The sequence below is a fragment of the Pipra filicauda genome, unplaced genomic scaffold, assembly GCF_003945595.2.
Source record: "Pipra filicauda isolate LSUMZ 115617 unplaced genomic scaffold, ASM394559v2 scaffold589_size259243_pilon, whole genome shotgun sequence".
NCBI lineage: Eukaryota > Metazoa > Chordata > Aves > Passeriformes > Pipridae > Pipra > Pipra filicauda.
Window position 1 is genome coordinate 1 of NW_024104741.1, and position 70,562 is coordinate 70,562.

At 46.2% G+C, this 70,562-nt stretch overlaps 4 protein-coding genes, 1 long non-coding RNA gene and 1 pseudogene across 5 annotated transcripts in view; 2 read left to right on the top strand and 4 right to left on the bottom strand.

Moving 5' to 3' along the window:
- Nucleotides 1–2,681: 2,681 nt before the first annotated feature.
- LOC113999668 (olfactory receptor 14I1-like) lies at nt 2,682–3,628 on the bottom strand. The gene is given in 2 exon segments (XM_039387767.1): nt 2,682–3,368; nt 3,371–3,628. Coding segments are annotated over 2 exon segments (945 nt in total).
- Nucleotides 3,629–7,284: 3,656 nt separating this feature from the next.
- Nucleotides 7,285–10,098, bottom strand: LOC113999669 (annotated as a pseudogene).
- Nucleotides 10,099–17,957: 7,859 nt separating this feature from the next.
- LOC113999670 (mast cell protease 1A-like) lies at nt 17,958–20,345 on the top strand. Its single transcript, XM_027743267.2, has 5 exons — nt 17,958–18,051; nt 18,454–18,607; nt 19,098–19,239; nt 19,358–19,615; nt 20,163–20,345. The coding sequence occupies exons 1-5, from the start codon at nt 17,997–17,999 to the stop codon at nt 20,331–20,333; spliced, it is 780 nt and encodes a 259-aa protein (XP_027599068.1). The 5' UTR covers nt 17,958–17,996; the 3' UTR covers nt 20,334–20,345.
- An 11,143-nt stretch (nt 20,346–31,488) lies between these two features.
- On the bottom strand, nt 31,489–36,736 carry LOC120324554. The gene is made up of 3 exons (XR_005565946.1): nt 36,666–36,736; nt 32,277–32,427; nt 31,489–31,577 (listed from the first exon to the last, which is right to left on the bottom strand). It is a non-coding gene; the product is annotated as an uncharacterized LOC120324554 (long non-coding RNA).
- A 5,002-nt stretch (nt 36,737–41,738) lies between these two features.
- On the top strand, nt 41,739–43,738 carry DAD1 (defender against cell death 1). The gene is made up of 3 exons (XM_027743269.1): nt 41,739–41,973; nt 42,859–43,009; nt 43,548–43,738. The coding sequence occupies exons 1-2, from the start codon at nt 41,763–41,765 to the stop codon at nt 42,987–42,989; spliced, it is 342 nt and encodes a 113-aa protein (XP_027599070.1). The 5' UTR covers nt 41,739–41,762; the 3' UTR covers nt 42,990–43,009; nt 43,548–43,738.
- Nucleotides 43,739–47,808: 4,070 nt separating this feature from the next.
- The window catches only part of LOC113999672 (M1-specific T cell receptor alpha chain-like), a 24,232-nt gene continuing 1,478 nt past the window's right edge, over nt 47,809–70,562 (bottom strand). Inside the window, exons 2-5 of the mRNA XM_039387760.1 lie at nt 50,861–51,124; nt 50,351–50,398; nt 49,184–49,290; nt 47,809–48,746 (exon numbers count right to left, since the gene is read on the bottom strand). Of these exons, the coding sequence (XP_039243694.1) occupies nt 48,741–48,746; nt 49,184–49,290; nt 50,351–50,398; nt 50,861–51,124 (425 nt within the window). The 3' untranslated portion in view covers nt 47,809–48,740. The remainder of the gene's footprint in view (nt 48,747–49,183; nt 49,291–50,350; nt 50,399–50,860; nt 51,125–70,562) is intronic.

Here is a 70,562-nt window from a genome sequence, read left to right on the forward strand (position 1 = left end):
TTTCCAACAAACAACAATAATTCAACTGCTCAAAATCAGGACACAGTGATTCCAATATGTAAAGGTTTGGGGGTGAGGCTGGGAGGAAATGGAAAGCAATGATAATTTACTTTGGAAAAGAACAACGTGCAATTATATGGGTAATTTACAGTACAAAGCAGATAATGTGAACGAACATTTATTTAGCTTTAAAGTGATGATAATAAAGATGCACATCATGCACTCTAATTGCCATAGCATGTAATGGACCTGATGTAATAAAGCAAAAACTCCAGTGGAGACATATCTAAATGGACACCACCAAAACCCTTCTCTGCGTTTCTCCTAGTATTTTCAAATAAACATCATGACCTATTGGGCAGTTTCTGGAAGTTCAATACTGGGCCCAGTATTGTTTAATTTATTTATCACTGGTTTGGATGAAGGGGCAGATGCATCCTCAGCAAGTTTACTGATGATACAAAACTAGGAGGAGTGGCCATTAACCCAGAGGGCTGCGCAGCCCTTCAGAGGAACCTCAACAGGTTGGAGAGATGGGCAGAGAGGAGCCTTCTGAGATTCATCAAGGGCAAATGCAGGGTCCTGAAGCTGAGAAGGAACAATCCCAGGCACCGCTACAGGCTGGGCGTGACCTGTTGGAAAGCAGCATTTTGGGGAAGGACCTCGGGGTTCTCACAAGCTGCTTGTGAACCAGTCGTGTGCCCTGGGGGCCAAGAAGACCAATGAGATGCTGGGTGCATTAGGAAGAGCATTGCCAGCAGGTCAAGGAGGTGATCCTGACCCTCTACTCAGCCCTGGTGAGGCACATCTGGAGCATTGTGTCCAGTTCTGGGCTCCTCAGCACAAGAGAGACATGGTGCTCCTGGAGCAGGTCCAGTGGAGGCTGTGGAGATGGTTAAGGGACTGGAGCATCTTTGTTATGAGGGCAGGCTGAGGGAGCTGGGCCTGTTCAGCCTCGAGAGATGACTGAGAGGGAACCTCAACAATATCTGTCAGGGTCTGAAGGGAGGAGGGACAAGGCTCTGCTTAGGGGTGCTGAGCAATAGGACAAAAGGCCATGGGTAGAAACTGATGCACAGGAAGTTCCACCTGAATATGAGGAAGAACTTCTTTACTGTTGTGGTGGGTTGAGCTTGGCTGGACACCAGGTGCCCACCCAGCCGCTCTATCACTCCCCTTCCCAACAGGGCAGAGGAGAGAGTAAGGTGGGAAAAGAAACAACTCGTGGGTTGGGATAAGGCAGTTTATTTAAAGCAAAAAAGTAATGCGAAGCTTGCGCGCGCAGAAGCAAAAGATAGCAGGGTTTGTTCTCTGCTTCCCATGAGCAGCCATGGTCGGCCACTCCTGAGGAGCAGGGCTTGGGGATGTGTGATGGTTCCTCAGCAGGCAGCCATTGGAGACAATGAATGCCCCTCTCCTGCTCCGTGCCTCAGCTTTTATAGCTGAGCTGATGTCACATGGTCTGGAATGTCCCTTTGGTCAGTTTGGGTCAGCTGGCCTACTTGGGTCCCCTCCCAGGATCTTGCCCTCAACTAAGGAAGGAATGTCCCAGTGCTGGTGCTGTGCTCAGCAGTGGCCAAAACACTGGTGTGTTATCAACACTCTTCCAGCTGCCAATGCAACGCACAGCATTGTGAGGGCTGCTGTGGGGAAATGAGCTCCAGCTCAGCCAGACCCAATACAACTGTGCAGGTGACTGAACACTGGAACAGATTTCCCAGAGAGGTTGTGGAGTCTTCCTCACTAGAGATATTTCAGAACCATCTGGACACAATCCTGTGCCAGGTTCTCTGGGTTGACCCTGCTTGAGCAGCGAGATGGGACCAGATGACCCACTGTGGTCCCTTCCAGCCTGACCCATTCTGGGATCCTGTCATTCCGTGATTCTCACACATACACACACATTGAGGTGTGTCCCTTTTATAAAAGAGCCCAATTATAAATTATATTCTATAAGCATATATAAAGCAAAGGGAAGGTGAGATAGAGACATAGGCAGGCAGGCATGCACAAAGGGTTTGTGAGCATTACCCTGGATTTGTTCTGTTCCATTCCATATATTGTTCTGTGAAAGTTGCTGCCATCAGCGGGTCAAAGTTGCATGTATAATGAAATCTTTACAAAATCTTCTTCAAAAATAGGTCAATATTTTCCTCTTATTCCAGTGATATAAACTGTTTGCTACTGGAAAATTAACCACAGAATCACGGAATCATTTTGTTTGGAAATGATTCTGAGATCATCGAGTCCAACCTTTGACAAATCCAGTTGCCTTATCAGCTAGACCATGGCACTCAACTGGACCATGGCACTAAGTGCCACGTCCCTTCATTTCTTGAACACTTCTAGGGATGGTGACTCTACCTCCTCCCTGGGAAGCCTCTTCCAATGCCTGACCACCCTTTCCATGAAGAAATTCCTCCTAATGTCCAACCTGAACCTCCCCCGGTGCAACTTAAGGTTATTTCTTCACATTCTATCACTTGTTGCCTGGGAGAATAGACACCTTGTTACAACCTCCTTTCATGTATTTGTATATAGGGATAAGATCTCCTTTGAGCCTACTTTTCTCCAGGCTAGAAAACCCCAGCTCTCTCAGGTGCTCCTCATAGGACTTACCCTTGAACCTTTGCTCATGAAGTGCTCATTTCCTGGAACACAGAGGAAGCCTGATAAAAACCCTATTTATTTCTGTATAATAATCTGCAGCCTGTTAATTTTTGCATGGCAGCTTTGATGTCATTGTTCCTCATGGTGTAAATGACTGGATTTATCACTGGTGGCAACACAGAATAGAAAAGAGAAACTGTGAGATCTGGAGCTGATTGGGAGTTAGAGACAGGCTTAAGGTAGGCAAAAGAACCAGTGCTAACAAACATAGAGACCACAATGAGATGGGGGATGCAGGTTGAAAACGCTTTATGCTGGATTTCCTTGACAGGAATTCGCAAAACCACAGTGAAAATCTGAATATAAGACATACTTATAAAAACAAAACAGAGGGCAACTAAAAAAAACCTAAATGTAAGAACCCCAACTTCACTAAAATATGAATGAGAACAGGAAAGCTTGAGAAGCTATGGAGCTTCACAAAAGAACTGTGCAATAATGTTGGACTTGCAGAAGGTTAAAGAAAAGATGTTCCCAGTGTGGAGAGCAGAGTAAGGGACACAGCTGAGCCATGCACTGGCTGCCATGAGGCTGCAAGTGCTCCCCTTCGTGATGATATTGTAGTAAAGAGGTCTGCAGATGGCAATATAATGATCATATGCCATGACAGTCAGTAAATCAAGTTCAGCAGCACCAAAAACATGGAAGAAAAAGACTTGGGCAACACAGCCGGAATAGGAGATGGAATAGGAGATGGTATTCCATAGATTCTATTCCATAGAAAACTGGCCATGGACTTTGGGAGGGTGACAGAGATGGTTGAAAGGTCTAAGATGGACAAATTCAGCAAGAAGAAGTACATGGGGGTGTGAAGGTGATTACTGGCAGCTATAACCACAATAATGAGAAAGTTTCCCACCATGGCAGTCAGAAATAACATAAAGTGGAATATCTGCAGTTCTCGAGTGTCAGAGAATCCCATGAGAAGGAACTCAGCCACAGTGCTTTGGTTAAACATTTTCTTTCCAGTGTGTTGGTGAAAACTCTGAAGAGAAAGTCAGGGATTTTGGTTGAGACTTGAAGGTCTGCTCTGTAGTCTCTCCACCATCTGAATTTCACAGCTACCCTAAACATGTTTTGCTCACTGAAGACAAAGTTCACAAATCCCACATCATGTACCAAACTGTCAGAAACAAATCCTTCAGTAATCACAGTTCCATATATGAAATACACGTGTATGCACATACATACTATATGTATCACATATATATGTCTAGTCCACATATGATTTATATATGTGTATTACATAGAAGTTTTATATGCATATCTCTCTCTATATATGTGTATATAAACACTGCTCATATTTCCTATAATTATTTTAATATATGTTCATGTTCATATTTATACATACATACCTATATATATGTATGATGAGATCCCATAATCTCCATGATGAAGATCCAGTGTAGCAGATTTTTACCCCAGAAATATGTAGAGATAGAAACAGGAGTCCAAACGTGTCTGCAGTGATCCAACATGGACCTTTCAATGTATTTCTCCCAACAGCAGTCAGAGCTGCTAATATCACCTGTTATGGGGTGTGACTTCAGCCTTTGCTAATGGGATCCTGGTGCCTAAATGGAGTTAGAAAGTGCCAATTGAGATGTACTTCCCCTCTTGGACTTTCAGAAAGTGGCAGGTAATCAGCAGCTTCATGTAAATATATTAGCAACCTTAGGGCATCTCAAAACATGATAAACACACATTTAAGAATCAGCCTCCCACTGTAGGATGTTTTTCATAGGAGACAATCTCCCTTGATTACTGGAGAGAAAACATCAGAGTGGATTCCTGTGACCTCCTGTAAATGTCCTGCCTGAGGATGGACTGCAAAACCCTCTTTCATTGCTAATAAAATAAACACTTCTGCTAATAAAAGGAGTGCAACATGATTAGTCTGGATCTAAATGGACAATTCTAGATCTCAAAACTGAGTTGGCTAGATGAATACTTAAGTCTTCTAGGTCCCTACTTTTCTTCTCAGTCAGGGATTCACCCATCTGCACAAGAGAATTCATCCTATTGCTGTAGGGCATATCCAGTCTGAAAGAGAAAAACCATTTATGGTCTCTAATTAGCTTTTCCAAAATGTTATAAGTGCCTGCAAAATTAACTTTTTTTCTTGAACATGTTGCAGGGGGAGTAAATGTGGAGCAAAATGCTCAAAGTGACCTTGGAAGGGGCACAGGGCTCTGTGTGCTGAATCCATGGGGCAGGGGAATGAGGGGGGGAGACGCTCAAGAAAGACGAAACAGCATAAAACTGGGCTCTCTGCACATGGCTACACACAAACAGAAGCTTGCCAGAGCTCTGCAAGCACAACCCTGATGTCCCTGGAGTACCTGAGCTCTTCATTTGACCGATTTTGTGCCACATGAGGGATGTACAGGAAAGACAGGCAGGGACAGAGGGAAGGGGTTTCCTTCTATGTGAAGGAGCAGCAATTCTATGGGTGGGCAGTGGGCCAACTGGGAACTTGTGGGAAAGATTCCTATTGTAGGCTTTGTCCTCAAGCCCCAACCTCCTTCCTGGCATGTCAGTCCAGTATATCCCCATTTTCCTTCTCTTATGGAGCCCAAGATAGGATGCAGCATTGTAGGTGTGGTCAGGTGAGTACTGAGTAAAGCACACTAATCACATCCCTAGATTTCCTGGCTGGTCTCCTGCTTGACAGATCCCAGGATGATGTCAGCCTCCCATCCTGGCAAGGAAACAGTAGAGGAGATCCCACAGGTATATTCTGTAAAGGGCAAAGGAGCACAAGAGAGCTCAACATGTCTTCAAGGCAAATCTCCTTCAAGCATGAAAATGGTCCTTTTAGATACACAGGAAAACAAGCAGATCTATCAGGGGAGCAGCTTGGCCAAACAGTTGAGCTCCAAGGAGAAGGAAAACATGTATGAAGATGCATAAACATCTATTGCCACAGTAAGCGGAAAAGAACAAAGCTGGAAAGCACGGGCTCACAGCTGTGTGGGGCTTGTGATCCAGAGAGAGCAAATGAAGAAGAGATTGCCCAGAGAGGCTGTGGATTCTCCCTCGCAGGAGATATTCCAGAACTGTCTGGATTCAATCCTGTGCAATGTGCTCAAGGAAGAGCCTACTTGAGCTGGACCAGATGACCCACTGTGACCCCTTCCAACCTGAACCATTTTGTGATTCTGAGATTCTCCACGGTGGTCAAGGGACTCTTTGCCTGCCCCCTAGGGTGCCTTCTCCCCCACCTTCTTTTCTGACCTCGGTGTCTGTAGGGATGTTTCACAATTTCTCACTCCTCTCTCACAGCTGCTGTGCAGTGTCAGTCTGTTATCACAGAGCCACCACCACCATTGCTCTTTGGCTCTGTTTTTGGCAGTGGTGGGTCCGTCTTGGAGTCTTGGCTCTGTCTGACATGGGGGCACCTCTTGCTCTCTTCTCACTGAGGACACCTCTGCAGCTCCCCTTCCACCCCCAACCCTTGCCGTGCCACCCCAATATAAATACAGCGTGTGGTTTCACAGCCCTATCCCAACAGAAACCTGTGCTCATAGCAGGTCACTAAACTCCATCCACAGAGAGAATGCTGTGTATTCCTTTGTCCCTTTGGAAAGTTCCGTTTCCAGTAAACAGATACTTAGAGACTTTTCATTTGCAAACCCATGCCATGGTGACAGAATTTATTCCCATGGGAGTCACAGACGTGTCGTGTCTGTGGATTCTGCTATTCTTTTCGCTCCCATGCTTCCTGACTGTTTCTCCTTTCTGGAAACCACATTTTCCCACACCGTTGATCTGAGGGGAATGCAAAAGTCCCTGTATGGAACCAGGAATAAGTCGTCTTGGATGCTTTTATAACTAATGGCATAAGGATATAATCATAGAGGGAGACATAGAACTGGGCCAGCTTTCCTTCTGGAGTTCTTCATTACATTCCTTTGACTTTCAAGAAGACTCAGCAATAATCTAAAACTACTCAGATACCTCAAAATTCAAAATTAGACAACCTCATCTCATCTAGAGCACTTCCACACAGGGTATCACTGCAAAGAAGCATAAGTTTCATGTATGCCATGGGTTACATCCACAGGCCCCATCGTTGTATCCAAAACAGCAACTACAGAGAATGTGGAAATTTATCCCTAGTGGGGTACAGTTGCATTAAATCTGTATTTAGGTTTCTTAAGGTGTATGCTGATTTCTGACAGCAGAAGACTTACCTTAGTGGAGATGAATCCCAAGGTGCTTTCTTAGACTCAGAGAATCACATAACCTCCTGAATTGGCAGAGAACCACAAAAGTCATTGAGTCCAACTTGTGTCCCTGCACAGGACACCCCAAGAATCCCACCATGGGCCTGAGAGTATTGTTCAAATGTTTCTTGAACTTTGGAAGGTTGGGGCTGTGACCACCACCCTGGGGAGCCTGTTCCAGTGTCTGACCACCTTCTGGATGAAGAACCTTTTCCTAGTATCTATCCTAATCCTTCCCAACACAGCTTCATGCCATTTCCTCTGGCCCTGCACTATGTGAAATTTCTCTTTGATTCTGCTGTGTCCACTGAGCTGGTGAACCTTACACACGCACCAAAAATGGAAATAAGATTTTTAATACACACATTCATGGGCCAGAACAGACTTATTTCTTCACCAACACAGCCATAGTTACGATTAGTACTTCTCTCACTTCTTTATTCCTCAGGCTGTAAATCAGGGGGTTTAACATGGGAATTATGGTTGTGTATATGACAGCAACAACTTTCTTAGTGTCTTGTGAATTACGGGAATTTGGTCGTAAGTAATTCAAGGTTCCACTTGCACAGTACAATATTACAACAATAAGGTGTGAGGAGCAGGTGGAGAAGGTCTTGTGTCTGCTCTCTGCAGAGGAAATCTTCAGGATGCTGGAGATGATGCAGGCATAGGACACCAGGATGAGGCAGAATGGAGTGAAGATGACCAGCACTGTGGCTGCAACCATCTGCTTTTCATACAGCGAGGTGTCAGTGCAGGAGAGCAGGATGAGCGGGGGAATGTCACAGGAGAAGTGGTTAATCTTCCTGGGCCCACAAAAGGGCATCGTGAACACCCAAGCTGTCTGCACCACAGACACAACATTGCCACTGCAGCAGGACAGCAGGACCAAGGAAAGGCAAACTCTGGCATTCATGATGACAGTGTATCTCAGGGGGTTGCATATGGCCACGTAACGGTCACAGGCCATGGCTGCCAAAAGGTACCATTCAGTGGCTCCGAAGAAAATCACACAGTAGAGCTGCGTGGCACAGCTCATGTAGAGGATGCTCCTGTCCTCTGACAGGAAACTTACCAGCATCTTGGGGACAACAGTCGATGCTGTGGAAACATCCAGGAAGGCCAGGACCCGGAGGAAGAAGTACATGGACGTGCAGAGGGTGGGGTGCACCGTGACCACGCAGATGAGAAGGTTCCCAACGACAGTCAGGGTGTAAACTAAGCAGAATGTGAAGAACAGCAAGTGCTGAGTTCTGGGCGGCTGGACAATCCAGAGAGGACAAATTCAGTCAGCAGAGTGTGGTTTCCTGATTCTGTTTCCTCTGTTGACTCCATCTGGGAGGAATCAAGCAGACAGACTGTCAGAGCTGTAGTCACATGACGGTGCTTCAGCCAGTTACTCAAAGAGTCTCTTGGGAACTGCTGGAGAGCTGCTGGATCAAAGGGTGTAACTGTAGAACAGGCTGAGCTGAGCAAAGTAAGAAGGCAACGACTGCAGTGGGAGTGTGCAGTGTCAGCGCTCTCCAAGTGGCATTGTTTGGGACAGTGACCAAACCTTCGACTATGAGGAGTTAGCATTTAAGGGCTGGCTCCATTCTGGGCATAGGGTTAATTGCCAAGAATATGTGCTCCCCTCAAATGTCAGGTCTGTGCTCCCAGCTGGTCCCATAGGCACTTTCTGCACTGAGAGGAACACCCAGCCGACAACTGAAACGCCCACAGACCTAAGAAAGAATAACCATTTTGCTACGTAGGGAGCAGTGGGCATTGCTCCTTGCACTCTGCTGGGACCTGGCTTTTTCTACAGAGTGGAACTGACAGGGCAGGCAGCTTCCTCCGAGATATCCAAAGTTACCTTTAGAGCAACTCAACTTTAGGTGAAAGCCAGGGAAGCTCAGGCTGTGGGAGGCTTTAGCTCATATTCACGTCACTCCCCAGCTGTCAGTGGGACAGAAAGACTTCAAAGAGCCCAGCTCTGGGGAAAGCACCCCCAAATGGAGGAACCAGAAGCTGTGAAGGGAAGACCTAAGCCAACTCCTGTCACTGGAGGAAAGCCCAGCTGACAACTGAAACACCCACAGACCAAAGAAGGCAGCACCAAAGCAAACCAAACCCAAATTCTGTCTGTAGGCAGGCAAAGGAAGAAGGAAAAATTACAGGGAGAGGTGCCCACAGAGAACGGTAAGAAAGTGCAGAGGGTGAAGCTCAGCACCATTCACTTCATTAGTGACATTTCCCCGTTCTCCCGAGAAGTTCTGCTGTGGGTGCAAGGCCAGGGGCAAATTCAGGCAGTGCTGGGCCAGCCGTGGCAGCTCTGTGTGCTCGTAATGTCTGAGACGGGAAACCGACGCACTGAAAGAAAGAAGAAATTAGCCTGACACACAGGAGGAAGGGGGCGTTAGTTGTGTGCCCTTCAGACACGTCATCTCAACAGACCTGGCACCCAGACAAGGACACGCTGTCAAAGCAAGAGCAGAGCACACAACCCTGCCATGACTCAGTCACTCCTCGGACTGACTTGGTCTAATTTCTCTTTTGGCTATAACTTGCCCTCTTTTGTCTGTGGGTTTTTTGACATGAACATGAAGGTGCAAGCTGTAGATCCTGGAGCCACAGGCAACTTTAACTTGTAATCACAGTAACTAAACTCCTAAAATTCTCAGACAGTTAATGGTCTGGTGTATTCAAAAAGAATCTTTCTGGGTTTGACTGATTCCATTAACGTAGAAATGAAAGAAGACTCTTTTGAGTGATATCCCAATATAGCCTGTGCATGACAGATAGAGAATGACATAAAAAACTCCCTGCATTCTCCACTGGCACACATTCACACTGGTTTTCTCAATTGTTAGATCCATGTGGCTGAAGCGGAAGCTTCTTGAGTCTGCTCTTCGAACCCATATGAAAGTTTTAGACTATTGCTTTGAGCATTAGTTCTTTATTTAAGTCAACGTCCCTCACAGCAGTCATTGTTTCACTGACAGGTTAGTTTTTACTTCCTAATGCAGAACACCTCTCAGACACAACTCTCAATTTGTGTAATTCGTGCGTAGTGGCTCTGAGGCCCTTTAAGTTTTGGCCTTAGTTCTTCCTTGTATTTGCTTTATACATTCACAATAAACAGTTTGAAGTGTCCTACCTGCAACAGTTCTGCCATCCAATTCCTCCAATGTGGGTCACGCAAATTTGGATACAAGTATTTCCCTTGTTTTCCTACATCAGGGATAGCGTTGGGTTGATGATTCCTACGGTCAGCTTACGTTGCAGGTTAAAAGTTATATTTAAGTGCAAATGATCTCCTGCCACAGCTTGAGCAATCTGTTGATATTAGTACCTGGCATACTCCATAGAAAGTCAGCCAAAGCCTTGCCTCACGGAGAGGAAGAAAAGGAATTTTTAGATTTGGTTCAACTCCGTTGAGCTGGCTGCAGCTGAAAAGGCAGCAACCTCAATGCATCTCTTTTTTTTTTTTCCCAAGAAGTGAACAGCTGAGCTGCCTCTGACACATGACTCACTCCAGGTTTAAGAAGAGTCTCTTGAAAGCCCTAATTGCCCTGTAGGTGGGATTGATTTCAGCTGATTTTAGGCAGGTCAGGGATGGTGGTTCAGAACTATGCTCCCTCTGAGGGCAAGGGGATGTCCCCAACCAATTACACACTTACAGTAGCAGCTGAAATGCTATTCCGACTGGCAGTTTTCCCTCCCTTGCCTGTAAAGTGGGACAGGAGAGACTCCTTCAGGCATAGGCATGTCATGTCTTACATGTCTAACTCTATGAACTGTGCATCCCGAGCCAGCTGGTGATCAATTTTTAACCTAAAAGCTCTAAGAAATATCTGGGAACATCAAGGGATATGTGACTCCAAGGACAGAATTAGCCTGATAAAGCCTCCTGCCTTTGTTTAATTTGACTGGGTACCTTTAGGGGCCATGCTGTCTCTTGTAGAAATTTCATTCAACTCCAGCTGCTCACATTTCAATCTTCAGTCTTAAGTGACTACTTGTCAACTTTGAATCATTTACTCCTGTGAGAGGCTCAAATGACTCAAAACAACCAGCCATGCGAGGGGTGTTTTGCTGGGGCCGGGTTTGCAAAGGGAAAGAGGAGAGTGTTTTGTGCATGGTGGCGAAACCTCTGCTCTGTGTAAGACACAGGGGGTGAGCAGCCAGTACTGGAGGCTAGGTTTTGAGCCAGATAAGGGAGAAGGCTCACAAGAAGCAGACCCTGCAGAGGCAGGATAGCACATTTTACCATGCCAATTGTCATCCCTTTCACAACTGGCTCAGTTGAAAAACTGCCCCCACCCTGGGGAATGTATTGGGACATTCACATTATTCATCACTTCTGATGGGGCATAATTGGCTCAACTATGCTGATGTGAGACAGCTGTCATGTCTTCGAAGAACCATCGAAGACCCCTGAAGCGCCCCCAACTCATTTCTGGGGCTTTCACCAGAGGACTTAACATGATCCACAGCGTTACATCAGAGAGTGTAAAATTCCCCCCTGCCCTGCCAGGGGAGGTACCCGGGTGTTCCACCGAAATCTGAGTGTGTATTAACCCACAGAATTTTGTGATTCATGGGCTTCCCCCATCCCCAATGGGTCAAGACTGTGACCATCACCTTCATCACTGTGACATCAAAATTGCAACAATGAAGCCTTGTCGCAGCATCCTTGGGTGGTGAGATCTTTCTACTCTTATCCTTTCTTTCTCTTTCTTTTCCATTACACATTTTCTTAAGTGTTATTTTTATGCTTTTATCTTGCTGTATTACTATAGATAACTATAACCAAAAACTGCTTTCCTTTGCAGCCAATTTTTTCTAAAACAAATATATATATATATATAAAATAGATAGATATATATATATATATTTAGAAACACCAATCATTCAGTGTTACTTCACTCTAATCCACCCCAAGGGATCTATTAACAAGAACCTGAGTTGCCCTCTGGGGCGGGTTGTAACAGCCCCTTTCCCTTGCCTTTTTCCCCCTCCTCTTCCACTTCCATCCTTCCTTGCTTCCTACTTTCTTTCTTTCATGAGCCTACAAAAATCAACACAATTAATGGTTGTGCTGGTTTAAAAACCCGAGGGGGAAATTAACCCCACTCAAGCTGCCCCCTTTCCATAGCAGAGGAAAAATACTCGGAGAGATTATAAATTGGAATCACAATTTACTGAGGAAACCACAAGAATCATAACAACAATAATAAAAGATTGTACAAAAGAGGGAATGGTTTACCCAAAAAAAGGTTATCCACCACCAACCAAACAAAAACACTCCCTGAAGAGAGTGCCCAGTGTGTTTTTTTCCAGCCCGTTTATGTTTTCCAGCCCAGAAACAAAGGAGAGACAGAAAGAAAAAACAAAACCTGGAGAGATAGTTCATCCAGAATAAAGAGTTCTGCTGCTGAAATGCCGACTCCGATGGCAGCAGCAGCAGCAGCAGTTGTGTCTTCCCATCTCCAGCAACAGTTATGGCTTCCCCTGGCTGTGCTCCACTGGGGCTGCCAGTTCAGCAGCACAGAGAAGGTCTGTAGTCATGTGGAAAACAGGGGGGAGGACCAGCAGAGGGACCGAATCTGCCAGAGTCGATGGGCAGCGGTCCCTCCGCTGGGGCAAGCCAGCCAAAATGGCAAACTCCTGGGTTCTGGCTCTTGGCTTTTCCTGCTGAAAACCACATCTCTGCTGTGACGTGGGTGGTGTGGAATAAACACAGCTAAAACTCTGCCTCCTATCTCTACACCTAGGAGACTGTTCATTTCTTGCAGTAGGAAAAGAGAACCAAACAGATAAAAATCAGATTTGATTGGAATTACTGGAATTAAATTTGTATCCATCACCAACCTGAAAAGAGTTCTGAGTAGCTATTCTATAGTTGTGTTTCACTTAAGTTTAGTAAACCTCTCTTGTATGGATGAGAAGCCAGTTCTGAGAAATTAAAAGATTTGGTCACTGAGTGCAGAAACTTTGTTTCCACCCCATTTGCACTGCTTTCATTTCACTCTTTCACTTTTTTTTTCTCCTTTTCTCCTTTATTTTCACAGCTAAAAGATCTGGATTTCAATATTTGTCTTCATTATTTCCCATGATCTTTCCCATCTATTGCTATGAAGAAGGTATCAGCTTCAACCAGCCATTGATGGATCCTTTGGACTCGACTGAAAATCAGAACACCTCAAGTTTTGTGGCCTTAAGGCAGTTTTTGCTCAGAAATAGAATTGTAATGCATATTCTTCCTTAGTAATTCTGTTGCCAAGGAAAACCAACCAAAACCTGTTATTCTCTAAGAACCCTAAATGTTGTATCTTCACTAAATGAGTATATGCTTCAGTTGTGCTCTTATGCACTTTAGAAACACACAATCAACCTCAATACATCATCGATACTGACATCCAGCACCTGGAAGACACAATATTTAGCTTAAACCATCTCACAGTTTTTGTGTGCCACACTGACAGTTCAAAACACTGACAGAAAAAATCATGATGACCAAAGATGTCCAAGCGATCAACATTTTACTGCAGTCCAAAAGGAAAAGGAAGAGCAGTGAAAAACCGCGAAAGCACCTTGAACAAGGCAGCAGCAAAAACTTCTGCCTGACTCTGTGTAACACACGAAATAACCCCGACCAGGGGCACAGTCTTCATCTCAGTGTTCAGAGGATGAGTCATCAGAAAGATGAATCACTTCACAGGCTGTAGTGACTAGAGTCAACTTGGACATGTATGGGAAGGCATCTGGTGTTGCTTGGATGCTCTAGGATGTGTGAGTTATCAGTGTAGGACAGCTTGAAGTGTCTCAGACCTAAGGGAAACCAGCACCTCGCTAGAGCTGCAGCTGGAGGCTGAGGAGGACACCCTGGAGGATCCAAAATGAAATTCAGTGGTTATGTTGAGGAAACTGGATGCTGCCTGTGAAGATGGGCAGTAAGTATCTCAATCCAAACAAATCTCTGTGATGTTAATGTCAGTGTTTGGACCAGGCAACACGCCTCCTTCTACAGGCAGTGAAGGCTCTTCAAGGTCCTCGTTTCTCTCTAGATAACAAGGTGGAGTAGATCATCTTCTAGGCACACGACAGATGCTGAATTTCACCACTTAGTGGTGATTCTGCTCTCTTACGACATACTAGGGTATGATAACTGTTCCCCTAGCAAGCAGTGTTCTATGAAAACAGTGCTGCAGTTAAGAGCTCAGTGCTCAGCAGCCCTGCCACAAATCTGCTTCTGCTCCACACCAGCTCACCTCCTTATCTCTCAGTATGGAAGTCTCAGGCCAATGCTGTTGATCAGCCAGATTTGCCTCGGTGTCTATTTGCCGTATTACACACCTCAGCCTCCCTCCAACACATCATAACTGTGCATTCTGTTCCCACTGCCTCTTTGCTCCTTCCTTATTTTCAGAACCCCAGACAAGCTTTCATTCATTTTGTGCCTCCTGTAACCACGTCTTTAGGCTTCCCCAAAAGATCACCCACCATCTATGCTGCTTCCACTATTGCTGGTCTTTTAAGGTATCTTCCAACTCAAACCAGCCTCTGGTTCTATGGGTACTTTGCCAACCACTACTTGTCCTATTTACAGACAACTCCTGGGATGGTAGCAGTGTAAAACAACACCCTCCTAACTCCCCCTTCTAGCCTTAAAGTTGATCTTAGGACAAGGGTTAAGTGCTCTGCCCTTGTACTATCTAAAAGCACGAGACATCTCTGCAGGTGTCTCCTGGTTTATGCCATCTCAGAAAACACTTCTGCAGACTGAATCCTGAGTGTCCAGTACAATAAGTAACTATAATAAGTGGATAATTCAGATAAAAGGAGTTTTCCTTTGGGACCTCTTAAATAAAAGCATGTTTGTTTTCCATCTTTGACTATGTAAGGAACATATATACTTCTGTGATTTTATGTGGATAACATAATTTTCTTGGGGTCAGGCACTTAGTGAAAAAATAACCAAAACTGGTATATCAGAAGGACAATTAGATGACAGATTCAATGGATCTGTGATATTTGTGTCTTATTTCTGTGTACTGAAAATTCTCCCAAACATGGTCTAGTAATTTACTGCAGCTGAGATCATATCCACCATGTCCTTTATGCTATGTTGTCCAAGCTTGTCTTCCATGGATACACTGGTCTCTCTACTCACTGGGACAACCTCTCCTGGTTCTGCCTCTTTGCTTACTCCCACTTCCCACAACAACTTCCTTTCTCTAGGGAATCCACGATGCTGAAGGAAAGGGATGGCTGGATCTAAAGACTACAGCTCCCTTTACACCAGGGCTGAGATCACCTCAGTGCAACTCTGAAGGTGTTAATTACAGACAGTGACTGGGAGAGCCAGAGTCACCTCTCACCGTGAGCCAGTCACACTCTGGCTCTGGGGAAATGTTCCTCATGGTCTCCTTAGAGGCACAGCCCAACTCCGCAATGTTCTTGGAGAAATTCCATGGTGTTCTGAGCTCCAGGGGCCAGATCTAGAGCCCTGAATCACCTCAGGTCAGCATCCCTCCAGAGCTGCTCAGTTGAACCATGAAGGACTCAAAGCCCAACAGTGGGTAGTGGCCTTTCCCACCACACTTGAAAGGTGACACTCTTAGCAGTGGATGGGAAGAATAATCCAAACAGAAACCAATAGGGTTGTCAAAGAGGCCTGAAAAACAATGAATTTAGTGGGCACCTCCTTTTTTTTTCCTATTGGATCAGTTGAGCTCACCTTTGGTCCAGAGCTGCCCATCTTCCCATTCAGTGGTTGAAACACTGTCTTTTACAGGAAAGGTCAAAGGGTGCTGATGAAGAAGCAAACGCTCAAGGAAACCGAACCTGTTATTTCCTCACTTCCCCCATCTAGATTTGACTTCAGTGGCCAGCAGTAATGCAGATAATATCTCACAGACCTCACCATGAACTTTCAACGACACCTGCACTACAAAACACTGCTCTCCTTAATCATCCTCATTGATCTTGAGCTTAACCACAAAAGAAGCAGAAGTTTAATTGGAAGAAACTGTAAAGCCGCCTCTTCTGCCACACTGTTCCTCTCTGCTTTTGGACACTTACATTGGGATGAAGGCTTCAAATCCATGGATGGAACACACATCTGAAGGTCCAGCTCCCATGCATGGCTGGACGTGCTTCAAATATCTCTCAGGTTGTTCATGGCTTTGATCACACAGACAATCTAAGACAAGACTGAAGTCTAGCAATCCTCTCCAACATTTTTTTCCTCATATCTATTGAGAATGACAGATGAACAAATTATTATTTCCAGTGGTATTCCTGTGATCCAGATCATCTCTGGCTGACATGTCCATTCCTCTCTCTTGCCGTGTGAAGGTATCTGAAATAAAATTCGGAGCTTAGGCTTGAGTGCAGAGCTTTGTTTTCAAGGCCAATGTCTATTAAACACACACAGCTGAAGTGCAGGCAGCGGGGAGAGTTGGTGGCAGAAATCTGAAGCAGGAAAAAAGCACACCAAGCAGTAATCCATGACAAGTCCATGAGGACAGCTCAGGTGAGATCAGAGTAGGAATAAAAGGGAGACATCATGCAATGCCCAATTTACTACTACTTCTGAATGGATGCCCAAAGTTTGTTTCCTTTTGTGCCAAAGTAGAAGGACCTGTTGGACATAGTGATGTCCAAGCTACCAAGAAGGGTTCCTTGCTGTAAGGCCTGGGTAGGATCTGTGGGAAGCAGATCCAGCAGCTCCCGCCATGTCTCCCCAGTGCGGTTGAGCCTTCCAGGCACACAGAAATGGGCACCCCAGGCACTCCAGCACATACACACCAGGGACACGTGTCAAGGCAGATCAAGCACCGCCAGCACCCACACCTTCCTGGCAATGATTCCAACAGCATGAATACAAGGAGGGAAGCCAACTTTTTCCAAGGAGTCTGGAAAACTCACAGAGCAATTCCTCTCATAATGCACGTTAGGACACATGGAGCAGAGGAAGGGGATGGCAACAGTCGGCAAGCACTTACCAAGTGTAAGCAGGCTTGACCAAGGTGATTTGCTTCTCTCATTATGGCATTATGCAGGAAGGAGAACAGTGAGTGTCCTTTACCTTGACTTTAGCAAGGCTTTGGACACTGTCAGGACCCAGCATATTCTTCTCTGTGGGTTAGAATGTTATGATCTAAATGAACAACTTGATGAACAACAGGTTGGATGTTCGTGCTCAGAGAGTGGTGGTGGTGGTTCATAGGCCATACTCTATGTGGAGGTCTGTAACAAGTTCAGACAGAAGAGAAGCTTTCCAATGCCTGCAAGCTACCACTAGGAAGATGAACCAGGCTCTTCACCGCAGCCAGCGGTGGTAGCATGAGAGAGAAAGATAATGGGTAGACAGTAGAAAATAAACTAAAAAGTCAATGTGTAAGAAAAAACTAAAAGTGTTTTCATGATGAGAAGACTGAAGCATTGGAATGAGATGCCCAGACAGGATGTCCAGTCTTCCTCTTCTGTGTCAGTGCCTTAAGTGCATTCCCCTTCCTGGAGGTTTGACTGGCTGGACTCACGGCAAAAGGAGAGTCAGCAAAACTGGGGGCTGAGTCCCTTCCAGCTTGAAACCCTGGAGCCAGTGCAGCCAGGGGGGACCTCAGAGAGGCCTCAGGCAGGGCTGCTGCCCTTCTCCTGGGGGCTGCTTTGAAGAGGACACTCTGGTCCCCACCTGAGCTCCAGCTCCAGTAGTGTCTCAGCCAGGCCTGAACCTGGCCATGGCCTCTGCTGATGTGGACCTGGGCCCATGGACTGACTTCCCAGCTGGACCTCAGACTTTTCTCAGCAAATGGACTTCTCAAATCATCTAGAACACAAGTGCTCAGGGATGTGAGGTTCTGAACAAGCCCAGATCTCTCCAGCTTCTGGAGGAGATGGTGACAAAAACCAGAGCATGTGCAATGAACTCCCTCACCAAGCCACAATCTGGGGGTTGCAAATAAAAAAGTAGAAAATGACACAACCTAAGAGCAGGCTGAGGTTTCCTGTTTCAACTCCACACTACATATATAGAGATTGCCATTCTGTACCTATCTCCTGCCTGGCCTTAATAACTGCTTTGGCTCCTCAGGACAGTGGTAGAAGATGCTGCTTCTCCTACTCCCAAGCGCTTTTCTCCTTCTACCATGGGCTGGGGCTGGTGAGTACACCAGGACAAGGACACACAAGGGCTCAAATGGACACTAGCAGGAAATCTCAGGAAATGTTCTTGCCTGGTCTTCTCTCCTATCACTGCACTCCTACTCTCCTCTTTTTCAGCTCAGACTGTGCCTGAAACCAGTGATGCATTACAGGGACTAGAGTTGTGCCCTCTAATAACATTTCAGTCATCCAGAGCCAGGTGTGGTCAGTCCTCCCCAGGCAGTGCTGCTTGTCTTTCTCTCCATTGTGCACCAGCAATGCTTTGGACAGCCCAAGGAAGGAGAGTTGTGGATATCATTTGCATATGATGTTAGAAGAGGTCCCTCTCTCCTCATGCAGTTCCAAACTTGGTAGGAAATATTGGTATATGTGATATTAACACTTCTCATCTCTCTTCCAGGAAGGATCATTGGAGGAAGGGAAGTTAAGCCCCACTCCAGGCCCTACATGGCTTACTTACAAATTGAAAGTGGCTCAGATACTTACAGATGTGGAGGGTTCCTGATTCAGCCAGATGCAGTGCTCTCAGCAGCTCACTGTGTGCATGGAAAAGGGTAAGACCCTCTGTTTCTTGGAATATTTTCAAGTCTCACACAGTCCTGAAGGGCCCCAGCCCTGGTCTGGGCTGAAAGAGTTCTCTGTGTCTCTTCAGGCAGAGCAGGGATCTCTGTGAGCTGAGCTCCCTCTGTGAGTTGCAGGAATTGTCTGCCAGGTTGCTGTGTGCTCCTGGGACAGGAATGCTCAGCAGTGATCTCCTGGTTCATGGTTCCTACCATGGCTCAGAGGTACTGCTGCAAAAGAGGGACCAGTGTGTCCCATTCCCTGCTTCCCCTTTGTCTTCAGAATGGGACAAGTCAGACCTATGTGAGTGTGTGGGGAGGGACCCTCAGTTGAACGGTGGAAGGAAGCCAGGTTACAAAAGGGAATTTGCTGAGAACAAATCTCTGGGGAGGTACATCCCAGTGCCACCTCCCTCCAACCACCTGCCACGGGGCTGTGCTGCTCTGACCAGTGTAGCTGCAACATTTTGGTGTTTCCTGGCAGAAAGGTGAATATCACTGTGACTCTGGGAGCCCACAACATAAAAAAGAAAGAACTGAGCCAGCAGAAGTTCCATGTTGGATGTTGGGTCATCCATCCCAGATACTTAAATTACAGATCTGGAAATGACATCATGCTGCTGAAGGTATGTTCTCACACATCTTTTCTGCCCAAGGGATCTCTTCCCTGCTCACCTCACCAAACCCATGAACTTTTTCCCATTCCTTTGCTGGCTCTAACCCCATGTTCTCTCTGCTTAATAGCTGAAGAAAAAGGCCAAGATGACTAAGTATGTGAAACCCATCTCCTTGCCCAGTCATAACGAAACTGTCACACCAGGAACTAAATGTAGTGTGTCTGGCTGGGGCCAGACATCAGTGACAGGGCATAGGACTGATGTGATGCTAGAGGTGGACCTGGAGCTGCAGCGTGAGGAAGTGTGTGAGGAGTCTTTCAAAGGCTACTGGTGCCAGTCTATGATCTGTGCCGGTGATATGCGTGGCAGAAAATCAACTTACAATGTAAGTGTTTGGATGGTGCTGGGACCACAGTCAGTCAGAGTCTCAGGTGAGGGTCAAAAGGGCAGTACAATGAACCAGATTCTTCAGGAGGATGTGCTGAGGCTCCTCACAGCAGCTCTGAAGCTGACGTGCTCCCTGAGCTGGGGTGCACTTGCCCAACTCTCAGTATCAATTTGCCTCTTTACTCACTTGGAGATGTTCTACTCATCCCAGCCAGTGCCCCAGCAGGCTGCAGAGCTTGTATAAATCCTTCATCCTATCCTCACTGGAAGTGTTCAGATAGTCCCCCATGTCTAAACTAGGATTAGATCCTTCCTTTCAGAAAGGTTTTGAATCTAATAGCCTCCAGTCCTGAGTTGCTTCCCAGAAGGGCTTAGAGGAGTAGTGAGGCAGCTACAAACCCTGCAGAGCTGGGTCTGGAGGGACGGAGGGGGTCAGAAGAGGAGATTCTTTACATGGGGAGAGGGAAGTGGAATAGTTTGTTCCTTAGGGCAGGGAGAGCTGTGCTGTGACAGGGCTGACCCCTTTCACTCCTTTCACTCCACAGGGTGATTCTGGAGGCCCATTAGTCTGCAATCGGAAGGCTCATGGCATTGTTTCTTATGGATATCAAAATAAACCCTTCCCTAAGGTATTTACCAGAGTCTCCTATTTTGAGCCCTGGATCAATGAACAGCTGAGGAAGTTTGCAATCCAAGAGGCTTCTAAATGCACCTAAAACAGAGTCAGAGATGCCTTGCCAGGCACATTTTCTGCACTAAGGAAAGTCTCCCTGGCAAGGTAAGAAAGCAGGTCCCAAGCACACCCAGTTTCCCATTGTTCCCTTCCTCCCACTACTGCCCAACAGTGCCACCTCCTGCTCTGCTTTCTGTCCATCAATAAAAGCTCCTTCAAACTTGCTTGTGTGTGCTGCCTTCTTGAGGATGGGATGCAAAGCCTGAGCATGAGAAGGAGGAGATGACACTCCTTGGGAGAACCTGAGTGGGACTTTAGGTGGGGCACACAATACAGATCTTTGTCCCTGAACTGCTGCAAATGCTCTCCCTTGTCTCCCTCAATCTCTTGCACTCAAACCAGCAGGTAGAGACAGCAGCCTTACCAAACCATTTATTCAGCCTTTCAGAAACAGAAGCTTCTCTGCCTTCAAGGGGGGATCATGTGGGTTTCTAACTTGAAACCATCTCAGGATCCTCAGACAGACTCAACACCAGCCAACCTTACATCCCATCTTCCCTTTCAACCCTCTTGAACCTCAGATGAAGCATTTTCTCTGCACCTGTAAAATGCCTGAGGGCTGAAATGTGGAGATTTTCTCCTATGAGATCAGCTGATCAGACCTGGCTGGGCAAAGAAGTGCCCTCGTGGTGTGGTGACAGGATAGAGAATGTCAAATATGGCTCAGGCAAAAGCAGTATTGCAGAGAGACAAGCCTGGTCAGTCGTGCCAGGGAGAGATGCATTTCTTTTATGCAAATTTTCCTTTATGATCATTTATTCATGATGTGGACAAAGGGATAGAATGTACCCTCAGCATGATTCCCAATGATATAAAACTGGGGACACAGAAACCTAAAGAGGTGCAACATCCCTCCCACCTGGGGAGGGATAACCCCAACTACCAGAACAGCAGCTCTGTGGAGAAGGACCTGCAAGTCTTGATAGATGACAAGTTGATCATGAGTCAGACACATGCCCTGGAGGCCAGGAGGGCCAATGGGATCCTGGGGTGCATCAGGAACAGTGTGGCTGCAGGTCAGGGAGGTGATCCTTCCCCTCTACTCGGCCCTGGTGAGGCCACGTCTGGAGTGCTGCATCCAGTCCTGGGCTCCTCGGTACAAGAAAGACAAGGAACTACTGGAGAGAGTCCAGTGGAGGCCACAAAGATAATTAAGGGACTGGAGTATCTCTCTGAGGAGGAGAGACTGTGGGAGCCAAGCCTGTTCAGTCTAGAGAAGAGAAGACTGAGAGGGGATCTCATAAATACATATAAATATCTCAAAGGCAGTTGTCAAGAGGTTGGTACCAGACCCTTTTCAGTGGTGCCCAGTGACAGGATGAGGAGCAATGAGCACTCCCAACATGAGGAAGAACTTCTTTCCACTGAGAGTGGCAGAGCACTGGATCACCTTGCCAGGAAGGAATCACCTTGCCCTCTCTGGAGACATTCAAAATTCCCCTGGTTGCATTCCTGTGTCACCTGCTCAAGGTCACTCTGCCTTGGCAGAGGGATCAATCTAGATGATCTTCAGAGGTCCCTTCCAACCCTAACTGTTCTGGGATTGTGTGATTCCTGTTGGCTGGCTGGCAGGAAGGAAAAGGACACATTGGATTTGAGCTGCTCTTTTACACAAACTCTGCTTCTCACCCAAATCTTCACTGTCAAAGAAGCATCTGCCCCAGGAAGGCACCAGTTCTGAGGAACAATGGGCCTCAGATCCCTCCCTTTCTCCTCACAGCTGTGGTTAAGCACCAAGTCAGCCAAGACCCTGATAGTACCCATAAGTTCTGCATTAGCCACCTCAGTTACAGAAGCACAGAGTTCTGCATCTGTGCGAGGACAAAAGCAGCCCCAGAGGCTCCAGTGAAGCTGTTAAGAGATATCTCCGCTTTTTGAAATCCTCCTGTTTCACTCCAAATACTTGTCTCCCTTCTACCATAATTTCAAATCAAGTAACATCAAGATTGCCATGGGATGAATACAGCAGGTTGCAGGATGTCCAACCATTTCATAATAATTCACAAGCCTCCTTTTGAGTCATCCCAAACACACACCTCTATTTCTGGCCAAACAACACTCAGTTTGCAGCCCTGAAACAGGAGAAAATAACATTTCCAGAAGGGACAAAGGGATGCCATCCAAGCTTTCCATCCAGTCCTGAGCCACACTGGCTTTGCTCTGCCCCCCCATAACATCCCTTTCCACCCAAATTCCACTCCAGAATACCCCTCCCTAGGTCCAGCACTTTCTTCTCTCTCATGCAGTCAACGTGTGCCATGTGAGCAGGAAAGGAGCAGTCAGCAGCACCAGTGACCGTGGGGCAGATGAACACGGGCCCCACAGGCTCTGGAGCTGAGAGTCACCACAACCAACAAATGTCAGTGAGAATGTTGGGGAGGGGGATTAGCAAGGGAGTGATCACAGAGCTGCCTGTCTGGTAAAGATACAAGAAATGAGGAAAATCTAAAGTGCTCTTCCATGGGATACACTGGGAGATGGGTGAAAATGTGTCAGCACCCCATCCCCGTCAGCACTTTGTAAAGGAGCCCTAATGGCCCCAGAGATTCCCGTGGCAGAGGGTCTGCAGTGGGCACAGGGATCTCCTTCCCCACCCCACCTCCTGTCCTTCTAGGGGGGCCACAGGAACATCCATTGCCACAGGACCAGGACCAGACACCTCCCAGGACAGGGGCTTGTGGGAACTGTGGGAGGGAGAGCAGGATTGTGTCCCCAGACACAGATGCTGCTTTTCTTGCTGCTTCTCAGTTGCCAGAGCTGGCTGCCTTTTGTCAGAAGGCAGCAGAGGACCATCTGGGCATGAGGTGAGGGGTGCAAGCACATGTCCAGAGCAGAACTCTCCTGTATTGATAGTCTGCAGTGTCAGAAAGTGCCTGTGGGATGGTCTGCTTTGAACTACTCCAGTGCACTAGGAGCACAGGGTCAGCCTGCATTCCGAGCTCTGAGCTCAGGTGCAGGGACCTTGACAGGTCTGGGAGGTGTTGAGAGGTGCCAGCCCTGTTCCTAGAAGCACTGAGCTCTGCTAGGTGCCTTCCATACCCTGGGGGACCTCACACGCTGATGCTCTTGTTTCTGCAGCCTCAGCTGCCCAAATACCAGTGTAATTTTTACCTTCCCTCTCAGTGTGGTCCTGCAGATTCGGGCAGTGCTCAAATAGAAAGCCCAGGCAGAAGCACGAGGAGCAAATAAAGTGCAAAAGAGTCTCCAATCTACGGGCTCACATTTGAAAGAGACATGAGGCTTGAGGAAGTTTCTTTTCATGGGAGCCTGGTGTATGTGACATTGGCCTCTAAACCACCTCTCCGGAAAAGGTCGAGAAACCCTGGAGTTTCGGACTCATGCAGGCATGGAGGGGCCTTAGCAGTCAATTGTTACAACCTCATGCTCAATTCAGGGTCAACCCTGAGGGCAGCAAAGGAGCTCAGAAACCCTTGTGGGTCTCACTCCACGCTCTGGTGGGTCATGACTTCAGTGCTGAGCTTCCAGCACTTGGCTCCTCTTCTTGGGTCATGCTCTTGAGCTCATTCTCGGCTGCTTTCAGGAAGGAGGAGAAATCTCCAGAAGAAATTGCCTGGATAGATGGGGCATAAGTTTGGATCTTTTTTCAGGAGGGCTTGTGAACACTGTTTGGGCCTCTGATGAAAGGTGAGAATATTAGTCCTTTGGGGCTGGTTCCTTTTCTCTTTTCTATGCTGTGTTTTTCTCTTTTGAATGTTCTTCACTGGGTCACTAACACAAAAATGAGCTCTAGTTCGTGTTCTGTATTTGTCTGACACTTTCAGTGTCGTAGGTAAACTGAACTGTTACCCTTTTTTCTGATTTCTCTCTTATCAGCCATGTTCCCGGAGGACAATCACCACAAATGCTCAGACATATCACCCTTCAACTAATGTCAGCCTTGTAACCAATAGCTTTGTCAGTGCAGATTCATTTTATATCCAAAGAACCCTGGTGGGAATTAGATCTCAGCATCTCTGTTCTGGGATTCATGTGCAGAAGGCCACATTCATACTACAGGCAGGAAAGATCCACTGTGCAGTGTGATTGCTTTAAAACTGCTCTGACACTGAGTAAGGAGAAAAAAGTAAAGAGAGGAAAAAAAGAAAAAAAATGAAGAATCCTGTAATAGTTTGAAGAACTTCACCCATATATGAATTTCTGTGATTTATCTGTTGCTGTGATGACTGTCATATCTATCGTTCTGTCCAAGTACTGATGTGACTTTCCTTGTATACTGAAATATTTTCTCCTTTCTTTTCCCTGTTGTGGATTTTTGGTTTGGTTTGGGGTTTGTTTGTTTGGGGTTTTTTGTTTTTGTTTGGAAGCACATCTGTCTCTCTGCATCTGATTTTTACTTTGGATTCTGGTCAAGGTGTAGTAATGCCTGCATTTTTATTCCTACCAATGTCAACCTAGAGCCTTTAAAATCTCATTTGAGCCAGGACAGCAAGGCAGTCTGAGCCAACTACATTGCAGTGACAGAATGCCACCATTTCTCTGACAGAAGTGTTAGAGGTGGAGACACAATGTAAGAAACCACAAGAAAAAAAAGGGAGAAACTCCACCAACTAGCCCTTCTGAAAACTTTTACGGAAATTCCTCCTTTTCCACATGAGTATTGTTATTATTACAGCCTTCCTCTACTTCAGAGTTCACAGTAGGTATTGCAAAAAATGAATGGGTTTTATTACTTTGTTCTACCCATATTGTTAGAGGTTTTTATCTCACCATCTCTGCTACACAAAGTAAACACTTCTTACTTGGTGCTATCTGGAAGGATTCATTTGTGTTTAAGTTTGAACTTGTCAAGGAACAAAAATTAGACTTCTTGATTGGTGAGCCCGGCACAGTAATGGACAAGTTATTTAGCTATATTACAAACTGGTTATTTCCATTAATTCCTCCTTTTCCTTTTTATACCCCATTAGTTGAGTTCAGCCTTGAACTAGAGCTGTCCATCTTCCTATTCAGGCCTCATTCATCTCTATGGATGTATTTAATTAAATAGCAGCTAAAATGCCTGGAACCTTACACTGGATTTCAACTGTCAGGACAGAAAGAGCATTTGGAAAGGAAAACACTCTCCACGAGCCAAGTCAGATTGCCCATTCTAAAGAGACACAAGGTACTCATGTGGGATTTCATCTCCTTTTCATTTGCTGATTGAAACACTATCTTTTACTGCACAGATTAAAGGGTGCTGATGAACAAGCAAACACTAAAGGAAATTGGACCTGTTACTTCCTCAGTAACTTCTCATCTAATTTTTACTTCAGTGGCCAGAAGTAATGCAGATAATATCTTTTTCTCAAGACAGACTTTGCCATAAACTTTTGACTTCACCTGTACTACAAAACCCCAGCCAAACCACAAGTGAACAAGACGTTTAGTTGGAGGAAACTGAAAAGCTGCCTCTTCTGCAACCCTGTTCCTTTCTGCTCTTGGAGACTTAGACTTACTTCAAACCATGGCTGAAACACACATCTGAAGGTTCAGCTCCCACTCACAGCTGGGCCAGCTTCAAATGTCTCTCAGGTTGTTCATGGCTTTGATCACACAGATTGAAGTCTAACTATCCTCTCCAACATTTTTTTCCTTATATCTGTTGAGAATGACAAATGAACAAATTATTCTTTCCAGTGGTATTCCTGTGGTCCAGATCACCTCTGGCTGACATGTCCATTCCTCTCTGTTACAGGCAGTGTCCCTGTCAGTTCAGGGATGCTTCCATGCCTGGGAGCCCTCCCAGTGATGGTGATCTTGGATCCAAATTCGCCAGGTTTGAGATAACCTGCAAACTCATGTTATGAATTTGCCCTGTACCAGCATATGAGGAAACTGGGAAATATCCTGCCCACCCTGATCTAAACTAAGGGGTCAGTGGGGAGTGTTGGTGGCAGAAGTCTGAAGCAGAAGCAAAGAAGACCGAGCAGTAATCCATGAGGACAGCTCAGGTGAGATCAGAGTACGAATAAATGGGAGACCTCATACAATGCCCAATTTACTACCACTTCTGAATGGATTTACAAAGTTTGTTTCCTCTTGTGCCAAAGCAGAGGGACCTGTTGGACATGGTGGTGCCCAAGGGACCTAGAGGGTACCTTGCTGTAAGGCCTAGGTAGAATCTGTGGGAAGCAGCTCCAGCAGCTCCCACTACGTCTCCTCAGTGTGGCTCAGACCTTCCAGGCTGTAATGCTGGGGGTATCCCTGAGCCAAAGTTGACCTATAGCTGAACCCTCCAACCTAATAATATATTTAGCTTAGTATTGTATTTAGCCATATATCTGCTTATTAACCAAGATGCTATATAATCCTTAGTAATGCTTTAAAAGTAGCACAACATATTATTAATAATTAGTATGTCAAGGCCATGAAAGCAGTAGGCCTCACATGGTTGCAGCTGGTTCATATTTGAGATATAAGTGTAGCCACAGATCTGTATTCAGAGACTAGTCAAGGCCATGGGGCATTTGGTAGTAGTTAGTCCAAACTGACTCCCTGACTTTGTCCTGGGCCCTGGCCAGGCTTCAAGGGAAAACCAAGGAGGGAAGAAAGCCAGATTGTTTTTCTGCACCAATCGAGTGATGTCAGTTGGTTTGTTTAACACTATATGAGCTGGACTCTCTCACAGCAAAGATGGAGGCCACCCCTGTGAGTAGACGCACTGTGTAGGATTTCCAAATTACAGGAGTGGTTCTCCAGCCCTTTGCTGTGATCAGGGGCCTCTCCAGCTGATGTGCAGGTCTGGATGATGGTAATCTAAATAGGGTAATTGGCGATGTATCTCTCTCTTAATCACTATAGACACTTTCGTAGTAATGATTAGTTGCATTTCTAAGTGTATCCTTTCATAAGCCACTGCTTCCTTTGTAATTCTTTACTGTTTTGCACTGTAGTAAACTTACACACTTATTCTTTAAAGTTGGTGCCTGTATTCCTTTAATCCATCTTCGTTCCTGGAGCAAAACAGATTGGCAAAACACAGGCACACAGATATGTCCACCCCAGGCACTTCAGCACATACACACCAGGGACATGTGTCACGGCAGATCAAGCACTGCCAGCACCCACACCCAGGCACAGGGATCCCCCAGCAACACTGAGACACTGAGACACTCAGCCTGAGTTGACCCAGCAGCTGCCCTGGATCCCAGGTGTCCCAGTTGTTGGCACCTGTGCAGGGAATTCCCTGAGGCTCTCGTGAGCTGCAAGGTAAACCTGCTTCAGCGTGGGCTCTCCACAGGTCACAGTTCCTTCAAGGCAAATCCACCTGCACTACCATGGTCTCATCCACTGCCTGCAATGTGGAGATCTTTCCCAGTGTGGTCCTCTTCACAGGCTGCAGTAACATCCCTGTTCCACCAAGGTCTCTCCCCTCTCTGACCTGGCACCTGGAGCACTCCCCTCTTCTTCTATGACTTTGCTGTTCACAGGATTGTTTCTCACCTTTTTTTTTTCCCCTCACTCCTGTGAGATCCTAGATCCAAATCTCACTGAATTATTGATACAGGTTGGAACCAACTCACTGTGAATGTGTGTGCATGCGGGGAAGGGCTGGGCCCAGACCTGCAGGAACATGGTAAGACCTGCACATAAGGCCTGTGCTGAGGGCACAGGGCAGAGCTGGAAGGCAAGGCCTGCACCCACGCAAAACACACGGCAGAGCTGAAGGCCCGCAGCCCATGCAAAGCACATGGCATCACTGAAGGCCTGTAGCTGGGCTGTCGGTAAAGGCAGACCTGCCTGGTAGCCCACCCACACCACACCCCTGTGGCCTGTGACTGGCTACAGCACAACTCTGGTCTGGAAGGCACTGACCAGATATCCTGCCTGGGAGGGAAAACTGAACTCTGTAAATACATGAGACTCCATGAGGTCTCCCTCTCTCTCTTTCCCTCCTGCAGCCTGAACTATGTGAGTCAGTAACACTTTTTTCCTCCTCTTCCCCTCTCCCTCTCCAGCCATGTGAACCATTGAATCTTGTCGGTAACTATACTCCTCTCTTTTCTCTCTCTCCTTCTCTCTTCTCCCTCTCTTTATTTCTTTTAATCTGTTTTCTTTTACTCTTTTTCTTCTCTTGCGGGGAACTTAAAACCAGTGAATTGTGTTTTACTAAAACTGGTATATGGATTGTTTTAGTGGATGTTTCCTGTGGAATGGGTTTTTGTGCTGAATGTTTTAGTGAAATGCTTTCTTGGTTGTATTTTACTCCTGTAAAAACTGTTATAGGTAAATAAACCAAATCAAAATTTAGCAGCAAAATTTATTGTGAGATTTATATAAAGTGCAGATAAGCAAATCAGCGCGCTGGGTGGCCTGGAGAGACCCCTGCTCTCCACCGGCCCACAAGCCCAATAAAAACAAACCGCAACTTTTGTACTTTTTCAACTCCCCCTCCCATAGTCACTTGTTAGCTCTTGATTGGGCTTGGGTTCGCGGGCTTCGTTCTGGTTGGTTCTGTTGTAGGCCCATTTGGATTGCCAGGGCCTTTCCATCAGTACTTTCCATCAATAGCTTTAATTAGCCCAATGTCCTTGGAGCTGAATATGGGAAGGTGTCCAGATGGTCCAGATGTTCTCCTTGGCTTTTTCTTTATCATGTCCATCCTTGACCCTCTGATCCTCGTTCTCTTCTTCTTTCCTAATGAGTAACTTAGACAATATTTTTAGAAAAGCAGGATATGGTATACGTGCTCAGTAAAGCAAGATACTCTATCTTTGCCAACTTGGGAACTGCCAGTTGCAGGACAGTCAACTTATAATAATAATACAGCAGTTAACTATTCCGCAGCTTACAATTTCCTAGTCCCAACCAAGCATTAGCTATAATATACAGAAAATACAATATATATATTTTGACGAGTAAATTTTACCATTGCTTACTTATTACAAAACCTTTTGCCAAAATATCTTATTTTTCTCACTAAATTAAAAAGAAATTCTCTTAGAGAAGAGTGTGTGACAAATATTGCAAATATTTTTTTTGAGAGGCACCATCAGCTTCATTGATTGGTTTAACCCTGGTTTGAGGTGGGTCCACTGTCAAGCCCTCTGGAACTCTGTGTCTGGTATTAGGGCACCATGAAGGCAGCCCCTGGTCTCCTCTCAGGGAGGCCACCCTGCTAAACACCATCTTTCTTTCCTGCTCTGGTTGTAGCACCCAAACATTTATTTTCTGTGTTGCATCAAGCTTAGCCTTTCCCACCATGAATATCTATCACTGTTGGGTCACTGTCTGCAAACCTCTGAACTATGAGTCAGTGCAGTAGTTTTAGTCTAGGCCTTCCTCGGTGACCAGTTTGTGACCAAGGAAGTGGTCAGATTACCCGGTGTTCCCTAAGATTTTTTATGTAATCCAGGGGTATAAAGAAGAAGGGAGGAGAGGCCTTCGCTCTCTTCCCTTCTGGTGGCTCTGGAGGTGCGGGTTCCCTGCTGTCAGTTCCGCCATATGGGGAGTGAGGCCTGGTGAGGCCTTGCCAACCTTGGGAGGTGGAGGGTGCCGGCGGTCATCCAGCGTGATTTCTGTTGTCTCAAGGAGAGTAGTAAGATATTCTTTCACTAATTCTTTAGTTTGCTAGATCCTGAGTTTCTGATTGTGTGTATATTTATTTTTTTGTTTGTTTGGTTTTTTCCTTGCCTTTCCCTTTCCCTTTTCCTTTTGGAACTGTACATAATATTTCAATTGTATAAAAATGTAATATAAGTGTAAATATATATATATTGCTTTAGCTCTCTCTCTCTCTCATTTCGGTTCTCTTGGGTTTATTTTTTCTTTTCCCTCGGTTTTGGGGGGGTGAGCTCTTGCAGTGAGGTTTCAAGACTTGGCAGGGAGCCAGCTTCAAACCACTACAGTCAGGCACAGGAAACATTGCATGCAGACGGTCACTAGAGCATGAATTAGAGCTGTTTTCTACTCTGTGTTGCACACTGAGTCCAGCACTCAGTCACCACCATGTGTTTCCTGATATTTGAACAGAGCATCTCATGTTTCAGTTTGTGCCCACTAGCTCTTGTCCTGTCCCTGCATAACTCTGTGGAAAGAATCTGTCTCTCTTCCACTTACACCCTATTTTCAGGTATTCTTATACATGGATAACATCCCATCAGAGCCTGCTCTTTCCAGGGTAAAAAGTTGAATTCCACCCTTCCTTAACTTCAAAAAATGGTGTACATCCCTGTACTGGTGTAAAAGTAAATCGGCGGGAGAAATGAACCCAACTCAAGAGAGATTACAAGTCAGAGTTACAATTTACTAAAAAGATTAGAATAAATACAATGATACAGAGTGGGTTTAACCCACAAAACCAGATGAATAACCCAGCCCCCCTGGGACAAGAACAGAACAGTGCTGAGAACATGAACTGGAGTCTTGTGCACTTTTTTAGACAGGTCAGAACATGCAAGGCTCAAAGAAGAAAGCTACTTTATTTATCCCTGAAATAAATATTGATACAAAAAAGTGAAATGTTATGAAAAAAAAAAAAGCAAGAAAGAATCATTAAGCTTCAGAAGGAAATATTACTTCACTCCCTCAAAACAATTCTTTTCAATCCATAGATTTTAACTGTAAGAAATATTGCTATTTACTTCTTTCACTTCTATTGTTTTACTTATGATTATGTTTTTGTTTTGTATTGCTAACAAGGGTCCTTACCATTCTTTCGGCTATAAATAATATATCATAGAATCATAGGATGTTTTGGGTGGTCATGAACCTGGTCTTTACTTACAGTAGGGAGCACTTTGCTCCCCCATCCTGCTGTCCATCCACTCAAGAGGTGTGGGAAAAGAAGTTGCTATTGAAGACTGGGGCAAAAAAGTTGTTGAGTACCTGAGCATTCTCCTCATCTGCTGTTACCAGTTTTCCAGCAGTGTTTCTTTGGGAGGTAACATTTTCTTTGACCTTCCTTTTCTGGCTGACATACCCATAGAGGCCATTCCTATTATTCTTTGTGTCCATTGCCAGGTTCAGTTCCAGCTACTCCTTGGCCTTCCTCACCCCATCCCTGCACAACTGAACTTCATCTCTAGACTCTTCCCAGGTCATCTGTTCTTCTTTTCATTCCTGTGCCTTTGCATCTTTCCCTTTTTTGACCAGCAGGTCCCTACTCAGCCATGCTGGCCCCTTGCTTTCCTTACCCAATTTCTTGCTCCTGGGGATCACAGGCACTTGTGCTCTGTGGAATATTTCCTTAAAGATCTGTCATCTCTGCTCCACTCTCTTGTCCCTGAGGAACAATATGAATTTTAAATCAACAGTTCCAAAAATTATTTTGACATTTTCTAAAAAAATTCATCCCTGTGTTCTAGTTGCTTACATTTGAACTTTCTGTGTTATAACTTCCCATGTCATGAAAATGTTGGGAAAATGTGGCAAAATGGTATTAACTTTAAAGAAAATAAGCCATCCCAAGTGAATGCTCCTCTCTGTAGCTCTATCTCATTCACTCTGTAATTCCTGAACCAGGCAAGTGGATACCCAGCTGCCCTGTTCATCTGCTAAATTATCTGCAAGCCAATGCCATTTCCTTCCACATGTGCATTCAGTTTTTCTTAATTTACTTCTGTTCATTCTGTTGTTTAAATATTTCTTGGTCTAATTGCCCCTGAAAATTTCTGTCACCTGTCCATCTCTCCCCTAAGCCAGCTCTTTTCAGGGTTCATGTCCTGAGGAAACTGGAGTTCAGGGGGATCAGAGTAAAAGGTATGACTTTTTTGTTAATTAAGGTTTTTTTGTTTCAATCGTTAGGAAAGGCCTTGAAAACCTTTTGCAATGGTAATAATTATTCCTCCTGTTTCTGTGTAGAATTAGTACAGTAGGTAAGGGTAGTGCTAATTAGAGCAGAGAAAGGCTTTGCAAATAAAGCCTTTGGCATTACTATGGGTTGCAGTAACAGGAGGAGGGACTGGAATAAGAATTGTCTTACTGCCAGTACATGAATCCAAGTCTGACTCTCCTCAGGTCACACTCTGCTTGATCACAAAGATACTTTTCCTCTCTCTGCCTGGTTCCTTCCAGGGCATAAGCTGGACTAATTTCCTTTCAAAATGGCTCCATTTCCATTCTTCCTGTCATACCTAATTAAAACAAAAGATAAACGGAAATGGTGCTGTAGGTATTCATTGAAACACATCTGGGAGCTCCCTAATTAACTACACAATGCTCACAGCTCTGCAGGGAGGGCAGAAGAACAACACAAAGCACATTATGGCTGTCAACATTTTAATGAGCCCCTGAGGACCATGGTACCATCTCCCTGTTAGTTATAGCAGTGGCAAAATCTGGCAAGGTGCCTTGGGGAAATGACAGGCAGAAGCAGAAACAAAGTTGCTTGGAGCAACTTTAATGGAGTCCAGTGTGAGATGGGCTTGGACAAAGTGTTCTCACCGGGGCTCATTACAGCAGAAACTCACAGCTTTTGATTACAGACAGCTCAGAAAGCCTCAGACTTCTCCTGTATCAACCTTCCCTTACAGAAGTCAAACAGCAGTGCCCAGGTAGGACAAAGGTGGTGCTTTCTGTCAGCATCTCGTAGACACAGCAGGTGGAAAGGAAATGCCATGGACCCACCTCTCCAAACCTGCTCTTCCAAAATGCTGGCAGATGCACAAGGCCTTGCTCCCAAGGCTTCAGTTACAGTGCTTAACACACACTGTGACTGTAACACGCTGTGACTGTAACACACTGTGACCATAACACCTTGTGACTGTAAGACAGTGTTTTGCTGACAGGCAGGGTACTCAAAAAAATGCCTTCACACTAGTCACTTTATAGCATGAACAGTTATAGAATATAAATCATTATATCATCCATATAATGTATCACTTGTACCTTCTCTGGCAAGGACGATTCATCCAGGTGTTCTGCCATGATTCGATGGCAGAAGGTGGGACTGTGGAGCCACCCTTGAGGTAAGCGGGTAAACACATACTGCCTGCCTTGCCAAATAAGAGCAAACTGATCCCAATGTTCCTCAGCAATGGATATTGTAAAGAAAGCATTAGCTAAGTCAATTACTGCATACCAGTTTCCAGGGTGTCATTGTATTTTTTCAATAAAGTGACAGTATGTGGTACCACAGCTGTCAGTGGTGGGGTGTATTTGTTAAGCTCCCTGTAGTCTACTGTCATTCGCCACATTCCATCACTGTTTTTAACAGGCCGGATAGGATTATTAAAAGCAGTGGTTGTTGGTTTCAACACTCCTGTATCTAGTAAATCTTTAATGATCTGTGAGATTTCTTCATGTCCTCCTGGTATACGATATTGTTTCATTGTCATTCCTTTGGTGGCGGGTGGAATTTGTCCCAGAGGTATTTTAGCTTCCCCAATTAAAACTGGCTGGGCTGACCTATATGTCCAGGTTCCAAATTGATATTTACCTGATGGCAAGTGTAAAGTCAGCCCTTTTAAAATATCAATTCCAATTATATATTCAGGGACAGGAACAATCATCACTGAATAAGTTTGCTTTGGCAGGATGCCAATTTTTGTCTCAGTTTTTGTCTGTATGGTTTTAATATGTTTGACACCTAATCCTGTAATCAAAACTTTTTGTTTTTTAAACTTTTTAGGATTACCAGAAATTAAAGAGGTCTCTGCTCCAGCATCAACAATGGCCTTAACTATTTGACAAGATTTATTTTTCCAATACATTTGAAGCTCCATGTGAGGATAATGGTCTTTTCTTGCCCATCGTTGTGCTGGAGCTTGGCCTTCATCTCCCTCTGCTTTTAATTCTTTCAATTGTTGCAACATTTAACATCTGGCCATGGATAGAGATCAGCATACTTTTGTCCCTTGGAACAGTTGACTCACCAATGGGGGTTGTGGTGGGTTGACCTTGGCTGGATGCCAGGTGCCCACCCAGCCATTCTATCACTCCCCTTCCCAGCTGGACAGGGGAGAGAGTAAGGGGGAAAACAACTTGTGGCTTGGGATAAGGCAGATTATGTAAAGCAAAAGCAAAGTAGACACTTGCATGCACAAAAGCAAAGCGAAAGATAACACGGTTTATTCTCTACTTCCCATGAGCAGCAATGTCCAGCCACTTCTAAAAAGCAGGGCTTCAGAACACGTAACAGTTCCTCAGCAGGCAGCCACTGCAGACAATGAATGCCTGCCTTCCTGCTCCGTGCCTCAGCTTTTATATCTGAGCTGATGTCACATGGTCTGGAATGTCCCTTTGGTCAGTTTGGGTCAGCTGGCCTACTTGGGTCCCCTCTCAGGATTTTGCCCTCGACTGAGGAAGGAATGTTACAGGGCTGATGCTGTGCCAGCCCTGCTCAGCAGTAGCCAAAACACCAGCGTGTTATCAACACCTTCCTAGCTGCCAATGCAAAGCACAGCACCGTGAGGGCTGCTGTGGGGAAATGAACTCCAGCTCAGCCAGACCCAATACAGGAGCCCTCTCTTGGCAAGTGTCCTGTCCCATTGAGGTTCATGGAGGGGAGCAGAAGGTCAAATTGCTCCATCCATCATGTCATCTTTTTGGCCTGAACTTGAACTCTTTACTTTTGTAACAGGTTTGTTTAACCCACACTGCTTGTCTAAACTCCACGTCTCATTAGTGGGGAGCCCATCAGTCTTATTTTAGGCCATCCCATCTTTCAGCAAGGCAGCAAACATTTCCTTTCAAGAGATTTAATTGTCTTTCACCTCACCATTCCTGTTATCATCTCTCCCACTTTGTTTGGGTCCCCATTTCCCCAAATCTCCTAACTGCTGGATTTTTTCTATGACTTGTCTTATGGGGTTTCCTGTTTCATTTAAAATCATAATAACACTTTTATATGCATGTGGAGCAGTCTTAGTAATCCTCTTTCAAATTGGAGCTGACAATTTTGCAGCATAGTGTCTGCACTACCAATAAAAACAGCAGTCTTCACTCCTTCCGCCTTAATACGCTGAATACAATCCCATAGAGTATTCCAGGGCCCATCTGCACTGGGGTACTCCCCTTCCATGGGCTATCTTCTATTACAACCTTCCACCACTACCGCCAATAAATTAGTCTCTCCAGCTGAGCCTTGGAAGGCATCCTGAACAAATGAATCAAAATTTAACACTACAAACTTCTTATTGTCTTCCGAGTTGAATCTAATTCCAGAGGCACCAAGATCATGCAGCCGGACTACCCAGGAGATGAAAGACTCTCCAGGCTGTTGTCTAAATGTATCCATAATATCGTTGATTTCATCCTGAGTAAAATCATCCATGGCATCATGCCTCACTGGATAACCAGTAGCATCACCTTCCAATTTTCTTCATGTTATTGGCTCTGCTTCAGCAAACACTTCATCCTCTGAACTACTATCTAAATCAGTTGAATCCTATATATCTCCATCCCATTTTTCAGGATCCTAGTCTATCCCTGCCTCTGCAATCAGAGCATGCACTTTTTCTTATTTACTCAACTCCTTTGCTTTCAGTATTTATACTGGGCTACCTGGACAGCAGCTCTTTCTGCTACTGTTTGATAAGTGTCCAACTTCTCCATTAATAGTCGATTTTGGCATTGCACCGTAACTATTTTCCCCTGCAATTCACATACTTGCTTCTCCAAAATAATCTTATCCTTACACATTTGTTCTCTCTGTTGATGCTACTTTTGATATGCAACCAGCAAAATCCCTCCTCGTCTCCCTAGAGTATTCCCTTCCTTCCCCTTCTCTACTGAAACCTTTTGTAAACATTTCACTACATTACGTGGTTCTGCCTCCTTCAAATAGGAGTCCCAGTTCTCACATAAACCATAGCATGACCACTCAGGGGCCCAAATATGACAAGGTTCCCATCCAGGAATACCCAGGTCTACGTCTGTCTTGGCAACATTTTTGTGTACTTAAAAAAAAGCCATTTTGTTTCGTATCCTGTGCTGTGATGCCAAATTGTTTTGCTGACAGGCACGGTACTCAACAAAATGACTATACACTAGTCATTGCAAAATATGAAAAGTTTTTTAAACAAGCACAATAAAATTATTGGACATAAGTATAAAAAATACAAAAGAAAATTAGCAATGTATCAAATAATTACTGCAGAGAGAGCGAACAGTGATTAAGAAGAAATATATCACCAATTACCACCTAATGCTCAAAATGCAGGTCCATATGTCAACTGGAAATCCCCGTTTCAGCCAATGCCCAGAGTCTCAGGTAACTGGAGAATTCCTAGGGTATTGGCCAGGCACCCTGGTGTGGTCAAATGTAGAGGTCATGGAACAGCTGCACACACGTTTCCTACCTTTTTGCAACATCATCACCATCATCATGGCTGGGCTTTGCAAACGAAGATTTGGGAAGGACTCTACTCACATTTGCTGCAAGTGCACTGGTGGCTAAAAAGGTCAATGGAGATAGACATGTCCTGTTGCAAAAGGCACAGCAGAAAGACTCCTTAGGTGGTATCGACAAGACACGGTTCTTTCTGTGTTGTCTTTTCTCCTCAGGAATGATTCTGCGTGTGTTCTCAAAAGAAGCAGCAGCGTTATGTACAGTGTGTCTCCAGACCTCCCGACTGGAGGCCAGAGTAGACCAGTTTTGTTGATCAATATGGCCAAGGCTGAGATGTTGTTTCAGGGAGTCCTTGTATCTCCTCTTTGGGGCTCCTCTCTTGCGGCAGCCAGTGGCAAGTTCACCATAAAGCAAGATCTTAGGGAGGGGGTGATCTTTCATCCCCGAGACGTGTCCTGCCCAACGCAGCTGTGTTCTCAGCAACGTACAGTCATAACAACTACATACTTTACTGAATACAGTTTATCAGAGACGTTCTTTATCAAGCTTCTCATAGACACGAGGAGGGGTCAATTCTTGGTTAAGTTCTCATCCATTACATCCTGTGACTGTAACACACACTGCCGACAACACTCAGGAACCACCAGCCATCCTAACTCACAGCTCCCTCCTTCCAACCCCAGTCTGGATCAGCTCTGGATTCAAACATACGGGATTAAATGTTGCACCTCAGGCCCTATCCTCTGTTCCATCAGACCCTGAACACCTTCTTCTCTGCTCCATGAGATAAAACCATGACATTAGTGGCTTCTCAGTCATTAAGAGGTGCTCCAAGCCTCTGATAATATGTAAATATATTATACATGCACGATACTATCCATCTACACTCTGTTGTAATATTTCAGATTAAAGTCTTTTAGTCTAATCAATATCATCATCAATTTAAATAAATCACTTACTGATATAAATATGTTTGGTTTGCCATCCTTAATCCTGCAGGACAAAGTTGTATACAGGCTCAATTACACATCTCTGGGACTGGGATTGGATCCAGGTGCCCTGAGACTCTTCTCTGAGAAGGAGTTTAGAAAGCCAGGGGGTTCTTTTTGTACCTTGTGACCCGACATGGATGTCTCCCTGATTAACCTTCTCCAAAGCTTCTATTCTGGACATGAGTTATGCCAGCTTGTATACAAGTCACAGCACAGTGATTTCAAAGTGCTGTGATCATCCCTTTTGCTCCTTCCCAGTGGTGTGTTGGCAGCAGACACTGAACCTCACACTTGCATGATGCAAGTGCTGTTCCTTGTTTCTGTGTACCTTGAAACAAGGCTTTTGACCATAATTCCATTTCTTTTCTTTATCTATTAATCAACCCTGCTTTGGGAAAAAACATATCAGAAGTAAAGGATAATCAGGCAATTTGCATGAAAAAAATAGGTCTGGTTGGCTTCAGTTGGTAGTTGGAAAAATCTGTTAAGAAGGATCCAATAAACCAGACTGGCCACACAGTTTCTTCGTTAGACCCTAGACAAGGAATAAACAATGAAATTAGTCTATAACAAAATGGAGCAGTGCACTTTGTTTGCAGGGTCCCTTGCCATGGGGGGAAAGTGAGCAAGCTTAGGACAGCTGTGGATCATGATACTAGATCTTTTCATGTTTGAGGTTATACATTTTTTCTAAAACAATGAGGATCTCAATATCTCACAACCTTGCAAGTTTCATCAAAGAGCTCTGGGAGGAGACAAACAGATATTCAACAAGGTGAAATGCCAGGTCCTGCACTTGGGTCACCATAACCCCTGCAGTGCTCCAGTCTTGGGGCAGAGTGGCTGGAAAGCTGCTCTGTGGGAAAGGGCCTGGGGGTGCTGGTTGATAGCGGCTTGAACATGAGCCCAGGTGTGGCCAGGTGGCCAAGAAGGCCAGGGGAACCTGGCTTGTACCAGCCACGGTGTAGCAGCAGGACCAGGACAGTGACCACTCCACTGTGCTGTGGACTGGTGAGGCCTTGCCTTGAATCCTGCAGTGTTTTGGGCCCCTCATGACAACAAAGACATTGAAGGGGCTGGAGTGTGCCCAGAGAAGGGCAATGGAGCTGGGGAAGGGTTTGGAGCACAAGTCTGACGAGGAGCAGCTGAGGGAGCTGGGGGAGCTCAGCATGGGGGACCTTCTCGCTCTCTCCGGCTCTCTGAAAGGAGGGTGAAGCCATTTGTGGGTTGATCTCTTTTCCCAAGTAGCAAGTTGTAGCACAAGAAGAAACGACCTTGAGTTGTGCCAGGGAGTTCTGGATATTAGGAAAAATTTCTTCACCAAGTGTGTTGTCTGAAAAAGTTTGCCCAGGGAAGTGGTTAAGTCACCATTCCTGGAGGGATTTAAAAGTTGAGTGGGCATGGCACTTAGGGTCACTTGGCCGTGTTAGTCCACAGTTGATGTACATAGCAAAATTTCGGTAACAAGGGGCCTGCAGGTGTGGCCTCTGTGAGAACGTCTTGCTCCATACTGGACACAGCCGATTCCAGCCAGCTCCAAAATGGACCCAGCATGAGTCAAAGCTGAGCCTACAAGTAAAGCTGGTGGCACCTTGGGGAAAACATCTTTAAGAAAGGGCAGGAATTGCCAGCTAGTGAGAGGAGCAGGGAACAACAGGAGTGAGAAACAAAAGAGGGAACAGCAAGATCAGAGGAGGAGGAGATGATCTCTGGTGGAGCAGATATTCACTACAGCCTGGGAGAACCCACACTGGAACAGGGGAAAAGCGTGAGAGGAGAGAAGCAGCAGAAGGGAAGAACTATGCATTGACCATAACCCTCCCCCCCCACCCTGCGCTGCTTAGGACAGTGGTGGAGTATTCTGGAATAAATGAATAAAATTGAGTACAGGAAAGGGGAAACTAGAGGTGTTTGTTTAGTATTTAACTTTGTTTCTCACAAGCTAAAGCTATTTTAATTGGCAAGAAATTACATACGCTTTCCCCAAATCCAATATGTTTTGCTCCTGATAGCAATTGGTAAACCATCTCTCTGTCTTTATCTCAATCCATGAGACTTTTTGTTTCAGTTTTTCCTGTTTTCTGCTTCTGCTCCATCCCACTGTGGGGGTGAAGGAGTGAGTAGGAATTTTCTTTTTAGCTAAGGCTGACACATCACAGCAAGGAGGTGAAATACTGAGGCAAAGCTGAGGCTGGGTACTGGAAGGCTGGAAAATCCTTTCTGTGTTGGCATGTTTTGGTTGCTAACACAGGGTTAGCAGAAATGTAGAAGCATAAAGCATTTGAAATCAGCGTCTTTAATTCACAGTTACACAGTACTGGTATTACATCTGAGGAACAATTCAGTTGCTTGGACAGGCTACTCTGCAATACACAACTGCCTCAGGGAGGCAGAACACGCCTTCAGCATGTTCTCCTTTAAAGCTTGTTTCACTCGCTTGTTCCTGAGAGAGTAGATGTATGGGTTAAGCATCTGAGTCAGCACAGAGAAGAAGAAAGAGAGAACTTTGTCAGATTCCTGCCCACCTCGCTGTGCTGGGCGGATGTACCTGTAAATAAAAGTGCTGCAAAATACCATCACCACTATGAGGTGAGCTGAGCAAGTGGAAAATGCCTTCTTCCTACCTGCAGAAGATGGTATATGGAAGATGGTGATAATAATGCAGCCATAAGAAACAACAGTTACTATAAAGGTACCAGGTAGGATTCCACTAATAACTATCCGCCAGTTTGAGTTTGCAGTATTGACCATCCCCTTTTGAACTTGGAGGTCTAGCACTTTATAATTCACCCCTCCATTGCACATCTCTCCAGGGTTTGACGTGCAGCCCAGCTCTGGGGTACCAACTATCTCCCTCCCAAAACACTGTTCTTCAGGGCCATGGAGAGATCAAATGCAGGCATTCTCTGATGAAAGGAGATCACTTCCAGCCTGCTTTTGTTCACTCAGCAGCAGGGAAAGTTCCAACAAGCCCCAGCAATCCTGAGCACCACCAAAATTTTTAGAGTGCCCCAAGACTGCAGTGACAGCAGCACTGTGTCCAGGTCTGCAGTTCTCAACACAAGAAGACACAGACCTGTTGGAGCGGGTCCAGAGGAGGCCACAAAGATGCTCAGAAGGCTGGAGACAGGCTGAGAGAGCTGGGATTGTTCAACCTGGAAAGGAGAAGGCCCAGGGAAACCTTACTCTGATCTTCCAGTACTTAAAGGAAGGTTATAAAAAAAGAGTGAGTGATTTTTACATGGGCAGATAGTGACAGGACAAGGGGGAATGGTTTTAAGCGATGAGGAGAGATTTGGGTTAGATATTAGAAAGAAGTTCTTTACTATAATAGAGTGGTGAGGCCCTGGCACAGTTGCCCAGAGAAGCTGTGGATGCCCCACGGCTGGAAGTGTTCCAGGCCAGGCTGGACGGGGCTTGGAGGAATCTGGATAGTGGAAGGTGCCCCCGCTCATGGCAGGAGGTGGATGAGATGAGCTTTAATGTCCCTTCCAACCCAAACCAGTCTGTAATTCTATGATAGGGAAATGCCCTGTCTTCAATGCAGAGCCCGTTCAGGGGTATTTGCTCTCCGAATTGAGCACATCCCTCGTCTGGGAGAGAGGGGAAGGCTGGAATGATTTAAACGGGACGAATACAAACAGGAAAGTTCTGTTTCCGATTCACTGAAAAGTCGTTCCCTCCTCCAGAGCAGAATCGTTTCGCTCCCCCTTCAGGCTCCGTGTCGTGACGGTTTTTAACCAACAGTAATGAAAGCGGTGGTTTGCCTTTCCCCAGCTCCGAGCAGGGCGACAGGATTTTGGCTCCTCTTGGGAGAACCGGGACAGTCCTTCTGCAGCAAACTCCCACGCACCCGCTGAGCCTCCCCTTCCCTCGGCCAGAGCGCCTCCCGACAGGATCCGCCATTCCCAGTACGCAGGGAGTGGGACGCGGGTGAGGGCGCTGTAATCCGCCTGGCAATAGGCGGAGCTCGGCGCTAATTGGCTCCTGGGCGGAGATGCTACCTAATCTGCCTGGCAACAGGCGGCTCTAGGTTCTGATTGGCTCTTGACAAGCTGCGGAGGCGCGGACTGCACGGAACCTTCGGCGCATGCGCGGCCCGAGACGCGTGACCCCCGTTGCTCCCCCGCCACGTCAGTCGAAGGCGCAGTTCCGCCGCCGCGCGTGCGCAGTGCGCGGCGCGGCCATGGCGGGGTCGGTGCGGGCCGTGGCGCGGCGGTTCCTGTCCGAGTACGGCGGCGGCACCGCCGGGCGCCTCAAGGCGCTGGACGCCTTCCTGCTCTACGTGCTGCTCACGGGCGCGCTGCAGTTCGGATACTGCCTTGGCGTCGGCACCTTCCCCTTCAACTCCTTCCTCAGCGGCTTCATCTCCGCCGTCGGCAGCTTCATCCTGGGCGGTCAGTGCCGGGCCCTGCAGGCGGCGGGGGAGCCTCGGAACGCAGGGGCTTCTTGGGGCCAGCCCCGATCCTTGTCCCTCCCGGGATCATCGCAGGCTCCAGCAGGGGCAGCTGCAGGCGCTGCTCTCCCAAAGTATCCCCAAACCCACCCTGTTCCTCTGCAGCCCCCCCAGCGCAGGGACTCACGGGCTGGGGGAGCTGGGGTGTTCACCTGGGGTGTTCGCCGGGGAGACCTTGGAGCCCCTTCTAGTGCTTAAAGAGGCTCCAGGAAAGCTGGAGAGGGACTTGGGACAAGGGCCTGGAGGGACAGGACAAGGGGGAATGGATTCCCACCGACATAGGGCAGGCTTAGATGGGATATTGGGACGGAATTCTTCCCTGTGAGGGTGGGGAGGCCCTGGCACAGGTTGCCCAGAGAAGGTGTGGCTGCCTCATCCCTGGAAGTGTCCCAGGCCAGACTGGACAGGACTTGGAGCAACCCGGGAAAGTGGAAGGTGTCCCTGCCCATGGAAAGTGGTGGAACTGGATAAGCTTTCATGTCCCCTCCAACCCAAACCATCCTGTGATTCTCTGTTTCTAACACACCCAGTAGAGGATATAAGAATATCTACACTTCTGTGTGAGTCTCATCCTGCTCTGAGCCTGTTCCTCTCCGGACTCTGTTGGGCACCCCTGTGGTGTGTGCGTGTGGTGCTGTGGGAGCACTGACTCCATGACAGCCCTATGCAAATCCCCTACCCGTGTCCTCCTCATTTGTAGTAACGATGGAGTAACTTTTCACTGGTGGAACAGTACCTGGACTGGGCTGCCCCAGGAAGGCTGTGCTTCCCACGAGAACCTCTCTCTGTGCTCACTAATCTCTCATTCTCTCTCTCTGCTCTGCAGTTTGCCTCCGGATCCAGATCAACCCCCAGAACAAGAGCGAGTTCCAGGGCATCTCCCCAGAGCGGGCGTTCGCCGATTTCCTCTTTGCCAACACCATCCTCCACCTCGTCGTCATCAACTTCGTTGGCTGAGCTCTGGGAGAGGCTGCTAGGTACTGATCCATGGGATCTCAAAAGGGGCAACCACAGGGCGTCAGTGTTTCTGGGGGAGAACTAGAACCAGAGTGAATCCGGGAGTCCTCCCGACTCCCAGCTGCCTCTGGGCCAAGCACAGCCAGGCTGTTGTTCTCTGGGTTGGCACAGGGTGAGGATTTACGGCTTTCTGCTTTTGAGCATGTGTTTTTTGGCTTTTGTATCATTTGATAGGGCATTTAACTAGGAGTGTTACAGAAACCTACCCACATTCCTCTCTTATGAGAGATATTCCTCATTCTTCTTTGCAGGAGGGGCTTTGGGAGCTGGAACTCCTGGGTTGTGACGGTTGTCCTTTCTGGAGGCCATGGTGTGGCTGGGGTCCAAGTCTGCAAGTTCCTCCACAGATGAGGCAGTTTGGGACAGGGACAGTTGGGTTGGGAAGTGGAGGACATGCCCTGTTGTTACTATTGCAAGGGGCCACAGGATCACAGGAGCTTGGAGGAATTTCCTCCCCCTTAGCAGTAACATTGCTCCTGTTACCTTCTCTCTTTCCAGGTCTTGAATTGCTCCTGAGCTCTGATGGCAAAGCCTGGCATAGGGAAGTGCAGTTCCCCAGCAGACTCTCACCTTCTGCCTTGGTGGAGGAAGGGGCTCAGGTTTTTCCCCACAGTGTCCTATGGAGGGGTCTGCAGCCTCGTTATGTACCTGTAATCCTTTCCATCAATAAAACCCTGTGTGACACTGCAGCCTTTTCCCTGTTGGTGACAAATACAGAGCTTCTCCTGCACCCAAGTTCTCTCCCTCTCAGGCATGACTCCCTGATTGTACCCCTCTCTCTCCCTTTCTACCCAACAGACTTTTTTTTTTCTGTGCCCCAGTTTTGGAGGGAAGCAGGAAACAAGTTGTCATGAAAACTCAGTTGTCATCCACCCTTTTCATCTCCCTTTTTCCTGCATCTTTATCTTACAGAGTCTGTTGCCAATGTGCCCCTGGGCTTCAAAGCTGTGAAAAATTTGGGTTAGGCTGTGGTGAGTGGTCATGAAGGGAAGGAGCTGGTGGGTGTTCTCCAGCATGTCCCCAGGTGTACCCACCTTCCCACAGGTCCTCCCACATCCCTCAGAGGCACATGGGCCATGTGTGGATGTCCCAGGTGGACTTAGAGCCCCACTAAGGCTTGTGAGTTGTTACAGCCACCCTGCCACGGTGTCGGGGTCCCTGCACTCTGATGTACTGATGAACACAAGCATGTTGGAAGGGGCTGCCAAGCTGTCAGGGCCTCTGAGCTGCACTGAAGCTCCTCTGAGGGAAGAAGCTCCCCCCTCAGATTTAGAATCACAGAATCATCAAGGTTGGAAAACACCTTCAAAGTCATCCAGTCCAACCCTCCACCCACTGTAACCCCTAAACCATCACCCAGCACCAGATCCAGGCACCTCTTGAACACCCCCAGGAACGGTGACTCCACCACCTCCCTGGGCAACCTATTCCAATGCCTGACCACCCTAACACTGAAAGCATTTTCTTCTAATATCTAATCTGAATCTCCCTTGGCTCAGTTTGAGGCCATTTCCCCATGTCCTCTCACTGCAGGCACGGGAGAAGAGACTGACCCCACCCTCTTCTCAAGTGTTTGTGAAAGCAATGAGTTCCTCAGACTAAACAAGCCCAGCCCCCTCAGCCATCCCTCATAAGGCATGTTTTTCATGAGCCTTGTTGCCCTTCTCTGGACACACTGCTCAATGTCCTTTTTTAAGTGAGGGGCCCAGAACTGAACGCAGCACTCGAGGTGTGGCCTCACCAGTGCCAAGTACAGGGAAAGGATCACTTCCCTGGTCCTGCTGCCACACTATTCTGGATACAGACCGGGATGCCGTGTGCATTCCTGGCCACCTGGGCACGCTGTTGGCTCATATTGAGCGAACTGTCAACCAACACCTCCAGGTGTCTTTTCTGCAGAACAGCTCTTGAGTCCCTCTTCCCCCAGCCTGTAACTCAAGCAGAATTCTTGAGGGAGAGTAGAATTGCAGGGGGACTTTTCACAAGGTTGTGTAGTGACAGGACAAGGGGGAATGGCTTCAAATTTCCAGGGGGCAGGGTTAGATGGGATATTGGGATGGAATTCTTCCCTGTGAGGTTGGGGAGGCCCTGGCACAGGTTGCCCAGAGAAGCTGTGGCTGCCTCATCCCTGGAAGTGTCCAAGGCCAAATTGGCCAGGGCTTGGAGCAACCTGGTCTAGTGGAAGGTGTCCCTGCACATGGCATGTGGTGGAACGAGATGAGCTTTCATGTCTCTTCCAACCCAAACAAATCTGGTGTTCTGTGATTCTCTGATCAATTTGGGTCCTATCAAAGCTATTCCCACATCGGTATAAGCTTCAACAAATCCATCAATACCTTCAAGCCCTGCTCCTCATAAAGTCTGTGCTTGGGTTCCTGGTCACACAAGGAGAAGGATAAGAAGAGAGGCTGGTTTGTGCACAGGGCCTTGTTTGGTGAGAGATGACAAATGTTGGGCAGGGTATTTCCTCCAACAAAACCCTTAGAAAATGTTCAAATTCATCTACCCATAGGTAGGTTTGGGGGACATGAGCTGGTAGAGGGGAGAGGGTGCTAGAAATGGACCATGCAACATCTTCCCTGCCAGTGTGACAGGACTCCGGCCTGGCCGCTCATCCTCCTTCTCCTCTGGGTCAGGAGAAGTAGAAGGATTTTTCTGAATGGATTCAGTCTGTATAAAGGGTCTGTATAGAGATCTATCAGCAAATTCAGAAATCTGACACAATTCTAAGATCTTTCCCCACCACCCACCACACTTTATAATGCATTTTCTCCCCTCCTTTCCCTGCCCACTCTATTCATAGCTCAGTCCTTCCTGCTATAACCAAAACAACTCCCCCACCCTCCCCAAGTGCAGGCTGTGGTGAGGAGGTGGGAGGGAAGGATGTACTAACCTCATTCCACTTTGGCTTGTGGTCTAACGTCTGCTGTTCTTTTCCTTTCCACAGCTTCTCCCCCTCCCTGTCATGTGCCACCCCAGCCCTGCACCTCCACCCCCATTTGTGCTCCACTTTCCAGAGGAAGTGGTTTCTGTGGTCAGGTGTAGATGAGCATCAAAAGGTGACCCAGATCTCGATTGTGGCGTCATGGAACTGGTGCTGTGGCCTCTTCCTGCCTCACCTGGGCCATGGGCCCCTTTCCACCTCCTGTCCTGCTGTATTATTTCCTGCCTTCGCTTTGCTCTGCGGTTTTTATTTCTCAAAATAAACAAGAAAGCACAAAGGGGGCAGGGGCACATTGTGGTGGTGGGAGATTGCCAGCCTGATATCTCGAAGTGTCTTTGAACTAGACCTGCAAATTCAGTGTTTTGCAGGTCACATGCCCAGAGCCACGTTAGTCAAAATATTTAACTCATCCCCCACTTGGAAAATCCTGTCACTGGGGTCGTTTAACCTGGAAGAAGAAAGACTGAGATGTAGAAACAAAGGCAGCACAGTCCTTAACCCTTGCCCTTACAGCTGGGAGTAGGTTTGAAGTGCAACATAAAAAAATTAAGATTTAAAAAGTTATGCTAAAAGTAAATGAGTATGGAAAGTTTTCTTCCACATCTCTGAAAGTTGCTTGGATGAGGTTAATCAGTTGGAAATTTGTGAAATTCAGTTACTTGCTTTATAGTTCAAATATCGTTTAAGCAGCTTCTTCAAGCTGCTTCCTGGTGATTTGGCAGATCTCATCATGAGCAGAGTGTAAGCTCCAAGAGCTGCCTGGAATACAGCACTTAAGGAGCCACAGGCTTCCTACATCTGGAGAGATACCAGAGTGACTGTTACGTCAAGGGAGAGACAAGAGAACAAATCCCTGAACATCTGTACTATAAAATAATCAGGGCAATAGACACAGAAAGGTTAAAGTTGTTCCTTGGCAGGAGGGGTCAGTAACTTTGTCACCCTGTGATAGGCCACCTCCTAAATGGTCAGGGATGGTCACTATGATAAATGGTGACCACGGCAAGAGACCAGTGAGACACTGTCATGTTGCTGCTCAGCACTGCAGGGTCAGATCCTGGCATGGTCCTCCCACATGGAGCCCCAGGACTTTTGGCTAAAAGCGTTTGAATCATGAGCCTTTATGAAATCAGCCCCATGTGAAGGCTGTGAATCCAGCAGGGTGAGAAATACCCTATGAGGGGGAATCACCCCCACGAGTCCAGCGAGGCTTTTCCCACCACTCACTTTGGACACCAGTGTAAGGTACGAGCAAGGCTCAAGCTTGTGTTTCTGTCAGAGCACACTTCTCATTCCTCCCTCCAGAGGAATTTCTGGGGCTTCAGAAGAAGATGGAGAAATTGATGTCACAAAAGGAGAAAAATTCTTTTCCAGTCTTGCCAGGGACAGATGGAACCTGGAGGCAGAGGGCAGTGGGTTGGTGTCACCACTGCAAAGTAGCTGCCTTGTCCTGCAGTGACACTCAGAAGTGGGAAAACAGTTAGAGATAAGACACTTCAGGCTCCTGTGTCCCCCACAGCAGCAGGCAGCCTGGACCCATGACTAGTCCTCTCACTGGCCAAGCATGTTTTACTAGCACAGAGTCTGCACTTGGAGAAGAGCTCCCCTGCTCCCCTCCTTCCCCAGCCACGCTCTTCTCACATGGACAGAGCACAGACGTCCTGGAGAGGGAATTTGTAGCTCTTCCCACCCTCCGTGGTGAATCCAACCCCTTCCCTCCTTCACCCCAAAGGCCAGGCTCATTCCTAAAGCCCAGCTGAAGGCTGAAGCAATTCCTCAAACAACAAATATAACAGACAAACAAGTTTCTCATTTTGGTAAGAATTGTTTAATAACAGCCAAAGGCCTAAAGAAATGCCAAGACACGGTGTGGGTGCCAGTACAGTTCATGCATTAGCGGCATGTGAATGTCACAGGCATGCACTGTCCAAAGGTGGGCACACGTGGACAGGTAAATATTACAGTATATTTTTATGCAATGGTTATAAAAAGAAGTTAGGAAACCTCAGGTTGTTAGACCTAAACAAAAAGAACAAAGGTGGTTTGTATTTTTACTGAATACAAAGCCAAATCTGAAGCTGGTTTAAATTCAGGAAATAGTAAGGCCAGATAGACTTCAGAAAATAATTATTTTTTTTTTTCGTCTGTGATAGTGAGGTGACAATTTCACTGAATTTAGGACTTCTGGGACACATAGCAGCACATCCTTTAGGGGAAATAAGGGATTTCTAGCTCTGATCTAGCAAAGGATAGCAGGAGATGATGCACAGCATCCTGAGAAAGTCTCCCTTTGCTTTTCAAATTGTTTTATTTGTACATGAAAAGGTGGCTAGGGGGTGCACCCTAAGAGACATGCATACCCTGAATCTACCAAAATAGGAAAAATTCATGTTCAGGTGATATTTAACTCACAGTTTTCAACAAACAGCACTGCTCCAGGCAGAAATTGTCATTTTAGTGCAAGTAACAGTGGTGTTTGGCAATCTATATTTATAGCAATGTCTGCTGCCTGCAGAAGAGGTGAATGAACCATTTGGGGGGGCAGAAAGCTGCAAATGTTAAGCTTAGTTTTGAGTAATTTTGTAGCAATGCAAACAAAGCAATTTAGAATAGAATGGTTGGTGTGATATATAAGAACAACAAGAGATGTTCCTTGCATCAGGAATATTCCTGTGTTCACTCTTGCTCTCAATGGTCTCTCAAAGATTCCTCAGGAGATTTTTTTGGACTGCACCATCCGGTTACTTTCAATTCTGCGACAAAAATAAAGGTATGTTAAATCATTATTTGTGTTACAGTCACAGCTGCTGAAGTGACCAGGCAAGAGAAAGAGAAGAAAGAGACACTGGGCCAAAGCAAATATATTAAGGTCTTATATTGAAGTCTCTCATCTGGAGACTGGTCAGGGGATAAATCTGACAGATGAATGCAGATAAGGGAAGGGATGATGTAGAAATAAAAGGGGGAGATGTCTTGAAACAAAAAAAATTGCATATGGACAAGGAAAGGTACTTGAGAGGTGGGTGAAAATGGTCTGGCCAGAGAAGTGGATGAGTTTTACTGTTGATAGACAAAAGGTGTATGGATAGACTGCATAAACAGATGTTCCAGAGTGAAGGAAGATTCATAACTGATGAACTGATCCAGATATTTTCTGTCAGATGATTTCAGACTCCCCATCCATACTCACTTCTTTTTTCCACAGGAGCATTGTCATCACCACATTAAAAATTAATCCTTTCATTAAAATTATTTTCAGGCCCAGCTGTGATAAAGACAGTGTGTTCAGGTGTTCATCTGGAAAAGCATCAGAAAATGAGAGTCACAAGAGCACTGAGACATCCTCGTTCCAGACAGATTAAAACACTTCCTAATGAGGCTGCTCAGATGGAGTCAGCTGGTGGGACAGGGAGCAGGACTGATGGACTTTTATTTCTGCCATTCAATAACCACTTAATTATCTGATGTGCAAGTCTGCCAATCATCTAAATACTGTGCATTATGAACTCAGGATGCTGGAGGTGTCCCTCCTCCCTCTCTCTAAATTTTTTTAAAGATGGGCAGGGGGAAAACAAATCTAAATTTTATTCATAGAACAAAATTGTATTTGGATTTTCTATTAATCTGAAGTTTGAAAATACATTGTTCTATTCTGGAGAAGCAGAGAGCCATCATCAAAAACACATTTGATGTTTATCATCGAAAACCTCTCTCTGAAAGGCTGATCAAATCAGCACATTTACTGATGAGTATTTCCCTGAAATGGTGTTCTGGAAAGATTTGCAAAAGCACAGCTGTTCTGTGAGCAGGGCAAGCTCAGGGGCAGGCTCAGCTCCTTTGAACCAGCAGGAAGAGCAGTCCTTGGGCTGCAGCACTACTCATACACCCCCCAGCCCTGAGCTGGAGCTCAGCTTGCTCAGATGCACCACAGCTTTAGTGCATCCCTGAGCACACACAGCAAAAACCGCCTGCTTAGCTATTGGTTCATTAGTTGTTTGTGCACCCCAAAATAAACCCAACCCTTCTGAAGTCTGAAAGGCAGCAGACAGTGAGGCTGACTCATATCAGAACCTGAAGTCCCCCAGTGATGGGCAGTAGCTATTTGGTGAGTCATTGCAGGAGCATGTGAACACTGGCTACACTGGTTGCATAAAATTACCAGCTTGGATCTGGAAGGCCACATTTACCCCAGGACTCCCAGCCTTGGTGTTTAAAGCCTGTGGGGCCCTTTGGGAAATTTCCAGTCTGAACTTTTTGGTCCAACAACAATTCTGCAAGCAGGAAATATCTGCAAAAATTTGGGAAAATATTTCCTTTAATCAGGCCAATCTTTACTACTAAAATGCTGTGTACATACCTGTCCTGAAGTGTAGGGACAGCCCTGTAACACAGACAGTGCTGGCACCTGCAAAGAATAAAGACAAATTTAATTAATAACAGAAATGGACTCATTCAGAAGCTCATAATGATATCTCTGCTTAGAAGGGATAAATTAGAGTTTCTGGCCATCGAAACCTCCCATAAATACTCTTTTCTGCTGTTTTCAGGGCAAGCATAAAATATGATGTAATTAAACTTCAGGGTCCCACTGGGCAAAGGAATGTCAAGCTTTCCTTCCACACTCCCCCCCAAAGTGTTTTTAAGATCTCTCTGCTGTGACTGTACCAATCTACTGACCCTTAATCTTGTTTCCACCAAAGAGGGAGGAGAAAGAAAAGAGGGGCAACAAGGCAACATTCCTCTGGACTGTGGGAGTTAATGGAGCATTGCTTGCATTGCTGGGAGATGTGAACCAGTCCTGCTCACATGAACAGCACAGAGCCCAGAGCACCTCTGACCCTGCACACCCCCCCAGCAATGCCATTACCACTTTCAGGGTCCTCGCCCTCCAGTTCTCCAAAGCCCACATGACTGGCACCACACTGCATTTCATCTCTCCTGGCCCAGTAGGTTGACAGGTAGCTCGATTCCGCGCTGTTCTCAGCTGTTGCCACCTCCACAACAGCAGATGTGGCCTTCTCAGCAGTGTAAAAAGCGACATTTTCAGGGGAGTAATCTGTGATCAGGCACATTTCCAAATCCTCATCATCTTTAGAGGTCAGTCTGTAGGCTGAAGGAGACGGAGGAGCTTCTGAAAGTAGAGAAAATAAGAGTCATTAGATGAGAGTACACATTCACAGTTCCTTTAGTCTTAACATACAGACCCTTAGAAATGCAGGTTCTTCCATTACTCCAGTGGGAAGTTGCCTGATCATAGGGATCTTGTGCTAGGACACCTTTAGAGAACCAAAGCTTCTACTGCAGATGATGCAGGAGCTACTTCTGTTGACTTAGGTTGTATGGGAGACACAGAGAGTGGTCAGGTAGGGCCCCTGGAGCACCTCAAAAGGCACTCATGGACATCCACACTCTGGATGTTCACATCTAACCTGGCCATTCCTCTCTGGAACAACTCCTCAACTCTGCTCTGCAGCCTGGGTGCACTCAGGAATGTGTACAACAGGTGAGAGGGCACCTGAGCAACCTGGGCTAGTGCAAGGTGTCCCTGCCCATGGTTGGAACATGGTCTTTAAGGTCCCTCCCAGCCCAAACCATCCTGTGATTCTGTGATTCTTTCTTCACTGCTATGACATGTAATGTGTCTGGAGAGAGCTGAGCAGCCCAGGGCCATTCAGCCTGTTCTGCAAAGGTTTAGTCAAATCCACCAGTGAAACCCCACTTCTCCCCATGTCCTGAGGGGCAGTGGATAAACCACTAAACCTAAATAGATCTCAGTCATTTACCATGAGTCTCACTAATGGTGCTCCTACAGCAGAAAGGTAGAGAAGTCACTGAAAAGCAGGAGCACATGGCTGCATTCAGGGAGAGGTGGATGAAGCAAAAAAATGTTTCATCATGTTCCACCACTTGACAGCTCAGTGCCAGGTTTTTTTACTAAATTTTACGCTGCAGAAGGGGGGGTTGAGGAACTAAAGGCTGCAGATATAAGACACTTCATGTTCATTACTGTTTTCTTGCTTCAAACTCTGCTAGCAAGTCAGTCAGACTGGGGATTTTCCACACATAAAAACACAACCTCCAGTTAAACTCTTTTTTGCACATTCAGCTCTGTAAACTTGTATTCTAAGCATTTCATCTGATTCTATGAGAAGGTACTTTCCTAAACCTTTGCTCACGGCTAACAATAAAATGCTATGGATGTTGCAGTGCTCTCATGATGACTAAATGAAATATCATTAGAGACATACTGCAGCCAAGATTTGGGGCTCTCAGCAACCCTCTGGCTGTACTTTCCATTGGCCCTCACAAGTTTGAACCAGAGCTTCAGTTCGCGTTTTTAAACTGATAAAGTGTTATTGTGTAGGATTGAGAGTTTAGATTAACCTTTGCTTTCTCCCTGTTCATATACCTAACTGATAAATATTGTAGAAATGCTGAAGACTGCTTAGCTCCTAGATGAAGAATTCTTAATTTCTTCCCATATGAGAGGTTTGGAATAAATCTCAGCTTCTAGAAACTGTCTCAAAATCTATCACTCAGATAAATGCTCTTCATCTGTTCGGTTGCCAGCTGTCAGCACCATAGAGAAACAGCCATAGTTCTCTATTAGGATGACATCAGAAAAAAACTAATCCACAAAGCCCAGTGGTTCATTCTCTGGCCCTTCTTCTAAATTGCAGTTCATCTGTCCTCACTTTGCCCTGGCTTTGAAGAACCTGATGAGAGTCTTTCCAAACTATGAAGAAATACAGTCCAATGTGTGTTCTGACTCCCTCAGCCCCGCTTCCCACCTCGCATACTCCCAGTTTTGTTTTGGAAATTTCAGTGATTGGTTTTTAGGGAGAGAAAGACAGGTGCAGGTAAAAAGTTTGGTGATAGATCCTTGTATGAAAAGAGGAACCAGGGTACTTCACTACCCCGGGGTGCATGGAAACAAAAGAGAAGAGGAGGAATTGCTAGAGCTGTTCTGTTTCTCTCTCATCACGAGCACTGTGCTTTCTGAGCAGCTATACATCTCTCCAAATTAGGGTGGTTTTCTCCCTTTCAATCTGTGCAATGCTTTGATCTCAAGCAGATAAAACAATAGTCTGTTTTTCACAAGAAGTTTCGGCAGTACCTGTTTTGCAAAATATTCATTTCTCGATCTTACTCAGAGTGGGGCTGCTCTTGCTCTGGTGCTGTTTCTAGTACTGATAAGTTCTTTTATGTATCTGCACACCGTTATGAAAGTTTGCAGATAGTTTTGGTAAATACCAACTACTATAACCACGGCACTGTGACCTGTTATTCTGTCTTAATGAGCTGGCGGATGTGCTGGAGATGCTGCATATTTATGAACTTTATTTACAGGAAAGATTGGGAAGTGATTCATGTTACTCTGAGCTGTCCACATTGCCTAATTTCATTTTTTCTGAAGAATATTTTCCAGATGGAAGAACAGGAGCTGTTGGAATGCTATTCCTGCCCAGTTTACAGAGAAAGCTAACTCCGAGGATGATTTCATGGAGAGAGCAGTAGAACCCTGTTCCGATATCAGACTGAGACCTCTGCCTTTTTTTATTTTTTTCCCTTAAACAAGCTTCAGTAGAAATCCTGAACTGGTTTAATACCCAGTTTGTATTGCACAGAGAATGATCTCATTCTCCATTCCCCCTAAGGCAAACTCTCTGAATCTCTGGTCACTCTGGAACTGGTGTGACAGAGGTCTTTGATGCTCTTACCATTTCTCAGTCTGAGACATGATATTCCACAGCTTGAATCAACCTGGAGCTATGCCCAATTCCAGGGACATCTGCACCCCCTCACACACTCATACAGGCTGATCTTGACCCCAGAGGAGCAACTCCAATGAATTAACAAGCACTTTAGTGATGTTCCCCATCTGTCCCCCAATGCAGGTTCCAAAAGGTCCTCCTCTGTGAGGTCTGCCAGCCCTGCATGGATGCTGGGATGGCTACAGCAAGACTAGATGAACTCAGATAAGACCTGAACCCTTCTCTTAACTTTCAATGCTCTTGTCTGGAGACTCTCAGGTAACAGAAGCCAGGTCCTAGTCCAGCATTAGCCAAGTCACCCAGAGTACAGAGACTCTGTGCAGAGATTCACCGTTTGCAAATGTGAATATGCTCCTTCGCTGAGAGACTTCAGGCATAATTCTGGTCTCCAGCCGAAAAATGTTCTTTTTATTGCCTCTGTAATTATTCTTGGAGAATTCAAACTACCTAAACCATCCAGAACCTCTCTCACAAAGCATTTAAGGGAAAGATTTCTAGCTAAACTAAAACTAACAGTGACTTAATAGAGGAAGATACCCAGTAGGTGAAGAGATATCAAGTGTTTAACGGATTAAATAGTTCTCTAGTACCAAACCAGGATGAAGCTGGGGCTTTTATCATGTGTTCACATTGAGCAATCCATGCTAAATTTCACGAGTTCTTACTACGCTGTTGGGAATTCGGCGAACTACCATCAGACCTTCGAGATGCAGTCATCATCACCCTATATAAGAAGAAAGGAATTAAATCAGACTGCTCAAATTACCGTGGTATTACTCTGCTCTCCATTGCTGGCAAAATCCTGGTAAGAATACTCTTGAACAGACTAATACCCGCTATAGCAGAAGGAATTCTACCTGAAAGTCAGTGTGGTTTCAGAGCCAACAGGAGTACCACAGGCATGGGATTTGTTCTCAGACAACTGCAAGAGAAGTGTAGGGAACAGAACAAAGGTCTCTATGTAACCTTTGTTGACCTCACCAAGGCTTTTGACACTGTGAGCAGAAAAGGTCTATGGCACATTTTGGAACGCTTAGGTTGTCCCCCAAGTTCCTCAAAATTATCATCTCACTCCATGAGGATCAACACGGCCAAGTCAGATATGGCAACACACTTTCTGAGCCCTTTCTAAGAAAGAACGGTGTGAAACAAGGCTGCGTTCTCGCACCAACCCTATTCACAGTCTTTTTCAGCATGATGCTCCAAAGGGCCACAGCAGACCTCGAGGATCAGGACGGGATCCACATTCGATACCGTTCTGATGGAAGCCTTTTCAACCTAAGGCGACTGAAGGCCCACACCAAGACCTTAAACCATCTTGTCCAGGAGCTGCTTTATGCTGATGACGCCGCCCTTGTTGCCCACACAGAAGCAGCTCTGCAGCGTTTAACATCCTGCTTTGCAGACGCTGCTGAGCTCTTTAGGCTGGAAGTCAGTTTAAAGAAGACAGAGGTCCTCCATCAGCCTGCACCTCAGGAAGTCCCCCATCATCCCCACATCACCATTGGTCAATCAGAGCTCAAATCAGTCCAGCAGTTTAATTACCTGGGCAGCCTCATCTCCTTGGATGGTAAGACTGATGGAGAGATAGACAACAGGTTAGCAAAGGCATCAAGAGCTTTTGGAAGGCTCCATAAAAGAGTTTGGTGAAATAAACACTTGAAGAAAAGTACCAAGGTCAGTGTTTACAGAGCCATAGTGCTGTCTACTCTCTTATATGGATCCGAATCATGGGTCATCCACCGCCACCACCTGCGACTCCTGGAACGCTTCCATCAACACTGCCTCCGTACAATTCTAAACATCCACTGGTCAGATGATGTGACCAATCCATCTGTTCTAGAACAAGCAGCAGTCACAAGTATTGAGGCCATGTTGCTGAGAACACAGCTGTGCTGGGCAGGGCACATCTCCAGGATGAAGGACCAACCACCCCCTCCCTAAGATCTTGCTTTATGCTGAACTTGCCACCGGCTGCCACAAGAGAGGAGCCCAAAAGAGGAGATACAAGGACTGCCTGAAACAACATCTCAGCCTTGGCCATATTGATCACCATAACTGGTCTACTCTGGCCTCCAACTGGGAGGTCTGGAGACACACCATCTATAATGCTGCTGATGCCTTTGAGAAAACACACAGGATCACCCTTGAGGAGAAAAGACAGCGCAGAAAGAATCATGTCCTGCAGAATTTACCACCTAAGGAGTCTTTCTGCTGTGCCTTTTGCAACTGGACGTGCCTGTCTCATATTGGCCTTTTTAGCCACCAGCACGCTTGTGACAAAAGTGTGTAGAGACCTTTCCCTAATCTTCGTTTGCGAAGCCTGGCCATGACATTGAGAAAAAAAATAAATGGATTCTTCTTAAATTTCATATTGGGAAGCAATACTCTGTTTCTGTTCACGCACAGATCTACTCATGCATCACCCAAACCATAGGAGAGATTTAGTATAATCTGTCCAAGGTGATTGAGATGGCTTAACTCACCCATGGGACAGTTGCCTGGAAACAAAAAGACTTGAAATGTCTGCTCATGAACCTCCTGAGAACCTCTGTCTTTTTCACAAGATACTTTTCCATGCTTTTTCTTCCAAAATCAGACTGAGTTTTAATTGCCAGATCAAGTTTTCAACTTTATATGCCAGAGATTTAGTTTCTTAAAAAAAAATAAAAATTCCTAGAATCATAGAATGGTTTGGGTTTGAAGGAAGCTTTAAAGCTCATCTAGTTCAATCCCCAATTCAAAAAATTTCAACTAAATAAAAGAAACTTTCTAAATTAGGGATTAACTATTAATGTAGCCCCAGACAAAAAAAGTGCATTTGTTTAATGAATAAAAAGCTCAAAAGAATCAACCTGATATCCCTTTCTAAGAACAGGTAAAAGTTAATTTTTTGTTCAAATCAGAAAGTCAGAAGAACTTTTGATCTCACTCTTGTGGAATTGCTTCAGGCATGTCTAGTTCACACTGAAATGATATCCATTCCCAATCAGTCTGTTTAATGCATACATTCAATTAGGTAACTTATTTGGGATCATACCTTTGTGCTGCTTCTCCCAGCTCCAGTATTCCATACCCCCCAGTTTGAATCATTGCAAATACTGTAATCTAAGTCACCTGGGACATTTCTTCACAGTGCAGTGTGAAACTAAGACTTGAATATGAACCCAGAGGTATCTCTAATTTTTCTCCCTCTCAGACTAAGGCAAAACACTGTTGCTGTCTGACAGGACATGATAGACCAACATCATTAACCTGAGACATTGAGGATGCTCTCTCACTTCCCACTATTCCCGGTGTCCCTGCTCAACCTTCGCGAGCATCCTGCTGAGAAAGAATCTTGGATTCATTTTCTTTTGGCCTTCACTCTTCCCTCTACTCTTCGTCAAGAGTTTATCCTCATTCTCCATGAAGGCAGAGCTATTCAGAGACACTGACCAGAGGACACTGCTCCTGCCTTTACACCTTGATAGCCTGTCCTTCTCCAAATCTTACACACTTGGCTTGACTTTAAATCTGGTCCCTCTTCCAAACACGAATTTACTGTATTTTTGAGTTTCCCACTCAACAAGAAGCCCCAGTTACCATAAGAATAACCAGGCATGACAAGAAGTTTGGTTCCCCTTCCAAATGCAATCTTTGTACTTCCCGACAGCTCACACTGTAACAGTAGTTGTTACAAATATGGAAGAGGACTTTATTTTTGGGTTTTAAAACCAAAAGATCATGATATATTTTCTTAGGAAAAGACTCGGAAAATCCAGGCTTCAAGTCCCTGCCATGACTATTAAACCTGTGTCAACATCACCACCTTCTCTCGCTGTTTTCTCCTGCAGTGGGTCACTGCCACACCACAGCCAAGCACTCCTTGCATTCCAAGACAACATCTCTAGTCCATCCGGCTTTTGTCAAGGGAAGCTGAAAGGAAGTTAGAATATGCTTCCATCATAGTCCCTACTCCCCCCACCCAATAAACACCAGTCCTGGTGTTAATATGGAAGAGAAAGCTCAAACTTACTTGGGGTAACAACAAGTTGGGTCCCAGTTCCAAATGTGAGTTTAAGGTATCCCTGATTGGCACACTGGTGTCAACCTCTACAAAAATGTGGGCAGGTTTTCTCAATGCTTACTGACACCCAGGGCAGCAGAGCAGGGATAACTTAAGGGAGCAATGATGAAACATGCTGGTTTAAGATACCACTAAAGTACCAAATAAATCTACTAAAAAATGATTAGGATCAGAAACACAGAGATCAAATAAAAAAATACTCATTCATTCATTTGCTGATTACAATTGTGTGTTACATCTTTTGGGGCAATAAAAAGAACAATCTGCTTTTCCATCTGCAACATCACCTAAAACTCCAGTTCCCTGAGACATGATGTTAAGGGCAACAGCCTGTAAGTCCATGTTTTTTCCTGAATATTTACTACCCTTGATCACCAACAGCATTCTTTTCTCTAATGTCAGCTTGTATCCTCCATCCCCATAATTCACATAGTTCAGGAAACCTTTGCAAGGACTCCTTTTGACCTTGGTTATAGTTCTCTCCTTACAAGTTTCAGTGGCACACTGCATCCCTGTCCAGGTCTTAGAGCTTTATAGGTGGTTGCAAAGGCAATCTGAGCCTTCTAACTCCGTTACCTGGGGTTTCACATGCTGAGCTCTGCAGTAGCCAGAGCAGGTATTTACACATGGCCTTGCAGCTGCAACAGCTCAGCAAACCTGGGTTCAAGTCACAAACAGTCCACTTGCAATATTTGTGGATAATACAGTGTCTGTACATCAGACAGACCAGCTAAAGTCAAGTTCTCTTTCAAGAGTAATATTACAAATGTCATAGTGCAAGGTTCCTTGATGGGATTCTGATATGAGCAAAGACTGAAATGGTGATAATCACCATAAATGGAATCAAAGATCCGTAGAGTTGTTTGGGTTGGAAGGGACCTTTAAAGGTCATCTACTCCAACTCTCCTGCAATGATGAGGGACATCTTCAACTAGGTAAGATTGCTCAGAGCCCCATCTAACCTGACTTCGAATGTTTTCAAGGGTGGGGCATCCACCACCTCTCTGGGCAACCTGTGTTAGTGTTTCACCACTCTCATAGTAAAAATTTCTTCTTTAACTCTAGTTTGAATCTACCCTCTTTTAGTTTAAAACCATTCCTCCCTGTTCTCTTGCTACAGGTTGTGTTAAAAAGCTTGTCACCATCCTTTTTGTAAGCCTGAAAGTACTTATAAATACTGAAAGGCTGTAATAAAATCTCCTTGGAGCCTCCTCCAGGCTAAACAGCCTCATTTCTCTCAGCCTGTCCTCCCCCAATCATTTCTGTGGCCCTGCATCCACTCCCACAGGTACATGTCTTTCCTGTGTTGGGGGCCCCAGAGCTGGAGGCAGCATTGCGGGTGGGGGGATCTCACCAGAGCAGACCAGAGGAGAATCACTTCCCTCAGCCTCCTGGACACGCTGCTGGACATGCAGCCCAGGACAGAGTTGGCTTTTTGGGCTGTCAGTTCACATCTCTGCCTCATGTCAGGCAATGCAAATATTATAAATATTCTTGCGTTTCAATGACTCATATAATCTATGACTTTTCTTGAGGGCAGTGGAAGTGGCACGGATAGATCCTTAGGGGAGAACAAAGCCACATGGCTAACTTGGCAGAAGAGCAAACCCAGGCTTTGTCTTAGCTGATCCCAGGACTGGATGGATGGAGGAGCACTGAAAGCACATCCTGCCTGCACCTGCCTCCAGGAAGGACTGCTTGGACACCTGCCTGAGCTAAAGGTTAAGGTGGGCTACGCTGCCATTGACAACTGCCATTCCCCAGATCTTGGTGTCTATTCACAAAAAAACTTGCATTAGTCAAAAAATCAGGATAAATGTACCTGGAAAAACCAGAAGCCTTGTTCCAGATCCAAATGTGAGTTTGTAGTTACTTCCATAGTCACACAATAGCACAGGCCTCTACAATATCCAGAGTAGTATTGAACGGAGCCTTCAACAAAGAAATACTCCACCAAAAGAAATCCTCTTTATCTCTAACTAGACAGACCTATTTATCTAGGACTTTTCTTCTTATTGGCTTTCTTTCCATGTGGTATATTGCATCTGTCACACTCCCAAAAACCTGTTCTTTAATATTCCCCTCCACTGTGTTTGTCCCATTTCTTCCAGAAAGCCACCTGTATCACAACATCTATTCTTCATCTTATTCCTCATTTATTTAGTCTGCCAGTCAGATTCCTCTCTCAAAATTAGTTTATTTACTGTTACTTCACACCTCACCTGGGGACTGATGGTGCAGTGCAACCTCCATCATCCCATTCTCTTGGATTTCCCATCTGAATTAGTCTAGAGTGATTCCAGAGCAAATGTGCCATTTAGTTTTTCAGTAGAAAGCACTTTTTTGTGTGTTATTTCTTTGTGGCAGAGAGACCATTGTTCATTCTGTCATTAAACACTGAGGTTTCAGGATGCATTAGGGAAGCTCTGACAGTGTGACCAGAGCAAGACCTGGAGCAGTTCACACAGATATGACCATAGTGGTAAATCTGAAGACATGTAAATTAACTCAGGTAGAGCTTTGATTTATAGCTCCTTTAGCTTACTGATAGCTCCATATAAACCTGAGATTCTCATTTCTCTCAGATGCTTTTGAACAGGGTCGGAAGGGTCATTTGAAACAAGAGCAATTTCTTCAGAAGTTTTCAGAATGAACACTTTCTTTATGCTGCTGGTTTTTGTAACTTTCAGAATAAAATCATGGTGAAATTATGTTAACAATTACTACAACTTAAAGAAAGTGAAAAATTACTTTTCAAGAGTAAACCCAACCTGTTTATATATTAAAGAATCCTAAATGTATTCTTAAGAAATTTGGAAAAGTTGATATATTTACAAAAAATATTGATATCTTGGGATCTGTCTTGCCCTTTTACAAAGAGTTTCAGACAAGAGATAGGGTGTGGAGTTTTGGGGGGACTTTTTTCGTATATTTGTGGCAGCAACAGTCAAAGCACACATTTTTCCACACTTTTTTGTTCAGAAAAAAATATTTTGGAGTCAGGATCACCTTTCCATCCTTCCACCAAAGTCATTCAGTAACTAACTTTGCTTCTTACCCTCTTTCCACTCCATCCAGGTGTCTATGCCATACCCAATTTTATGGCTTTCACACTGTTCTCCAGCAGTTTCAGATCCTCACTTTTAACATGCTCCAAACTTCACCTGGATGTTGAAGGGCAAGATAAATTCCCAGTACTCAACACTACCTGGCTATGATTACAAACTCGGTATCATTCTCAAGGTTGTTTTCTGAGCTTCCTGAGCATCCTGAATGTATATAATGTCTCACAGTGACAGAAAACACTCCCTCCATTACAGCTTGAGGATCTCCAGAGCAGAGACCCAACATGTGTATTTTTTGCATCCACATACAATTATGAGTCTGGTTACCTCTAAGTATTTCTATCCACACCCTGGAAAAGTCCTTTCTACCTGCTACAGCTTTACGTAACCAGCCTCACCACTCTGTACTTTGCTGATCCATGTTGTCTTTCATAATTTCCCTTTGCTTCACAGTGTGTGCTGAACTGAGCCCACCCTTTAGTCCTGAGGTTCATCTGCCGGGGCCGAGCAAAGCTTGGACAGTGGCAGTGAGGTCCCCAGGATGTAAGTTTGTTTAGAGTGACCTTCTCTTAGGTGGATTGCCTTCCACGGCTAACGAGCTCCACCTGCCCAGGGGGCCGGGAATCGAACCCGGGTCGTTGCTAATGTAATGTGAGGTGACAAAATAGGCAAAATAACTTGTAAACTGAAAGAAGTACTACCAAGAGAAATCCCATCTGAGAATTCAGACATACCTGGGGAAACCACGACTTTGGTTCCAGCTCCAAATGTAAGTTTGCCATAACTCCCAGTATGGCACTGTGACACAGTGCTTTGCAAAATGGTGCTCTGAGATGTACCTGTGCTGGATGAAGACTTGAGAACACAGAAATGCAAGATTTCTGTTGGAGGTATCTAACCAACATTACTGACCACCACCTCAGAACCTACAGTGAAATAAACACTTCCTTCACTCACATTCCTCTGCCTGGTTAATTCATCATCTGTTTATGGTTTCCTCTGTCTCCACACAGCATCTGTCCATCAGTGTGTGCAAACACAACTTTCCAGGCTCTGACTGCTGCTGTTGAGTCTCACCAGTCTGTGTTACCTTTCTGCTCTCTTATCTTGCAATGTCCACCTTCCTTTGCAGACTGCACTTCATGTTGTAATAATCCAACTTAGAATCATAGAATCATGAAATTGTTTAGGTTAGAAAAGCCCTCTAAGATCATAAAGTCCAACCCTTCACGCAGAGCCACCATATTCACCTCTAAACCATACAATTTAGCAATTTGGACTGTCCAAATACCTCCTCCCAATTTGCACAACTCACAGGAAAGCTCCACAGCTTGTGCCACTCCCATCACAGCTGTGGACCATCACTGCTGCTCTACAGTTCCCAGCAGATACAACAGTAACCTACAGATCACTGTTATTACTTGTTGGTAAAGGCCTGAACTGCATTTTGCTACTTTTCTTGCAGACATTAACCTTGGCTTTATGTGGATTGAAGTTTTCCGCTGGGCTCAATGTCCAAAATCTCAGAAATCTTACTTTTCTTACACGTCTCTGCTCTTAAATTTCACTTATTTTGTTGTCAATTTTCCCCTGCTTGGATGCATATCTAGTGCAGAGCAGTTAAGCAGAAAGTCTACCACTTTTTTCCAGGGAATACTAAACCCATCTAAAATTGCTCTGCAAAGCCACTGCACTGTTATTTCTGCAGCTGAAGTCCAACATTGTCTATATTGAGTTCCCCTTGACTCAGAGGAGAGGCAACTCACCTGGGAAAACGAGAAGTTTGGTTCCACTCCCCCAGGTGAGTTTTACCCACCCTCTCGAACCATCACTGTGTGACAGCTCATTACAAAATGGGCCTCTTCATCCAATCCCCTCAGGGGCTGTTGGAGGGATGGGATCTATTCCATCCTGGATCTGCCTCTGAAAGAGGTTATAAACACCCAAACACATTTCCATAGATCTCCTCTAAGTTCTCTTTGCCAAACACCTTTCTTAATTTTTGAACGAGTGTGAATAACTGGTCTTGTTTACAGTCACCTAAGATGGGAAGAACCTACCCCTGAGGGTAGGTTATCAGGGAACATTTTATGATCCCTGCCCCAAAGGCTGGTTGTACTGGAATGGAAAAAAAGAGTTTGAAATAAGAACCTGAACCTAGCCTAGGCTCAGGGTCACTGATGCACTCCACCTTCCTAGGAGTCCAGACTTCCAGCTACAGGAGGCATGTTTGCAATGCCAGAGGTGCTCCACTATTTAAATAATTGCTCTACATTTCAAGTAGGCAGTTCCTCTTATTGCCAAACCACAGTAGAGCCCCAGGACAGAATTGGCTGAGGTTGCAACACTCAGGCATTGACCCACTCGTTTGGCAAGGTGGTGACTTGAGTCCCTGAGCCAAAGGTGAATTGGAGGCTGTTCTCAGAACAGCAGAGGACAGAAACCCAGAGAGTTGGCTCCCAGCTGGGAGCTACACCTCCCCCAGGGGGGTTGTCCTGGCAGCCTCCTCACTTACACCCTGGGCAATCAAGATGCCCACTGGAAGTGGAAACCTGCTGCATTCCTGCAGAGTGGCTCAATGGGGGACAATCTCACTTGTCTATTTTGGGGTCCTTACACTTCTGTCTGTCTGCTCAGTGAGATTAGTGTCCTCCTTTCAGTGTTCACACCTCAGCCAGGCTGAAATCTTATAGTGCTCTGCATCTTTTTCTATCTGATCATGCTCAGAACAACCTACCTACATACAGGTATTTCACAGCACTATCAGCAAATGTGCACAAACCATGATCAGAGATCTGAGTGAGTCAACTGAAAGTCCTATGTAAACAACAGAACTGAACCCCTTTACATCTCTACCACTGTCCACAACCTTGCTCAGATACTGAGCACAAGCTGGTCAGTCTGCACATCCTAAACCTCTCCCGTGTTCCTGTGGGCTGCTGGACTATCAGCATGTCAGTGCCATGTCCATAGTACATTTCTCTAAGTAGCAAATCCTCCACCTGGAGTATCTTGAAATACAACCCAAGATCTCCTTCTCATGTGTAATGTGACCCAGTAACACGAAGAAATTGTACAGTGTGCTCCAGGGAACACCCAAGGATTTTCAAAAATGAAACACATGAAGGCTGCACTCACTGGGCTGGATGGACAATCTGGTCCCTGAGCCAAAGGTCACCTTGCTGTAGCTGCCCCACAGCATTTCCTTCCCTAACAAAAAGCCCAGCAAGGCAGAGCAGCACCTCTTCCCCAGCCTTTGCCCAGCCATGCCCATGCTCACAGGGGCAGCAGGTGTTCCCACTACAACAGGAGACCACCAGGATGCAGTGGCACATGATGGGCTGCCCACAGGACATTTGTGAGTAGGTGTGTGGCCACTCTGTCCATTCCATTCCAACTGAGATCAAGAAGGGTGAAGACACACCCCATGCCCCCACTCTGATTGCAGGATCAAGGACGCTGTTGGACTATGAGGACAAACTCTGAGAGGCTGCTGTTCATGCTCAGGGATAAAAAAGAAAGGATCTCATGCAGGTTCACCACCTCAGACTCCTCATCAATGCATCTACTGCATTCGATGAAATGACAACTTCCCCTATCAAAGATTACCCAGACTCAACAAGTACATCTCCAAGACACTCCAGTGGACACGCAAAGACTTCTGACCAAGAACACAGAGGAAAGCTGCACACTCACTGGGCTGGATGGACAGTCTAGTCCCTGAGCCAAAGGTCAACTTGTTGGAGCTGGAGCCAGAATCTCACAGTATTTCCTTCCCTAACAAAAAGCCCAGCAAGCCACTGGAGAGCAGCACCTCTCCCCCAGCCTTTGCCCAGCCATGCCAGCGCTGGGGGGGTAGCAGAAGGTGACACAATGCAGGAGGTCCCTGGGCAGGAGCAGAGGCTGACATTCTGAGTCAGCGGGAGGAGGTCAGGGCTGGTGCCAGAACTAAGGGGCACCCACCACACCTCCTCCTCCTCCTCCTCCTCCTCCTCCTGTCCCCACAGGGTCTCCAGGCTGTGTCCTGGTTTGCTGTAGGAGTGGCAAATCTCTACCATGGAGAGAGAAAATTTGGCTGATGGCACACGTTCCCTGGGGATCAGAGAGCTTTAAAAGGATCAGGAACTTGGGCCTGGCCAGCCAGCACTTCCTGGGCATCCCCAGGAGCCTTGTCCCACTCCCAGATGGGTCCCAGTGGGAAGCACCATTGCTCGCACGCTGCTTCCTGGAGCAGCGCAAACCCTGCTGAGTGCAGGGACATCAGAGAGCCGAAGGACCACCGGATCCACTTCAGTGTGGATGGGAACAGGTCTCCAAAGTGAAGTGTCAGGTATCTGTGACACACACACCTCCCATCCCTGTTCAGAGGGAAGACAAATATGGGAACAGGCAATCAAAGAAGCTTTGACACCGTAACAGGACACATGGGAGGACAAAGCAGGGGGACATGTGGGAAAACCAAGTCCAAGGGACACCTGGGGAATTGCAGGTGCTCCGGCATTGGGCTTCCCAAAATTCTGCCCCTCAAAACAACAGAACAAGATGAGAATGAAGCAATTCCAGTTTGCAGGACAAGGAGTTGTTTACCTGGAAGGACAGAAAGCACCGTCCCCTTCCCCAAGGTGACTCTGCCTGCGACATTTACACCCTGACACATTTCATTACAGAAATGTCTCTGTCAGTCCTGCACAGGATCTCAAACACAAAGCAGCTGCATCCAGGCACCAGCAAATCTCCCTCACACAACAGGCTCCAGTCTCGTGACATTCCCTGGAACAAGGCAACATCTATTCCTCAGCTCCCCCACACTTTTCCAAAAACCATTTCCCTTTGCCATTCCTAATTTTTAGAACCCGTGAGACACAACTCCCATCCATGGCAAAGTTTTTCCAGAATCATGGGGACCCGCTCCTGTGCAGAGACCTCATGGAAATTCCCAAGGTTGGGTGTAGGTGGATTTCAAAGGTGACTGTCAGACCAGTTGGTGCCCATGGAATTGGGCACATTTCTGGCAGCCCAGACCCAGATCCATTTGCTGAGGAAGAGAGAGTAGCTTGGGAAAGAAGGGACAAGTCAGCAGATTCTATTCATATCCAAGGGATGACTGCTCCAGTCAGATCAAGGTATGTGTTCAGGGAGGTGGAAAGAGAGGAGAGGGATAACAGAGCATAGGAATTCCCACTAGCTGGGCAGCACTTGTACTCACTGGGCTTCACAACCAGCTGTGTCCCTGTCCCCAGTATCACTTTATAGTTCCCTGTGTCCACACAGTCCTTCACCCCCTAACAAAAACCATCAGCTCTCCTGCCACTTGCTCCTCCAGGGACCTCCAGGAGATCGGCTCCTTCCAAACAACACCAGGCCTTTGAAGCCAGGAAGAACTGCAGCCTTGGGAAGAAATCTCTTGGCAAACTCATCCACAGGAGGGATGACAGCTGGGATTGTGGTGCACACAAAAGCATTGTTAATTCACCCTTTTCTCTGCAAGGAGAAGCAGCCAGGGCTGTGCTAGAGAGAGCCATCAGCATTCCATCCTGATTTTCACTGGTGTGGATGAGATGAATTGTATATCCCTGAAAAAGAGGGCTCAGAACATCTGCCTGCTTACGTGAAAGGAGAGAGCAGGAGCTGGCAGGGATATGTGGAAGGAGTAAATTCATTGTTGAGTGAAGCTCCCTTCTGCTGCCAGAAAAAGCAGAGCAAAATTCCTCACAAACTGAATCTACCTCCCTCCACTACCCCAACACTAACTGATGACCCTAAAACTGTTCCATGGATTAGAGCAGGAAAAAGCTTGAAAACTTACTGGGATTTATTCTTAGCTGAGTTCCACTTCCAAAGATGACCTTGTTGCCATAACTAGTCACACAGTGTTTGCCTTCACAACAAAAACCCTGTCAGTCTCTGTGTAGGCTTATTCCCTGGAAAGCTGTACTTTGCTGGCTGGGCACTTCTTTTAAAACCTCACAGTTGGTTCATCCCTTTCAGCTCTGACAGAGATGACCCCTGAGGGCATCTTTGTCCCATGTCGAGGAAAGATGCAGAGTTATGATCACAGCTCCTCACTCAGCCCTGGGAAAATGGCCCTAAAATGCGACACCTTCTCTCAGGCCTTCCTACACACACTGTGCACTGTCAAAATACCTTCCTTGCTCCTGGCTGCTCCCTGTCTCTCAGCCCCCTCCCATGCACAAACTCCATCCCTGTGTAGACCACTTTCCAACACAACCCAAGTGCTTTTCGCCAAGTAACGGATATGCCTTTCCTATCCTCACTCCTCCAAGCTGCCTTTCTACCTACCGGGTTTCACCTTCAGTTGTGTCTCACTCCCAAAGGCAACTTTCCAGTGGATGCTGAATTCACACTGTGACTCTTCCATGAATAAAAACCACACACCACTTTTACTCCAGAAAGCAGTACAAGATTTCCCACAGAGATCAAGGTGGAAAAAACAGATATTACCCTTGTCCCCATATAGGGATATCTTCTTAGTCGCATTCCTCTGACCTCTCCAGGTAAAACCAATCAAGAAATACATGCGGAGGGAGTTCCAACCACGTGCCCAGGTGGGCAGATGAGAGTCACCCCCACTGACAGGGTAACCAGGTCCCTTTTCCTGCTCCGTATTTCAGCCAACAGGACACTTAACAGGGATCTACTCACTGGCTTTCACAAAAAGTCTGCTGCCAGGCCAAAGGAGAGTTTGCTAACACCTGTCTCTGCAAAGTGCCACAACAGGGCCAGCTTTACCAAAACCCCACAGCTACCAGGAAGGAAACACCCACAAGACACTGACATTTGGCTTTGCCAGCAGAGGCTGGAAAAAACAGTAAAAGATAAGGGAAATCCCTAATTCCTGAGCTACAGCAACATCCTCCTCCCCTCCCCAGGCTGACACAGAGCTGCTCTCCCTGCGACAGGGTCCTTCCCCACAGGGCTGCAGCTCTACCTGGAGCCCCTTCCGGAGCATCCAGGGCTGCCCAGGGCACAGCTGGTGAGACTCAGGCATTTCTCTCAGTCTCACAGATTTATGTGCCTTTGCAAAGAGCTTTCTCCCTTTCCAAATACAAACTTTTTGCCCAGCCCACTCCTCCCACAGCAGCTCACAGCTTTTCCATTCCCAGAGAGAGGGCACTGGGATCTGTGTGCCTTCAGAAAGGTTTCCTAAGATTTACACCCCGACATTATAGCCTTGGACATTACTGCATTGCCCCACAGAGCTAAAATGGACCTTTGAGAGGACTCACAAGGTGTCACTCCTCGCTTTGTCCCAGCTCCAGAGGTAGACCTGAGCCCATGCAAAGCCCTGAACAAAAGCCATCACAGCAGTGCTCTCATCTCCCCGGAGCATGGAAGCCCCTGGTGCGGCTGCCAAGGAACTTCCCAGCAAGGCACAGGTGACACTTTTCCAATATTCACACGGACCTCAAGTTGAGATTTACTCTGTGCAAGCACAGTCCCATTACAGACTAATTCTCAGAGGGCATTCTCAGAGCATTCTCAGAGCGTGAGGTGGCAGAGAAGGCATTTCAAGTGCACAAAGGCAAAAGGAAAGAATGAATATAAAAACATTCCCATTGCAGGAGAGGAATTTGGAAGACCAGTAGCAAGCTGCACACTCACTGGGCTGGATGGACAGTCTGGTCCCTGAGCCAAAGGTCACCTTTCTGGAGCTGTCCCACAGCATTTCCTTCCCTAACAAAAAGCTCAGCAAGCCACAGCAGAGCAGCACCTCTCCCCCAGCCTTTACCCAGCCATGCCAGGGCTGGGGAATCACAAATCCTTGTGTCTGTATCCCACACCTCAGACTTCTCTTTAGGATCTGAAGGTGCATTAGAGCAGGAATGCAGCAAGAGGAGACAGCCTGGAGAGAAGAAACAGGAGCAGAAAACATACTTGGCAGAACATGCAGCTTCGTCCCTGTCCCAAACTGCAGTTTTCCTGTGTTGCTGGTCACACAGTGTGATACTCTCCTACAAGAACCCAGGGCTCAGCCTGGCTCTCACCCCTCTGGTCTCCTTTTGAGAGGAGAGGGACGAGACCCTTGGACAGGAGATGGCTTTCCCTTAGGAACTGCAACAGAGAGAGGAGGGAAAATAAAACCTCAGGGATCACTTTCTCAGGCTGTTTGCAAAATCCCTGTCACTGACTGGCATTGAGACTTTTCAGGACATGGTGCCCCAGGGCTTGGTGTTGGTCTGGTGTCCAAAATAGAAAAAGCACACTCTGTCCATGGGGTTTGTAGTTCAGCACCACCATTACTACCCCTGACAGCTCAGTTTACCTTTGGTATCCTCTGTGTTTATCCTGTGCTGCTGCTGGAGCACAGCCCCAGGACAGAATTGTTGAGTGACATTGCAACCCAATTGCTCCACAAAGCCACTGCACTGTTATTTCTGCAGCTGAGGTCCAACATTGTCTATATTGAGTCCCCCTTGACTCAGAGGAGAGACAACTCACCTGGGAAAATGAGAAGTTTGGTTCCACTCCCCCAGGTGAGTTTTACCCACCCTCCCGAACCATCACTGTGTGACAGCTCATTACAAAATGGGCCTTTTCATCTAATCCCCTCAGGGGCTGTTGGAGGGCTGGGATCTGCCTCTGAAAGAGGTTATAAACACCCAAACACATTTCCATTGATCTCCTCTGAGTTCTTTTTGCCAAATACCTTTTTCCGTGTTCAAATCCCTGGGAATAACTAGATTTTATTTTGGTCACTAAAGGTGTCAGAGATGGGAAGAACCTATCCCTGAGTCATCAGGGAACATTTTATGATCCCTGCCCCAAAGGCTGGTTGTACTGGAATGGAAAAAAGGATGGGAATAAGAACCTGAACCTAGCCTAGGATGAGGGTCTCTGGTGCAGTCCACATTTCTGTCATTTCACTGTCCATATCACATTTTCTAAAGGGCAGAAGTCCTCCAACTGAACATGCTACTAGGCACAAGAGTCTCTTGAAATAGTACCCAAGGTCTCCCTCCATCTGTAATGTGATCCAGATAAAAGTAATTCTGCAGTGTGTCCCAGTGGACACCCAAGGATTTCCAAAAATTAGGCAAAGGAAAACTGCAGACTCACTGGGCTGGATGGACAGTCTGGTCCCTGAGCCAAAGGTCACCTTGCCATAGCCAGAATCAATATCACACAACATTTCCTTCCTTAACAAAAAGCCCAGCAAGCCACTGCAGAGCAGCACCTCTCCCCCAACCTTTGCCCAGCCATGCCCACGCTCACAGGGCCAGCAGAAGGGAGACAGTGCTTTACACTGCATCCCCTACCACCCTGGGATGCAATGGCACAGCACAGCCTTCCCACAGGGCAGCTGGGACATTTGGGAGCATCAAAGTGTGGCTACTTTGTCCATCCCAGGCAAACTGAGAGCAGGAAGGGTTGTTTTGGGCATTCCCTTGAAACAAAGCCCATCCCTGGATATGGACACCCAGAGATGACCAAACAACCAGCCAGGCTGCTGCTCTCAACCACCCAAAGAACGGCCTCAGAGAGAGCACACAGCACTGGACTTACCTGGCCAAACAGTGAGTCTCGTTCCAGAGCCAAAGACAAGTTTATAAGACCCATATCCTGTGTTCACACAGTGTTTCTTCCCTCAACAAAAACCTTCCTCACCACTCGGCAAGGCTGGTCACCTGCATCTCCACT

Excerpts from the sequence above, each read along its gene's own strand:
- LOC113999670 (XM_027743267.2), top strand. The coding sequence starts at position 17,997 with ATGCTGCTTCTCCTACTCCCAAGCGCTTTTCTCCTTCTACCATGGGCT. Across the intron at positions 19,240-19,357 it reads ATGACATCATGCTGCTGAAG|CTGAAGAAAAAGGCCAAGAT; the intron begins GTATGTTCTCAC and ends TCTGCTTAATAG. Across the intron at positions 19,616-20,162 it reads GCAGAAAATCAACTTACAAT|GGTGATTCTGGAGGCCCATT; the intron begins GTAAGTGTTTGG and ends TTCACTCCACAG.
- DAD1 (XM_027743269.1), top strand. The coding sequence starts at position 41,763 with ATGGCGGGGTCGGTGCGGGCCGTGGCGCGGCGGTTCCTGTCCGAGTAC. Across the intron at positions 41,974-42,858 it reads CGGCAGCTTCATCCTGGGCG|TTTGCCTCCGGATCCAGATC; the intron begins GTCAGTGCCGGG and ends TCTGCTCTGCAG.